The sequence below is a fragment of the Glandiceps talaboti genome, chromosome 20 (assembly GCF_964340395.1).
Source record: "Glandiceps talaboti chromosome 20, keGlaTala1.1, whole genome shotgun sequence".
NCBI classification, from domain to species: domain Eukaryota; kingdom Metazoa; phylum Hemichordata; class Enteropneusta; family Spengelidae; genus Glandiceps; species Glandiceps talaboti.
In genome coordinates, this window is record NC_135568.1 from 5,512,749 (window position 1) to 5,584,837 (window position 72,089).

General features: G+C 34.9%; 2 protein-coding genes across 2 annotated transcripts; one reads left to right on the forward strand and one right to left on the reverse strand.

The window, feature by feature from the left end:
• Window positions 1-4,036: 4,036 nt before the first annotated feature.
• On the forward strand, window positions 4,037-11,089 carry LOC144451009 (junction-mediating and -regulatory protein-like). Its single transcript, XM_078141767.1, has 8 exons — window positions 4,037-5,022; window positions 5,861-6,033; window positions 6,602-6,767; window positions 7,378-7,547; window positions 8,087-8,173; window positions 8,747-8,842; window positions 9,617-10,046; window positions 10,738-11,089. The coding sequence occupies exons 1-8, from the start codon at window positions 4,176-4,178 to the stop codon at window positions 10,935-10,937; spliced, it is 2,169 nt and encodes a 722-aa protein (XP_077997893.1). The 5' UTR covers window positions 4,037-4,175; the 3' UTR covers window positions 10,938-11,089.
• Window positions 11,090-15,384: 4,295 nt separating this feature from the next.
• Window positions 15,385-47,787, reverse strand: LOC144450888 (CD63 antigen-like). Its single transcript, XM_078141636.1, has 6 exons — window positions 47,612-47,787; window positions 25,105-25,293; window positions 24,338-24,511; window positions 22,902-23,027; window positions 20,281-20,364; window positions 15,385-19,381 (listed from the first exon to the last, which is right to left on the reverse strand). Exons 1-6 carry the CDS (start codon window positions 47,672-47,674, stop codon window positions 19,316-19,318), a joined length of 702 nt encoding a protein of 233 aa, XP_077997762.1. The 5' UTR covers window positions 47,675-47,787; the 3' UTR covers window positions 15,385-19,315.
• Between the last annotated feature and the right edge of the window lie 24,302 nt (window positions 47,788-72,089).

Consider the following 72,089-nt stretch of genomic DNA (forward strand, 5'->3'; position numbering starts at 1 on the left):
AGTGGCTTTTGCGTCCGGTTTGGAGGCAGCTGACACAAATCTGTGTAACCTTAACCTCGGACCACTATAAAGAACTCTATAGTGGTGCGAGGTGTAACTGTGTAAGCTGTAGACGCGTTGGCGAATCTTGCTTTTCCTGGTCGGATATCGGTTTGAAATGGCCTACAGCAACGAATTTTCTTTAAAAATGTTTCATAGAAGTGTAATATTATCCCGTGGAAACGTTTATACCAGATACCTTCGATACATTATTACATGATTGTCTATTCTACTTGTTATTTTAGATACTGTATCAGACAAAATGCAGAGACCTCTCAACCCTTCAGTTCGCGTGATGTTATGGGCTCAGCCTCGTTCAAGATCAACTGTGTTCGAGCTTTCTATAGCTTCAGTGCCTACTTTCAAAGTGTACCATGAGCCTTATTTGGTCGCACACCTATATGGATCAGATCGAGCAGATCGGTTACGTTATTCTGAATTACCGGGTCACAGCTATGCAGAAGTAGTTAGTCGACTGGAAGCTGATTATCCAGGCAAAACGGCAGTGTTCGCCAAAGATTTCGCATGTTACCTGCGTGACCACAATGACCTCCCAGAAGGATATATTCATACTTTCTTCATCCAGAATCCTAAAAAGTCATTTGTCTCATTGTACCGACTCACAGTGAAGCTTTTTCAAGGACAAGTTACTCATGGTGAGGTCGCAAAAAACCTTCCAAAAGTCCTTGATCTGAAGCCAACATGGGATCTGTATAAATATCTCACTCAAGAAATGAATCAAAAAGTTGTCATTATATCGTCTGATGACTTGGCGAAGTCACCACGTGAAGTTGTTCAGAAATATTGCAGTGAGACAGGCCTAACTTTTCATGAATCTATGCTAAACTGGAAACCAGGAAATACATCTGGTTGGGCTCAACCTCTACGAGAACCTCCAATCGTCAACTACTACTCAACTGCGCTTTCAAGCTCGTGTTTCTTACCCCCTAGCGAGAGCTCAACTGTGACACCCGATGAAGAAGACATCCCAACTGAGTTGTTGGACAGGATCGAGGCTAATCAACCCATATACGATGAACTGTACAAAAAGAGACTCACTGTCTGAAGTTGTGCATTGAACAACTATTATGTATTGCACACACTATCACCATATCATTAGCCTATCTGTAAACACTTAAAGGTCTATCCCTACTACACTTTCCGCTATCCTAACTGACATTTTGATTTTTCTAATTTTCGCTCGTCCTTGCGATTTTTGCTAATTTACCGTTCCAAAGTAACGATATTTTATGACTGGAACTAGGAACAATAGCTGGAAATCAGATGGAAAAAAATCCTGTATGTTTACAGATTAATCTGTGGTTTAATACACGCAAAATGTGGCACTGTATTTAATTTACTTAATGAGGCATAACATTATTTAGTGCTTATCACAATTTTTTTTCATAACATCTGAAGTTCGATGTTCTTAACCCTCTAAATGCCACGAAAATGGTGCAATAGCCAGAAAAAATAAAATAAAATAAACATTAAAGTGGCCATATGGATGAGAATTTGGTATTTATTTTGGATTTTTATTTGATAAAACAGCTTCACTATGTTTTTCTACTTGAAAAAATAATGTGAAATAACATATACCAAATCCATGTTCACATCTCAATAAACGGCAAAACATTAAACAATGTGTAAAATGTTTGTTATTGTACGTACAATAACAAACTTTTTACACTTTTTGCATCTTTTTGCAATGTATTGAGTTATGAACATGGGCTTGGTATATGTTATTTCACATTATTTTTTCAAGTAGAAAAACATAGTGAAGCTGTTTTATCAAATAAAAATCCAAAATAAATACCAAATTCTCATCCATATGGCCACTTTAATATACATACCCAGCATCCATCTACTTTTCATGAATGGGCAACTTCATTCCGATATCTGCAGACGGTATATATATGATGCACTCATTGTCAGCAATGTATCCGTCGCACCACCATTTGTGTTTTTTCTGTAAGGGCAGATGGAAAATGATGATGATGATGATGATGATGATGATGATGATGATGATGCCTAATGAATTCACATTATTTAATAAATCGTACTTTTAGCACTGGTAGGGTTTTGAATTCCCAATTCCATTGCTTCCAATATCAATTATTGTTTGTAGAAGAAGATAGAACTTTTGTAATTTTTTCAACAGACATTCTTGAAAGGCGTGCATATATCCAATGGATCTCAATAGTACTTTTGGTACCTATTATTCAAATGTAATATGTTTTAAATGTTAAGAAATTTTGCTTATCCCTGAAGTTATAAAATTAGGAACATCAAAGCACAGAATTCGAAATCAGAGAGAATTGGGGGTAAATGTTGTACAGCGCTCCCGCTTATAGCCTATATATAGACTACAAAATTGTTTGGTTCCGGCTACCCGACCCCGCCCTGCCTAGTTTTTTACCTGTTCTTCTAATCTGTAGAAAGTAACATTGATTTCGTGGGATTATATATAAGTACAATTTCGTGCGATTATATGTTTATCACAGAATTAAGTTTTTTTTCACATATTTTTTCTACAATTCTGACCCGAATTTTACGAATACTGCATCCTTTCACCACATGTACTTTTTATTCTTCATCGAGTATATATCAAAACGTAACATGACGTCCGACGACTATGCAAATTTCGTCATCGCGTGACCTGTTGCGAGGTCAAGCTGACGAACAGATCATACTGTGTTGTGGTTTCTCAACCAAAACAGTCTCGTTTACCCAGATTTTCTATAAAATCACTCGTAATCAAAGAGGTTAACGTGTCTTTCCATCATTCCTGATGACAATGTTATTTCAAACGTAATAAAGACAAAACAAAACTAAATGTAACAACATAAGCGATGTCGTCTCGCGCAATGCATCTTGGAACCAGAAAATCGACTATTGAGTGCTGAGCGCAATATAGGTCACACCCCTAAGAAGAGTGGGTTATAGTGGCTCCACTGGTATAACCAACCGAAATCAAGGCCTCTGATTGGCCAAGTCGGTTGAGCTGTAGTATAATTCACGTTATTTAATAAAATTATTAAATATTTAGCATCCAGGTTTATATCAAACAATGCGAATTCACAAGGTATTCTTCCCCATCACAGATGGAGATTAAATTGACTGGTTGAGACATGCCATGACTACTTATGTGATCCTTAATTTTACATATTGACATTCTAGTTGGCATAAGGGGAATCCATGCGTTTGAATAAACTACTGTAGGTTCCTGAATCTAGCTTATAATGCATATCTTATTTTAGTGTTGCACCACATGACTGACTTACTGTACATTTTCCATTTCATCAAATGGCGATCTGGATAGGACAGATTTTCGCTCCACGTGCGCGCCATCTTCTTCCTTAGCCACACCAGGTTCAATCACTGTGAATCTGTCGGATATGAAGTCGGGATTATTAAAGGCTCAACATCGTAGTAGAATACACGTATTTTGACAATGAATCCATCACATTATTATTACTTCATCATCAAAACTAAATTAACTATTGTTCAAAGCATCATCATATGATTATCTCAACTTTGACAACAGCGGCTGACCAACCAGTTCGAAATTAGAGGGCGCCCTTGTGCCATGTCTGTATTTTCTAAATTTGCCCGTCTCATCATGTCTCTTTCACTCACGCTGTCTGTTGCACTAAGACTTTCTCCTCTCTCTCTCTCTTCCCTCTGCCTACCTTCTATCTATGTATGTTTGTTTGTCTGTCTCTCGCACTCTCTACCTCTGGTTTTTGCCCCATTTTTTGTCTATACTGCAGTAATGTTAGTGCCTCCACTCGTTTTTTTTTTGGCGAATACCATCAACATCATAATTGACGCCCTAAGTTTAGATATATTACAAACTTACGAAAACCTCCTTGCATCAAATCCAATCATTTCACTATTCACAAATAAGTGGCACTGGTATTCATTTGCATAAGAAATATTTATATACACATTAGAATCTAAAATTTGACCGGAAACGAGCTAATTAATTGTTTTCAATATGAAATCTTTGAATACTTAGTAACCTACGTAGTTCACTTTGGGTCAAAGGTTAGAACACTCAATAGCACCTGACCTCAGAAGATAAACATGATGAAAAATTTTGTTTGATTATTTCGGGGACAATTTCTGCGAAAATGGAACGGGTGGACAGCTGTGAAGACTGGATAGCGATCAAGCACTCTGCTTTTGAGATAGAAAAACCTTCCGCAAACGTAAGGTTAAGGTTTTCGGCAGAATGGAAAGAAAAGGAACACCGTGTCGCGCTCACAGTTCACGAAGTTACCCGGAAAAAACGAACGGCGAAGTTCGGCGTACCAGAAAATACATGGACGGCAATGTTCAGATTATGTGATTTACAATATGCGCACCTACAGATGTGTTTACTACAGCCCCAATTGGCAGATTACGCCCCAGAGTTGCCATACGAACCACGGGGCCTTTGGAGTTTGATCCAAAAAATGCGAATACCCGAGAGTTTCCCCCAAAGCCTCGAGAGGTACCTCGACATTGCCTTGGACCTGTGCGGTAAGAACAACATAATTGACACCCTCTTTAACACCGAGACTTCAATCGAACAGTATCTTGAAAATATGAGCGAATTGAAGCGACGAAGTTATGAAGACAGACTGAAGGAAGCGAGAGAAGGTTTAGAAGAAACCATACGATTGAGAGACGGGTCCGTGAATATGTTAACCATGATATCTGTGTACGAGAAAGAAGACTGTGCTGTTGATGAAGTGCGATTAGCCAGAGCAGAATTGTACGATTATCAACTCCAACCTTTTCTGGATGAAAGAGAAATGACTCTCCAAAGAGTACAAGAGTTGAAGGATGTTCTTCAAGATGAAGATCTGACAGACAGTGAGAAAGAGAAGTATGCTGACGAATACAACGAATCTCATAATTCATACTTGACTGCATTGGAGACGATATATGACTTACAAATTAATTACTACAAAGAGTGTGCTGATTTGAGTAAAGGTATGTTTATGCTTGGAGTAATTATATTGTCAGTATAATTACTCCAAGTTTATGTTAATAACTTTGAACTGCTTGTGAGTTGTAACCTATGTAAATCATTTGATCTTCATGATCCAAGGAGATGAATAGTTTTGGTATACATATGCCTAGCTCTGGAAATATGTGCTTGGAGAACTCATCACAGACACACCTCTGTTAAACTCATTTGCTAGAGTTCTCAGAGCATATATTTTCAGAGCTGGGTTATGCCTAAATCTAAATGTTCATCACTTGTCAATTTGAGTCTTGAATCTTTGTTCAGCAGAGGCAAATATGATTGATATACTTGGTCATTACAAGTTGAAGCCAACACTCAGAACAGTGACAATGGCCCTATGTCATGAATATTTTCTGGCTGAATGAAGAACCATTTAGAGAATGATATGAAACCTGTGCAAGCTAAATATAGAGGAAAATGGGAAAATAAAAACAGTTCAGAACATTCTGACTCGTATTTCAAGCACCACAGAACTAATAACATTGATATGCATTGTTGTGACATAAAACGACCAGGGTATAAATTCTATATATTTTGTTTGAACGTATAAAACTTGGCTTACACATGCATGGTATTATAAAACTGGTCATTGTGATCTAACTGACTCCTTCCAAGATATTTGACATACTCATTCATATTTTGTCATTTTGTTCCGGCAAATAATTTGACTGGAAAACAATGTTGTGCCAAGTCACTCAGTAAGTATGACACCCAGAAACAGGCTACTGCATTAGGAATGTAGTGAGTGTGTTTAATTTCACCTCTTGAAAAAGTGTTTATTTTTCTTATATTTTAATCTAGGTATGTTAGAGAGGATGAGGATTGATGAAGGGAGATTTGGAAAAGCAGCATGGGAATACAAGGCAGCAGGTAGATTGACACAGGTTGAAGACAATCTTCTAAATGAACAGATCCAAATCCTTAACATCAAAAAACAGAAATTAGAACATGAACAGGAAAAGGTTAAACAGGAGGTGAGGCTGAAGTACAACTGTTGACAAAGTGAATTGGGATTAACACTTGGCTCAGGATGTTGGAACAGTAGAGATTTGTATTACATACCATGGTTTGATAAGAACAGTTTTATGGCCTCTTTATGTGTACAAGAAATGCCAGGGGAACTAGAAATTTGTTTGTGAATGTGAACTATTGAGCAAAGTGGCCATAAAACTGTTCTTATCAAATGATGGAATGTAATATAAGTCTCTGTACTTCCAACATGCTGTGTTAAGTGTTACTAATCTAATTCAGTTGTTTACTTCCTGTTTGTAACAAATTCCGTTTGTCCACAGTTTGATGTTAGCAGTTGTATTTACTTTGAAGTAATGGTAGCCATTTAGAAAATTAAATTACAAAGACAACCACACTAGGTAAAGAACCAATATGATTTCATTCTGGTTGGGGTCAATGATCCTTATCAGAAGGACAAAATCCGTAGAATAACATAACATCGTCTTTCTGTGTAAGTTTTGTCTTGAATCAATTTATCACATGACGATAAAATTTGGCAGGTAACTTGTATCCTTGTGGTTTGTCTCATAGCTGGCACTACTGGAAGAAGGGAAAGGACTGAAGCAGGAAGTTCAAAGACTGGAAGAGCTTTTCCAGGATAATCAAATGAAATTATATGACATCACGCTCAAGATTTCTGAGAAACAGGAACAAAGACTGAAAAATAGACTTCAGACGATTCAAAAGGAATTACAAAGTAAGATTATTGTTAAGATTTTATGATAGTTAACAGTGTTCTCCCCCAAGTAAGATAACAAAGATATTCAGTGTCTAAGCACCCTTTTTGTAAAATCAAACTCAGTCTCCAAACCGTGCCATTTTATATCGAAATGATATCAAAACAATCACTAGAGTGCAGGGCCATGGTGTACTTTTTCCAGGTTTCCAATCAGCAACTGCATGCAATGTTAAGTTTGGTCTCTGTGCCCTTGTTCTGTAAACAATTCTTTAGAGAATGATGAAACTCAGGATGTGTCTCATAAAGATCATTATCAATAGGAGTTCCTCTTCAATGAATTGACAACAATAAACCTGAAACTCAACATAAATGTTGCTAACATTGCTACCTGCCATCATTTGGCTCAATGAAAGTTTTACAAGCATTTAACATAGCTTTATTTCACTGGCTACCAGCTAAGATATGGTATCTCTAATAAAGAAAATGGAGTAATGTTGGTTAGATTTCTGTCTGGCTAGGCAATGAAACGAAGATATTTGTCGAGTCAGGCATCCTGTTTCAGCTTCAAGTATATAAATTGACCATAGTGGGGTGCTAAATTTGTTAATCCGAATTTATTAAAACACAGAAGCAAATGAAGAAGTTGTATTTTATGATGCCTATGAAGATCTTGATGAAGTGGATGACGATTCTGATGAGGAAGATAATAAGAAAAACAACCAAGATCCACGTATAGCTTCCTTAAAAGCTAAAATGAATAAGATTTACAGAAGGAGAGCTATTGTTAGGAACAAGAAAGTAAGTATTCAGTGGTTATCCCTTTCACCACCGATTCCTGCTATTGCATGAATGCGCAAGTGTTAAAGGAAAAGGCTTGAAATTTAAACAAATGATCAAAAATGTTCATCAGCTTGGAAGAGCAAGAGACTATAGGTAGGTTATAACACGCCAATCAGATTAAAATCTGATGTGGTGAATATGGCTCGATTTCTTTATTTACCTCTGTTTCACACATTTATTGTAATTTGTTTTCGATTTTTGTTGTCCTGGGTGTGATCGCTCCCGGAAAACTATGTACGTTTACACCTGATACGAATACTGAAAACTGTTGTGAAAGAAAGTGGAATCATTTCACATTGGTGTTATGGGTTGTAATGTCTTCTCATAGCTTGCTTCATTCATGTAAAGTTACCGGTATTGATTTGAGGGTTGTAATTAATGCAAATGAAACTGTTTGGTGTAATGGATTATAATGTTATTTTAGTTATGGTATCCTGTACTGTAAAACTGAGAAGCAGGAAAATTCTCATTTCTGTGTTGTTATTTTGTCTTCATAGAAAGCATACATTCAGCAGAATGAAGACAAGAAAGAAGAGGAGATTGGTAAAGAAATAAAATACCAAACTCATCATGCGATAAAACTTGTGAGTATGAAGGTTTCCTATGTCGATAAAGTCTTATGTCATGGTGGCTATTTTGACTAAAAAAAAATTTGTAGTCTTTTTCAAATAGTAAAAGAAATTTGGGAGTTCACCATCTTGTTGATAAGAAAATTTATAATCTCTAATTTTCCCAAAGAGTTCATGCAGTGTTTGGTCACCATGTTGGATTCTAAGATGAGTTTATTTTAACATTTTTTGCAAAAACTTGCGTATTGACATTTTTCCTTGATTTCAATTGAGTTATTTCCTAAGAACTTAAACCCAATATGCTGTCAATAGCTGAAATAGTTTACTTGAAAACACTACAAAAATGTTATGTTATCAGTGTTTTTAGTTTCATCAGAGGGTCAGGGTAACTTAAAGTCAGTAAAATGAACCTGAGATTGCAAGTTTCCATACTAAAATTGTGCTGAGTTCCGAAAATCTGAAAAAAAATTATATGTGATATACGTCTTTTGCTAGAAGTAAACAGTGATTTTCAATGTGTACGTTTAAGATCATTTTTTACTGTTTTGTTCCAATGTTAAATTCTGATTTTTTTTCTGGTGACTGCAGAAAATAGAGAAGAAGAAAGAAGAAGATGCACAGAAAAAAGACACAATTCAACAGGAAAGACAGAAAACATTGGAAAGATTACGTAACTATAAAATGGTAAGTTTAATTCCTTTGTACTTTTGGTGCTTACTTTGTGAGGCTACAATTCTATTGTGATAAGAAAAAAACACTTGTGGCATCAAATGTGTTATCATAGATGTATGCCTATCAAAAGGGTTTTACTTATGAAAATATTATTCTATAATATATTGGTATGAAAAGTATAAAAAAATAAATATAATATAAATCAAATAATGACAAAATAAAATAATCATATAATAATAATTTATAACAGAATAGAATAGAATAGAATAGAATCAAATGGTGACAGAATCCCACGATGCATAAATGTAAATGTGGTGTACATTGGGTATTTGTATGAGAGCTTGGGATGTTCACTACCATTGCACTGTCATGAGTATAGTGAGTGAACGTGTAGCAGAAAACAGGAGTACAAATACCCTAAGTATTCACAGCACTCATGTCACGGGGTTGTTATTTGGGATGTTTAACCAAAACAGCAAATTTCAAAAGAGAATAGTACCATGTGTTTGCATGATTCTATGTACTTGAACCAAACACACACTCATTTGCATACAGGTACGCAGTAATGGTTTTGGTATTACACTACTGTGCAAATACTTTATGTGAGCACCAATGCAAGTAATCACTGACGCATGTTAATACAAATATATTCTTTGACTATACAATTCTTGGTATCAGTAATAGCATTTTACCTCATTACCCAAGTTGTGTAATGAAATCCTTGAGGTAGTAGGATATAAATTAGTAATCATATAGGGTCTAATGAAGGTTTTCTTTTTTCCCCAGAAATATCACAGTCCATCCATACTAATGGCAAGACAAGTAAAGAAAACAAAGAAACCAGTGAGGAAAAATAGTGATGGAAAACTGAACCCTGATACAAGGAAGAAAGATTGTCCTCCTAAAACAAGTAACCTCACAACTGAAACAAAACCTGGGGCATTATTTATCCCATTAGATAACCCATCGACTCCACCTACATATGCACCACCGCCACCACCTCCCCCACCACCACCACCGCCACCTCCTCCTCCTCCTCCCCCAGCCCTTCCTTCACATGGAGCCACATCAACAGAGAACGACAACAAAGTTAAAAGGGTGAAGATCACAGCAACTAGTAGTTTGAAAGAGAAAACTATGGGAGTGGATCTAAGCAGTATTGTTGAAGCCAGAAAGAAATTGAAACCTGCAGCAGTTGATGAATCGCAAGCCAAAGGTAGGAATAACCTTCTTGTTAATTCCTTACTTATGATGACAATGCAGGGTTTCCTGTACTGTACCATCTCAAGAATTCCTTTCAGATTGACTGGCCTGATGTCAGCCTGATGTTAAAGGCTTGTGATTCAATCCCAGATTCTTGTATTAATGTTATCTTATCACTAATATCAGTGGAACTGTAAGGATTAAGAAGGATGATTGTTTTTGTCTGGACAAGAGACAAGTAACATGAGAATCAATCGATCAATCAATCAATCAATCAATCAGGAAATTTATAGAGCGCCTGTATCCAATATGACTTAGAGTTCAGAGGTGCTGTACAGTTAAATATTGAAAACTTTTGCGAACAAGTATGTTTTAAGGTTCTTCCTGAAGGCATTGACTGTGGATGTCTGTCAAAGCTCCAGTGGCATTTTGTTTCAAAGACACGGTGAATATGGCCCAGGAGTGTGGTTAGTATGCTGATTGGAGATGTTTGTTAGTTTATTTTGAAACAACTTTAGCTGTTAATGTTGCAGATTTTGATTGGCGCCTGCATACTTGACAGTGACCAAACCAGCTGTGAAGTGTATAATAAATTCACTTCATTTCAGAGATTACGAAGAAGAAGTTCCTTAATGAAATTGTGATTATCAAATTTTAAATCATATGATTTTATTAATAATTATATTTTATTTGTTCATGTGTAGATGATCCGATGAATTCAATGCTGACCATGATCAAAAATGGTGTTAAGCTAAGGAAAACAACAACTCGTGACAATATGCGAGGATCTACAGGTATAACAGATGATACCGCTACGATTCTTCAGAACGCCTTGGAAAAGATGAACCTTCAAACTAACATAAGTTCGGATGAAGAGTCTGATGAAGATTCAGATTTTGATTAACTTTCAAATGAACATGAATTCAGATGAAGAATCATATTAAGATTACTGTGTTGAAGGAAAGAATGAACTTTCACATGAACATGAATTCAGATGAAGAATCAGATTAAGATTCAAATTCAGAATAGGTACTGTGTTGAAGGAAAGAATTAACTTTCAAATGAACATGAATTCAGATGAAGAATCAGATTAAGATTCAAATTCAGAATAGGTACTGTGTTGAAGGAAAGAATTAACTTTCAAATGAACATGAATTCAGATGAAGAATCAGATTAAGATTCAAATTCAGAATAGGTACTGTGTTGAAGGAAAGAATTAACTTTCAAATGAACATGAATTCAGATGAAGAATCAGATTAAGATTCAAATTCAGAATAGGTACTGTGTTGAAGGAAAGAATTAACTTTCAAATGAACATGAATTCAGATGAAGAATCAGATTAAGATTCAAATTCAGAATAGGTACTGTGTTGAAGGAAAGAATTAACTTTCAAATGAACATGAATTCAGATGAAGAATCATATTAAGATCCAACAATTCTACCAATTTGATAAGTTTATGTCAATCAACAGTTTTGCCATGTTGATTTAAAGCACTGAAGTAAATTTTCAAACAGGAATTTTAGAACAGAATCATTACGTTATTTACTTTGAAAAGTATCTTTTTTTTACCAGCATTTAATATTAAAAGTCTGGTATTCAGTTTGAGTAGTTCTGCATTTTTGACATCAATAATATATATAATTCTTAGGAACTTCTAAAGTTATTTTACAGGTATTTTGATACCAGCTTCATTTACTGCAAGGTGTTTGGTGTTCATGACTTGAAAAGGTAGTACTCATTTTTCCTAATCTTGGTTGTCCTTGCAAGACAATTCTTTCAAAAATGGCACCAAAGTGTGTAACTAGAATATGAGTTATTAAGATAACATTTACTGCAATCAGTTTAGAGAAGTGGTTAAAGAATTCTAGTACTCATTGCTCTATATAAAATATTCTATAAATCCCTCAGAGAGGTTTCCATTTACAATACAAGAGGAATAGCAAGATCTTTTGTTTGGTCTTTCGTTAAGTGATTTTGGTAGGTTTGGAAATCATAGCCAATGAGATCTTCTTGCAATCTATCTATAGACAGGTTTATTGAATGTATTAATCAGTTTTGGAGATGATAGTAGTGACAATACTTGGGAACTCAGGCAGCATTTACTACTGCACTATATTATTATTGTATTATTATTATTATTATTATTTGACTTTATTTAATCTCGATAGACTGTTGAGCTAGTAGCTCTTCTCACAGAGTGTCGTGAAAAATATTAAAATATGTACAATATATACATTAAATACTGCACATACTATATTTAAGAAAAGAACTCTTCCACCATGTTTGACAAAAATCATTCAATCTTTCATGAATCTTAATCATTTAGAATCATTTCAGAATTCAGTATTCAGATAAAATCATATTACCTTGCGAGTGTTAACATTGGTATATTTACATAGTTATCTTATTTAAAGGGGCACAAGCTGAGTTTATAAGTTATTTTGCTTTACTGAAAATACTTCCGTAAAACATTGATTAAACTATGCTAGTATAATGTTAATGTCAATGCATACTTTCTATAACGTTACAATTTGTCTTCTGGCATTCTTAGAACCGTTGATTGCATAGTAGGGATGTCATGTACATTTTTATATGTATAATAAATTATGTCTTCAGATCATTATAAGTTATATCCTAGTACCAGGTTTTAGTTCAGTCAGTTACAAGTGATGGTTAAGTACACGTCAGTAAGTAGAATATTGTGAGTACCTTTTAAATATGCAAAAAAAACTTACATCACAAAATTTATAAACTCAGCTTGTGCCCTTTAAAGTCAGTATGTTAATGTTATAGTGTACATATATATTAGGAGAAGTACCATAATATAAAGAGTATTACACCAACAACAAGTCCAGTTGGATAGATTGTATTTACACCATTTTAAACAAACTTCATACCTCGACGACTAAGTACTTTGATAAATATAGTGTACTAACCTGTTATTACATGTACCAGTGATTACTTACATTGGTGCATGCACATACTAGTGGAATTTTCACTGCAGTTCAATACCAAAAACGTTATTGCATACATGCATGCAAATGAAGATGCGATTGTTCACTACACATGAATTGTGTGATCGCGCTGTATGATTTTTATGGAAATATGCCGTTTTAGATAAACATATGTAATATCACAGACCCCATGCCATGTGAGTGCCAGTGTGGGTACTTGGGTATTTGCAGTCATGCATTTTCACGAGCATGCGGGCGCAGAGAACTCTGTAAGCACAAATACCCTAAATATGCCACACTTGCACATATGTGTCATGGGGTTTTGCCATGGTAGTCACTTCAGAAATACAAATCTTTTGCTGTTACTTTTCTCAAGAGCATGCCACCCCTTTCTCAGTTGCAATCTCACTTCCATTCAAAATCAAGAAGAAAAGTGAGAAGTCAACAAGCAATATTTTTGAAAAGAGAACAGAATGTTGTACTTCAAAATGGTTACTGAAAACCTGTTCACTTCATGGGTGAAATGATAGATTGACAGTTTCCTTGACAACAAGATATGAACACCCAAAATGTTTTCTTTATTTCAAGAGGACTAGGGAAACTCTTCCCATGCCAAAGTCTTGGATGATTGAAGCTACTTTGAATTTCAAACAAACCCTGGTGCATTTTTCCCCTTTTGACTACTCGTATGATACTATAAAAAGTTCACAACATCTTTCTCTCTGTCACTTTAAGGTAGAATGCACCCTTGGGACATTGAAATTTTACTGAAAGTAAAAATTCTTCAAATCTCCCAAAACTTTGCCATATGGAAGTTTACTTCTGGTTCTTTCGAAATAAAAAAAATTGGGATCCACTGTCTTCTTTTCAAGGAAACTGACAATCTTTTATTTTCCTAAAGAGCTAACACAGTATTTGGATTCCATATTGGATTCTAAAATGACTAAATTTTGATATCATTTTCACCTCTATTTCAAGAATATCTATGGTAACCCCTTATTTTTTTCCTTGATTTTAACTGAGAATGGGTGGGAGTTTTCTGTAATAAAGTATCTGCAAGAGTTGAAACAGTTTATTTCCATCCACTTTAAAGCTTAGTATATGGTATTTATCAGGAATGTTTACACATGAATTTCCATCCAGATAAAGGTGAGGGCAGTGTTTCTTCATTTACCTTCGTTTCTCTAGTTTTGCTGCCTTGACATGTTAAGTGAATTTGTGAGATATTATTTTAAAGGTGTTTGAAATATGTGTTATTCAATATTTATTAATGCAATTATGTCAATTATTACATGAATTTTCCATTGAGATTTTCTTATATTATACTTATAAATGTATCTATAACATTATTTATTCTAGAATGGTAGTCCTCTCAACAAGTATCCCAGCTGTTCCTACCTTACATAGTTGTAACATTGTAAATGTATAATAATCCTTTGATAATTATTACAAAAACCCGCTGTGCCTCAAGTTCCCTTTAACTTACACATTTAAACAGAAAGTACTACAAATCTATGTATGTTTAGAGTGATGTTATTCTCTAGTGTTTTACTCTTTCACAATTCAAATTGTATGATAATTGTACATAATTTAGAGTGTTTTGGGAGATTTAAAAAAAATAATATTTTAAATATTTTGTAAGATATTCATAGCCTAGGAATAATTAAAACATTGAAGGTTTGTTGTATTTATGTGTATTAGTGGCATGTGTTGTAATTTTTGTCACCCAAATTTCAATTTTGATTAATATATCTCTATTTAACATTTCTTAGCATGGGCCTATCTTTGTCACATTTATGGAATCTTTCTGTAAAAAGTTTTAAATGGCATCCTCTATGGCCAGATAAAGAAATCACATCACTGATGGTAAGATGTTGACATCACTAGCATATCCAGATGAAACATTATTATCACTAAAAATTGGGAACTTTAGTAAATCAAGTATTTCATGGTTTCTCTCTGAAATTCTTGCTAGAAGGTCAAATAGAACAAGGACAACATATTCACATGTCTGCCTATAGTAATGCATGTGTCATAGTGCATGGAACAAGAAGTTATGTGTCGACAAAGAAATAAAATGGTCCATGAAACCAAATGGTGGATTTGACTTTGCATCAACCTGATGGAAACCAACAGTTTTTGTAAATATTTACATGTTACCCATATTGAAGCGACCATATGGATGGGGATTGGGTATATATTCACAATTTTATCATGATTTCCTACTTGAAAAATCAACATGAAACAACATATGCCAAGTCCTTGTTTGTAACTCAATAAATTGCAAAACATTAAGAAATGTGTAAAGAAATCCAAAATAAATACCCAATCCTCATCCATATGGTCACTTTAACACACAGCTACCTAAGTATACAACTGACTCTGAAAAATGCAACTGATTTTTCAAGATAGATTTTATTTCAAAAGAAGAGATGTACAGATTCCTAGAATCTTAAATTAACACTGTGGTTTCAATGGTATAGACAATGCATCACTATGTGTCCACACAACATGTATCTCAAGAAACACATCAGCTGGACAGAACTCAAAAAACAAGCAAAGATCACTAACTATTTAAACTTTCATCTTCTCAGAAACCACAGTGAAATATAAGTTCAAGTGTTTTGTGAATGTAAACTATGATTAGTTAATACAAGTCTGGAAAAGTTGTGAGTTCACTTTTGCCCTTTGACCTTTAACCCCAAATTTTCTGTTCCCACAATGCTTTGCATGATTGTGCCATTTTCAGGTTGTGCTGATGTCATAGCAACCAGATTTACAACACAAACTATATTCTAGCTATTTACTATTTATCAAGTCAAGACAGCAACATCTTAAGTAAAGCATTTCTTTCTGTGAGAAAAATTGGACTAACTCCGACAGGAAACTGGGAAAGTTTTGTATGTGAGAATTTCATATCAATTTATGATACTGGCATATTCTGATATGTGGCTTGCAACTGTGTTTGCCAAAATAAAGATTGTAATTAACAAAAAACACACACACCCTGTGTTTACTGATGTTGTCTTTTTGTGGCAATTATTTTAACAGCCTCCTACTCTAAGCAAGTATTTCAAATTGATAAAAATAAAGCCTCTTGAAGCAGCTGTAGAAATATCAAAAGAATGACTACTGCTTAAGCCTCTTAAAAACAACAGGTGTACAGACTTAATTACAAGCCAATCAGAGTATGCCATTTGTAAGCTAATCTGCATACAGTTCTGATTGGAGGAATGCTGTTAGCTAATCTGCATACAATTATGATTGGAGGAATGCTGTTAGCTACTTTGCATACAATTCTGATTGGAGGAACGCTATCTTTTCTAGTTCTTAACATGAAATTAAAGGAAGTATTTTTTCCTGACAAAAATACAATAATATTAGTACACATATAATCACTACTTCAGACTAAAAGCAACAAAAATGGTATGTGTACTGATGGTGGAAGTACAATATCAGATGTATTTTGACGTATTAATTTTGATTTGATTCCATTTCTTGATCACTATACAGATTGTCTTACACTTGGACAACGTTCCACCACAAACTCTATGTATTAGTCTCGGAAAGAGTTTATTTGAAAGTCATTCATTCAAAACTCACATGTACATATAATATCTCAATCAATTATAACTTTCATATTATCACCAATACATGGAGTTTCCCCTTCCTGTTTACAGATTCACAAGAAAAGTCCAGTCAGAATTAGTTCTGCCTGAGGTAACCATGTATAGATTACTGCTTTCAACTTACGACAACTTACTGTCAAAACAAAGAGATTGTGGTAAACGTGATGTCACTTCCTGTAAGAATTTCCCACAACCCCTTGCAAGAAATATCCAAAATGGCCGAACATATGATCCATATAAAGTGCAGTACGGCTTCATCACAAGATTTCTAACTTGACTAGTTACCAAGGTGATATTTTATCACCCTAAATCATATGTACGTTGATAACAATAACCAATACAGGTGTACTAAAGGTAGAAATAAGTCTGACTGGACTTTTTCTTTTATTATATTTACTTGGAATCAATGAAGTTTTGTACGAAATCTAACAATTATATACTAGAGACCTGTTTACTATCGTTATGACCTACAATGGTTCTGGGAGTAGTTTCAACGTCTCCCAATACACAACGTCATTGAAACTACCAAGTGTACAGCCTAAAATATCGTCTTGGATAAATAGGAAAACTAATTTACAGTCAATTTATTTTTTTTGAAAAATATTATTCCACAAAAATGTGAATATTTTTCTGAACTTAACTTAATTAAAAAGACATAGTTACGTTACAGGATACAGAAGTCAGCCATGAAAACAGACAATGGAAAAACTCTACAGTTAGGTTCTATTTATACTTTTGTTTTTACCATCTAACGTTAAATGTTTGGATTTTCTATGATATGTAAGCTCCAGCCTCAAAAAATAACAGATCATAAAAGTTGAAATTATGAATGTTACCTCATCAATGATTGGTTGAAACTGGAAATTTAGATAACATCAACCAATGAAAGATACTGTCTTTGCCAGTACTGATGAAAAAAAAAACCCACTGACTAGTCCGTGTGTTACAATATGATTGGTTAAGAATTGGAAATTTAGCCATCACTAACCAATCAAAGACACTGACTTTGCCAGCACTGATGAAGAAAAGACACTGATTTGTCAGTGTGTCATAATGTGATTGGTTGAGAACTGGAAATTTTGTCAACACCAATCAATGAAAGGCCGACACGTAAGCTTGACAATGCCTGTTTTTGATTGAAAACCTTCCTTTGGTGACAAACTTGTTAAATTTCCAAATCCTGTATAAATCAACTAAATATCTACCTACTACAGTTTAAGGTTCACTATAACTACTACACATTATCTACATTATACTGCATATAATTCTTATTAATCATGGAAGGTCTAAATAACAGAAAGGACTTTTATTTCAGCATGATCACTTCATTCTTATCATCACTACTAAAGCAGGTTTATATTTTTAAGGTAACCATTCTATTTTCACTTTTGTAGTAAGCATAAATATTTTGACTGATTTTACGTGTATGTTAATTTAGGAAGCCTCAGCAATATTGTAAAAATAACTTCATTCGGTGAAAATATCTACATTTACTTAGCCTTGTTAATAACAAAAGATGGGGTGTACTCTTAGGAATAAATCAAGCTGGGGTTGATGAAAATCCATTTTTTTGGCACATTTTTTGTGAAACTGTTTTACGGCATAAATCAATAAATCACACCCCAAGTTTCAAATGAAGGCCACTATTTTCAAGTATCAACAAAATCTTGAACAGCTGCTGATTGGTTGGTTTTATGATGCTGTCAGCCAATAGAATTCATTCTTATTGACTAGTGCAGGTTGACAAAGCCTTACCTTAGCTATCAGAATTTTGATTGGGTATACATTATTTTGTAATTCTTGGTGGTGGGAGGGCGCTAGAGGGGGGTCTGATGATGGCCACTTACTTTTCAATGTAATAATGTTCCCAACACCAATTCATAATTCTAAATAAATAAACCATTATACAAAACTTCCTGTGTTTTCATGAGTTGGCAAAATCTATTCCTAAAACTGAGTTGTATCTAGGCAGTCTACCTAAAGTGAGTTCAGTACAATGTATAAAGAAATTTCAGTTGCTTTAAAACAAACCAATGACATGCCATCATATCCCAAACTTCCTTGCTGTGATCACGAAACTTGCAGTAAGACAAATTACTAAAAGTGTGTACGTATGACCTTTAACCTGATATCACCTAGCAACAGCTGCTTGAGTGACATATGACCTTTAACCCTACATCACCTGGCAGCAGCTGCTTGAGTGACATATGACCTTTAACCTTATATCACCTAGCAACTGCTACTTGAGTGACATTGTTGTATTTGTGCTTAGAAAATGAAAATTCTGTCTTTTCCTGTTTGAAACTCTTTGTTTGCTGCAAAAAGTTTTCATTTCAAAGTTGTAATAATGTTTACAGGTGTGCCAAGAAAATTATCGGGTGTCACAAAAAGTTAAAACCTACAAACTTACTAAGAGAGTTTCCACATAAATCTTAAAAATTAGAGCCTACCATCTGAAAAGATGGAGTCGCCGAGTTCTTAAAACATTACATGTACAATATAACCTTGTTCTAAACAAATCATTTGTCTTACTGCTAATTTCAATATTTCCATTCTTCAAAAAAATATGGAAAAATAATTTAAGAAATTAGCACAATGTGTGGCAGCATTCTGATAATTTCATAAATCATTATATGGAAGTCACTTTGTTGTTGCCATGGAGATGACCTTTCATGACCTTTGAGTTGGTTGCGATATGTTAAACGACTTCATATTCACTCTTGATAGCCCTCATCAAGCAGCAGGCACAGATGATGCCAAGTAACTGAAATGACAAAAAAAATATATTTAGGTAATATATTATTATAAATTTCGAATAATTTACTGTATCGTATGGGTTACAAGTATTCATGGACTCTGAGTTCGTAATTGTGAGAGTTATTATAATTCGTAGCAAAGAAGTGTTGAGAAAAATTCAAATTTTCACCATCTTGTCAACATAGTCAGGAATGTACTATAACGTGCACTCTAAGCCAACTGGACACACTATGAACAGACAGCAATTTCTCCCCAAGCGCCAAAATTTGGTATCCCCTATAACTTACTATATGGCAACTCACAAGAAAACCAGTGATTGTCATTTTAACTGGCAAAAAAATGTTGTCTTTCATTAAAGGGTATGCCGGTGTATTTATAATACTAGACAGGATCCAATGTCCATCGCGACGCTGGCATCAAAATCCCAGATGTATCTCTCCAGCTGGTTTCTTGTGTCTATTTCTATCATGTCCATTTCTAGTGTCAGAAATGTGACACAGACAAGTCGTAGTACCAGGACAACACATAGGGATTAGTCTTAACTACTCTTGACCATGAGTTACAAAATTATGTCATGGCTTGAAAGTAACTTTAGTCTTAGTGGGCTACCATTTTCAGAAATTGGTAGCCCAAGGTTGGTAACCAATAGTCCCATATTCATGAACTGAAAACAGAGTTCCTCTATTGCAAATATGTGTGTTTTTAAAATACTTTCATGTCCATAAATCTTCCATCCTTTAAATCATCACATAATCAGTGATAGTCTGAGTGGGCTACCAGCTTCAAATTATGGCAACCCCCCATGACAAGAATCGGGAGTCTTTGGACATGGGACTACTGCTAATTTCAAGCCCTGTATGTGTGTTGTATGAGAGACCAGATATTTTACTTAATGTTTTATCTTACCTCTACGACAGCAATACCAATAGCAACACCAGCAATGATTTCAAAGTTGTCAATCAGTGTTGATTCCAATTTTTTGGTACAACCCTGTCAAGAGATGAAATCATAAACCATAGTTATCACAAATGAAGTACTTTGAAATCCTTCTACTCATCAGCTTTGTCCTGGAAATTACTACACTGGCCACAATAAAACAAGTTTGTATTAGGCCTAATATAAAAAAAATTGTGAGGTTCCCATGACTCTCAATTTTAGAATAGGTGGGGTCGATAATTTTTTTTTTTTTTTCATTTGTGAATGTCCAGTTCAGGTAGCCATGTTCATATGGTCTCTGTGTTATTGGTTTCTTCTAATCAGATATACCGCCACTACAGATTGGTAGAACAGTTTTTAAGTACATTTCTGGTGAGACTTCACAATTTTTGCAATTTTATTATTTTTTTCTCAAATGCATAAAAAAAATTTAGGGTAAGCAGTGAAAAACTTGGTGGGGGTCGGGTAACCAAAACCAAACAATTTTTTATGGCCTTATGACAGTTCAAACTTTTTGCTTTTTCTAGAATGCTGCCCCCAATGTTAAGATTTCTCTTGATTACTTATTTGTATTTACCACCATTGACTGCCCACTGAAAAGACAAAGATGGAACTTTTAGAACTGAACCTTTATGGTACAACACGCATTACAGACTGTAAAAACAAATACATGGGTAACACAATTAAAACCACTGAGGGCAGCATTCCATATACACTTCATCACTTTTGCATTAGGTGCCTATGTCATCACTTCTGTTGTTCTACTTCATGACAAAATGTGTCTATGTCATCACTTCTGTTGTTGTACATGACAATCTGTGCCTATGTCATCACTTCTGTTGATCTACATGTACATGACAAAATGTGTCTATGTCATCACTTCTGTTGTTGTACATGACAATCTGTGCCTATGTCATCACTTCTGTTGATCTACATGTACATGACAAAATGTGTCTATGTCATCACTTCTGTTGTTCTACTTCACGACAAAATTTGTACGTGTTGCTCCACAAATTCACTGTTTTGACAGAAGGCAAAAATACAATGAGTAACACTGAAGTAAATCACTTCCTCTATGTGCTACATGCATTTATAGCATTCCTATCAAGTGTAAAAGTATACTGTTTCAATTGGTTTATTTACAAACCTTGCATGTGGCCTTTCTAATGTGGTCAATTAGCAAATGAAACAGTATACTTTTACACTTGATTGGATGCTATATGTGGCCATGTCATTTTTAAAACTAATGCACAAGAAACGTAATTCCTTCGTTTTAGCTCCCCTCCAAAAAAATAAAAAAACAAAAAATGTTTTTAAAAAAACAACCCCCCCCCCCCCCAAAAAAAAATGTTTAAATGCGAAATGGGAAAATGAATGACCTGTCCAATGTAGCTTCATGTACCATGACATCAATAAACACAACAAACTCAAATTGCAATTCAAATTGTAAAATATTTTACTGTCTCTGCAAAACATAGTTTCAACAGGAAATTGTATTTACCAGTTCTCATGCTTTTTAGTCTTCATCGTGTTGTTTCTGTCGAGTCGATTTTATTTGCACATCTCTGTAATTTATACATGTTGTTTTTGACGGCCACGAGCACCATGACAGTGATGAACACATTGACGATAGCTTTCACATATTTCAACTATCATGTGAAAACAGTTACAAATCTGTTTGGAATTACTAATCTATTGCTGAATAAATACATAGTCTATTCAAATCAATTATCATGAATGTCCTGTAACAGTTGCCACCATGACTGAACGATCGGCTCACCACGTACGCACTTCATTAACTTTCCGTTGACAAAATCACATGCTGCATGCCGTACTAGTACAGTGTTGTTTATATTTGTGTACAATGAATCTCATCGTGTCTACCCAGCGAACTCGTCTAGAATTTGGCATCAGGTCATCCTCAAACCTATGTTGGATGTTGCAAAACCGAGAATTGCAAGTCCAATCATGAAGTAATGTCTACAATAAGTGTAACACCTTGCTTGGGCTGTGGGCTTATCACTCACGTTGCAAGAAATTGGTTGACATCTGGGTTCTTCAAAGTACCATCATTTATAGTTGTGACCACCCAAAAAATGGAAAAAAAGTCTCACGATTTCAGAAACTTCTCTTTAGGTGTTGGTGAATAATAAAACCATGTTTTCAAAACATTCAAGTGGTTGTTTTTGGCATTCATTTATTACACATCACTCCCTGGCCAGGGGTTACTTGGCCATACAGTTATTTTAGAACTAACACGCGTCTCTCTCCTTCTATGTTGGTAAAGTTTCTGACTGTCATTTCAAGACAAGAAAAATAGCATTGTTTCTTTTGATTCTGTTTCGGTAAGAATTAAATCCTTATTGTGATTTTGATGCACACCAAACAAAATGAACTCTTACCCACCAAAAGGAAGAAATTACATTTGTCGTGCATCAGTTTAAAATGACATACCCTGTAAACGAGTGTGGTACATACAGAAAATGTTTTACTTTGGTGTTATGGGTTTGTAAGTAGTTATATATGAATATCAAAGCACATAAATGTAAACTTTTGTAATCCTTAGTGACTGAGTGAAGCAATAAACTTACATCAGTGAAGATTTCAGGATTTGTTCCTGCAGCACATCCGGCAGTCTCGTTAACACAGCATGAATCAGGAATACTATTATTGAGTAAAGCCCAGTCTGCAGAACTGTTGGCACCACAACATTTAAACTGAAATAGGACAGTATAATAAAGAGTTACGCGTTTTCTTTGAAGTATATCTTTTAAATTTTTCTTTTAAATATGCCACCGTACCACCCCTTTACCAGATTTAATACCACAGGAGCTGTGGTTGGCTATATGTAACTTTTTATTTCTCGTCATATTTTTGAGGTTTTTTCACATGGTTAAAACATTCGCAAGTTGAATTCGTCAGTGCCAAAGAGCCACCAATAAGGAACTTGCAATCCACTCTGAGCATGCTCAGATGCAAAGGACTATGGGATTACCTGTGTTTATCGTAATACCTAATCTGGAGCTACCGATAAAATAAACCTCTCAAAATGTTCAGGGTGACTATGAATTGATTATTTGCGGTTAAAAACAATGTAACATTATTGTTTAAAATACTATTTGATTAGTATTTATTATCACACCTCCCATGATGCAACATTCAACATGGCGGGTTTGCAAGTTCCCTATTCTTGGTATCTGTTACAGCACTTGACCTTGAGCTAGAGAGTCATGGTTGGCTTGTGTAACACATGGAGCAAATTACGTCATAGTGTAGACCAAGAAATCTTAGATTGTTATTTGAAGATTGTCGACCATTACAATAAAGCAAACGACTTGAATGGTCCCTTACCATGTTGGACTGTTTATAGGTTATTAAAGAGGAATATTACCTTGGATGAGATAAAATGCATCGATTTCAGTCACTGTTACTTATCAGCATGGAGCGAGCATTGATCCGGAGACTTTCGTTTACAGCATTGTTGACGTTTTATATTGTTATTGTAAAACAAAACAAGTAGTCAACAACTTTAACAGAAGTTTCCTACCAAGACCTGCACTTCACTTCCATTTTAGTTCTGATTTATGCCCAGTTTCATACTGATAGGTGAATGTGAATGAAATCAACTCATTTTATCTTGTTTCAAATTTAACAAATTTTAAGCAAATTAATTCACAAGGTATAGTTCTCCTCTTAAGTTTACTTTTACACACTTTCATTACCATGCAGATGAATCTTATTTCCAAAATAGAAAAGTTCACACATGTGTCTTTTTTTGCAATATTGTAGTCTGCTTATTCTCTGGAAGATAGTTTGTTTGTTTGTTTGTTTGTTTACTCATTGTCTTTCTAAATGCTTTCGTTGCTTGGTGACAAAGGCAAATTTCCATGTTTAGTGGACAACAAAAGTATATATCATCATATTTAATCTTAAAATAACGATCTAATCTGGAAATAAATAAATAACTGCTAATGATTATTTCATGATTTCCTGGAAACTGAAATGTTGAAAGGTATAGATAAGCTACCTCTTGTTGCAAAGCATCGTATGTTTCTTGGACGACTTCGTTACCATCAATGTAATCCTGCTGAGCTTTCAATAAACTCTCATTGACGGCATCATAGATGTCATCCTGAAGAACATATCCAGCAATGACGGCAGCAATTTCCAATAGTAGAATAAGGATCAGAAGAACAGCAAACTGAAAAAGGAAATTTATACAGTGATGGGGACAGATCATTTTTGAAATAGAACAGTTGATTGCAGGGATTTCCTGAACATTCTTGATACCTATCATAAATTATATCATCACTTAGTTTATGGATGATATTCTTAATACCAGGGTTGAGTTCAGTCAATTGCGAGTGGTGGTTAAGTGTGTCTCAGTAAGTAACAATACTACGAGGACCTTTTTAAACATGTAGCAATGCCTACGCTTCGAATTTTCCGACATGTCTTCAACCCACGCCGGAGAGAAAAGATGAAGTGTCATAGTTATCGAAGGTGAGTATGTAGAAGTAGTAGATGGGTGCCTTCTTTAGATGTTGAGCTAGTGAGGTGCACATGTTAGTGCCAACCCAGTGTTAGAACTGAGCTAGCCTGATGTACATGTACAAAATGTACATGCAGGCCCATTCAGAAAGCAATTGTTGAGCTGTGCTGTGTAGCATGGTTCTTCTCAGAAAATAATGTTTGAATTATGGAATTCAAAATAGTTATAGAAATCAAAGTTTAATAGTTTTCTGGAATTATAGGGCAGTCCATCAGCGATAAACATTGACAAGAAATACTCACGGTTGTGATCATGCAGTAATTTTCCTTGGCAGCTCCGCAGCATCCCAAAAATGCTACGACAAAGATAACACAGCCAACAATAATGATGTAGATAGGTAGTCCTGTAAAAATTCCACCTGCTATGTCGGTGTATTCAGAGTATTTGGACTGTGCGAGGCCTCCAACAATGATCAGCAAACCACCACATAACTGAAAACAAAACAGAAACATCCATTAGCAATGATTGTCTCTTTCTCATCCCCGTTCTTTGTCGGTGTGCTGGCACTGGTTTAGACTTGGTCTAGTTTTCAAATTATGCAGTCTTGTCGCTTTTAGTGCAAGAAGGTGAAAAAGGTGAAAACAAATCCGAGTCAATTAATGTTCTGAAGCTGACCCATAAATATGCTGGGTCATGTTGAATAGTCGGTTCACATGTCGGACAACTTTTGCCCAAGATAACAAGGCAGTCAAACTTGTAGTAGTAGAATTACCTTATTGGAATCTAGTTTTAGAAGCAACTACTATGCTGCTAAGGAATAAGAGTTGTACATACAATGTATGATTAACTTTCTAACATTAATAATATCAGCACTAAACATAGTGGTCATGGCATTATTCAATTTTTACATGGGCACAGACCCATAATGGTACAATGGTCCTACATACATTTTGTACATGTAACTTCCTCAACTCCCTGAGGAGCACAACCTATCGCAGTCTCTGTAAGCACAAAGGATTAAATCCTTCTGATAACAATCGCTATCCTAAAAGTTCCCCATCTGGTTGACTGCGCCATACTGGTGGTTCAAATCTTGCCCACAACTTCAAACACAATGGTGGCCAATGAGGTCTGATCGAGCTAGCACTTGGAGGTTTCAAGCTGGGCCATTTGAATTGTTTGACCCCATTCATTTGATTTCAATGCAGGTGACAGACAGTCCTTCATAACAAGGAATGTTAACCTAATAACCCAAATCCATATCACTCCATAATTTGCTGTAAACTTCTTTCTGTTACACATGTACATCACAACAGCTATGGGTATGGTTTCTAGGGCTGCCATTCCATTCTCTTACAAGTAGTTACATGCATATATATGCCATACAAAGTGGCAGTGTGGATTAGAGGCTACATTGTACCATAGATCCTACACGTGTAGGGTATATGATTGTACAGCACCTTTTATTAAATTTTCACAATCAGTATTTTCTTACACTATAACAATGTTTTGGCTACATCAGTTTCCAGCAGACTCAAATCTCTTACGTCTTCACTTTCATTTTGTCTTATCATTGAAACTGGTGAAGTAGAACCCTTCCATAGAAATATAACACAATGATTGACTGTATGCCTTCAAAGAATCTCAAGATCTCTTTCCATGTACAATGTACATGTACGTGATGATTTGATATCACATTGGCATTTACTAGTCGACAACATATACCTTCTTGTGCTATCATTCTTGCAAACCAGAGCTGTTATTTCTTCCGCGAACTTTGAAATAATAGAGCGTTTTGGACGGTGCCGTAAAAGAGGCCGTGGTTTGCGATGATGTGTGCTATGTTATGTAACATTGTTTCAGCATACACTACAGGTCCAAAGTAGGTTCAAGACAGATTCAACGTTTTATTCATTCTGATTTTTCAATTGTGCTTTTATCACTGAAACTACTGAAATCGAACACCATAGAAATAATAATGATGATTCTTGTCTGTACCAACTTTCGCTTACAACATTGTTTCAACCAGCAACCACACTTAGTTTCCAGGCAGGTTCAAATCTTTATTCATTTTTGTTTCCATTTTGCCCTCAATGAAGTAGAACATACACTGCCATAAATAATGTAGATTGTCTGTTTAACATATACTTTCTTGTGCTATCATGTAGTGTGTACATGTATGTGTTTCAGCATACACTACATGTACATGTAGTTCCCAGACAGGTTCAATTTCAAAGCTTTGTTCATTTTTCCCTTATTATTGGAACAGGTAAAGTATACTCTTGTCTGTATACTTTCTTGTGCAATGTAGGTAACATAGTTTCAGCGTACACTACAAGTACATATAGGTTCCCAGACTGATTTAAATCACTATTCTTTTTTCCCCCATTTTGCTCTTATCACTGGATCCAGTGAAGTAGAACACAGTCCATAAATAATAGAGTGTGTATAATACTCCTCGTCTAGGTATAATATGTAGGTGGTTTAACACCCACGCTACTTTGCATCTACAGTGAACAATGCCATCATTGTAGACCAAGGACACCGAGGTTGATAGGCTTGGCTGCAAAGTAAACCTAGTCAGGCTTACCTGTGGAAGACACAAGTGTTCTATTCATGACTATCCTACAATGATGTATTGTCCCAGACAGAGACTAAAGTTTCCTGACAGGTCACATATCAAGAAGATCCATCAGACAAACACACAGGCTGCACTCATAAACAGTTTTTATGGCTATCGTTGTTAGGGCCTAGCCTCAAAACTTGGCTATCTGGCTTGACAATGTCATTAGCCAGTACATACATGTCAAGGTATACAATACATAAAAGTCTCTGCATCATTGCAAACAACCGGCCTCTTTATGTCCAAGACAGTAGAGGTACAATTTTCATTATTCACAGTTTCAGAAGAAAAAGGTGCTCTAGCTTGCCCCTTGCGAGAGTGATTGAGTCTCTGGGCCAGATACAGTCTAGAGTCAGTTGTAACTTGTATGGGGATAATACGCCATCTCCCCATGATAGTTGAAATCCCAACAAAGTTTGACTCTAAGCTTGGAAAGGTAATGAGCATTTTTTGAAACAGTAGAACCTCCATACAGGATAGTTTTGTGCATTACAACTATATATCTACCCGTATGCCATAAATCTATATCTTACATGTATCTTTTTCATCATTCTTGTTTTAAATGGCATAAAATTCAAAACTCTATTATAACAGTTCCACTTCAGTGACTACATGCACTTTACTACTTGGAATCTGCATCTCAAATTTTATGACACAAGGAAGAATTTTGCACACAATAAAAACTGACCTAAATAAATGTTCCTTCTTTTTTCCATTGTAATTTTGAACAATTCTATTCTTAATCTACTTCAGTTCTTTTGACATCCAGATTTGACCAGTTTGACCATTTGCTTATTAACTTTTCACATATAATTCCATTTTTTTTCAAAACCAGTATAAAGTAATATAGAGAAGAATTTGAGGTCTTGTCCATATTCACAAAGTTAGCAGGTCTCACTCTGCCCCTATTCTAATCTGAACTCCTTAGCTTGGTTAAAATTACTGGGAGAGGTACAATTACAAATACAAAGGCACCAGGAAAGTTCATGAGAACACATTTGTCAAATGTAAATATGTAATGTCTTATATGTAGTATATGTTGGTATACAATACAGTGGCAATTTTTGCTATAATCAAAATGAGTTTTGAGGGAATATGTCAACAAAGTTGGATATCTACAGGCGTGGTGGTGGTGGTGGTGGTGGTTGGGGGTGACCCTATAGAACAATTCTATATCAATCATGTACATGTAGGAAAGATGATGACTGGTCATGCCATCAGATGGAACAACCCAGGGTTGTTTGTTATGTAACAGAGATAAGGTAACCAATATTTAGTGTGACATTTAAGGAATCTAGCATTCCAGGTAGTTCACATTGTATCCAGGTATATTTGTATTCGTACTCTGACAGTAAATATAGATGCCGAGCAATAGTGTTGCCAATGTAGACAGATACATGTTAAGAATCACCTACACAATTGTCACTACCAATAAAATTTGGACTTTTCGAAATACACCCACCCAACAATATTATTTCATGTTGGCATGGCTCAAATACCTTTAGCATGATCATACATGTATTGCTACCTAGTGCAATACCAGAAACATAACTGAATGCAAATGATATACAAATGAATGCAAGATTATTCTATACACAAAATCACAGGAGCAAACAGTACAATTTTTATAAAAATTTGCTATTTTTCGTAACATTAATAACAGAACCGGTACGCAAGAGTACCAGAACATGTAAGTACTCAGGGGTATTCGCACTACAGTGTACAAGCAGTGTTTTCTGCTACGTACACTCAAGTACAGCTGCAGTGAACACTGCAAGCACTCTTCAAATACCCCTGAGCATGCCACACCTACACTCACTCCTCATGGGACTTTGTCAAACATATAAGTATATTGGAAACACTTCAAAAATCAGTGGAATGTCATATCTAATCCTTCCTAACAAAATGTAGCCCTCGCAGTTGGTCAATAACTCTTTTTTCTGACCCTACAAGTCATAAAATGCAAAGTACATGTACATTATATAGACAATGAAATACTGGCATTCTATGAAGTAGGGTGGAATACCTAATGAGGGGAGTACAACTATGACTGCCCTAGCTTGGAGTTCATTGAGGTCAAAAGACATGAACTGCTTTGATACAGGTGTGCCATATTTATTAGACCGTAATTTTTGTCACTCCAAATCTAGAATGCTGGAGGAAAATGATATCTTTCTTGAATCCTTTTTTTTTTACATATAATATTGTGGTTTATTCGTACATATATGCATGTATGATTTGACCAGAAACACATTACTGTTTAGTGTGTGTGTGTGTGTGTGTGTGTGTGTGTGTGTGTGTGTGTGTGTGTGTGTGTGTCTGTCTGTCTGTCTGTCTGTGTCTGTCTGTCTGTGTGTGTGTGTGCGTGTGTGTGTGTGTGCGTGCGTGCGTGTGTGTGTGTGTGTTTACACAATAAACAGTAAAGTGTTTCTGGCCAAATCATCTACATATATACATATATTTACAAATAACAAAATATACATTTGCAATATAAGAAAATTTTATTATTGACTATCATATTATGGCAGTCAATAATATTGATTTAAAACACTGAGTCAATATCATTTTTATTCTGACTTTGTAAAATGAAAGACTATACTAAGCCAGCCATTGGGTAAATAACGATTTTACAATTCAATACACTTACTTTGTTAAATTTACCACAAAGCAGTTGACAGTGAAGTCAATATACACCTATCCTTACACCACAACTCACCAATACCAGCAATAGTATATGCAAATATCTATGTGTATGTGTTGGTCTAAGAATAGCTGAACCCAGGAACATACACTTATGTATTATATGTGAAACGGGGTATTGACACTATCAGTACACTGTACCTCTACTGTACTGGACTAAATCTAACTCAGGGCAATCCTGAGTATCTGCATAATCTAGGATCGATCATAGGGTTGTACTCTAGATATACACAATTATCAGATTATGATAAGGGAAGCTACTGACAACAAATTGTACCCTTTAGCTAGCTGTCAAACTGTTGACACACTGTGTTTGACATGATACTACATGATTGAATCTACTGGTGTTGATTTTGAAAACTTGTAAAATTTTGTGTAGCAGGTGACCTAGTCTATCTGCTAGACCTCGGATGTTCTTTCGATACAATACGACACACGACCGAACATCGAGCAAGCCGTCACTCCGAACTTTGTTCGCTTATAGTATCAAAAGAAAGCCCGAACGTCTAGCAGCAAGACTACAGGTGACCTAGTCTGGATGCCAACATGGTCTCTAAAATGTAGCTATAAACCACAAAGTGGAGGTGTAACGTAAGGATGGGTATAGGAACTGACTACAGGTGACTCCTTGCTGTTATGATCACACCCAGTAACATATAAAGTCTGCCTCATTGTTTATGTTTCCAGTAAAACCTGCATATATACAAACAAAATGTAATGTCATGACATTGATGGATGCCATGACTTTCCAAAACTACAGTGTTGTATCACGATTTTATATCTTATTCCATGAGAATCTGAATAATAAATGGACACATCACATATTGATTTATTCCTACATGTACTTTCTCTTTTGCTGTTAGAATACATATTTCCAGTCATAAATCTCTGTGAAGGCCTAGTCACATTATCAAATATTGATAACATATAAAACCATAAATCTTCCAAAAAATTACAAATGCTTACAGAAGCCAAGGTGTGGTTTACACAGTCATGTACCTCTATACATGATATCAATGATATAAATTTACAAATTGGCCTATAAACATATATTGTATCATACTTTTACCACCACTTTTTCCTTCAAGCTACAATCCCACTTCTCATAACGGAAACACTAATCGTGGAAAAGTAATAAATTTACTTTCTATCCAGTATTCGTGATCTCGTTATGAATTTGAAGAGACATATCCACCAACAAATGCAATACACACGTACATGTATATAAGTTTATTAGGATTCATGTCAGCATTTGAGAATTTCATATCACTTTATGTATACTGTACTAGCCTGGAACCACATCTACAAGTATTTCATTAGTTATATATGTAGTTTTCCACCTCATTTTCAGGAACAGTTGGCCACAGTGTTTAATAATATACATGTACATGTATTGTACAATAAACAAGATAGCCTGGAATCCATGAAACTGAGAATTTGTTTTCCAATGATGTACATGTATATTGTGGCTAGGCACATTCAAAGGGCAGGTGGTTGTGAGGCAGAGTGTGGGGAACGGTGGATAGAGATAGAGATAGACGAGTCACTCCAGTTGTGGCTAAAATCAGAATACTTTATTTCACAGGATAAGTAATGTTAAAAGCTCAGAGTATAGGAAGTGACTTGTACCTAATATTGGTACAACGGATGTATGATCGTGTTGATAGATATATACATATGTGTTTATGTAAGCGATGATATTACTGACATTTATGAGATTTCTGAGAATATTCTTGAAGTTGAAATGACCTCTGATCTCTGACATATATATTACTTACTGAACATTACATACTGTACTAGCCTCAGCCTGGAACCATACACCCATTTCATGTCATGTAGTTTTCTCCATTATTTTCAGGAGAGGTTGGCCACAGTGTCAAATAAACTGTATGGTATCGATATGATATGGTATGGTAACATACTACAACAAACAAGACTGCCTGGAATCCAAGAGACTGAGAATTTTTCCTATATAAAAATGTATGTGTATGCATATTATACTAGCCTGGAACCATGCATACATCCATTTGATGTCATGTGGTTTTCCCACTCATTTTCAGGAATGGTTAGCCACAATACTAATTACATTTGTACATGTAAACTGTATAGTGTGGTATTGGTAACAACAAATAAGACCGCCTGAAAACCAACACACTGTCAGAGAATTTTATTTCCTATATAAAAATGTATATGTATACATACATGTATTGTACTAGCCTGGAGCCATGTACATGTACACCCATTTCATATGTCATGCAGTTTTCCATTTCATTTTCAGGAGTGGATGGCCACTAAAGCGTCGCATTAATAGTGTATGGTACATCAAACATGACAGCCAGGAATCCATGAAACTGAGAATTCCATTGCATATATAAATGTGCATGTACAAATGTATACATATACTGAACTACAAATGTAGCCTGGAGCAATTCATTTCACAAAGTTGACTACGTTGCAGTTTCCCTCTCACAGGTTGCATGGCCACCAACACTATGTAAATGTATAGTACAACAAACATGACAGCCTGGAAACCATGCGAATTACAGTACATGCAATTTCATATATCTATTTTGTATTTTCATTAAGACAGGACATGGCTACCCACGCAGTCAATTTCATGACAAGAAATACATCTAAATAGCTCCATTACATGTACATGTATAATGCATATAAAGAATATACTCTACAAGAATCACGCACTGTACAAAATAAAATTATTAACACTTGATTTTCTCAAGGAGCTAAGAAGCAAAATAGTCAACAATTGAAAAATAGGTATTACAAAATGTACATGCATGCTTGTCTTGATGTTAATAGCCATTTCAATAAATACAAATTTCAAATTTTGTATATTAAATCTAAAGGTTTACAATTTAGAGTGCCCATGATACATGTATTTATATTTTCAAATTTTGTATTTTAAATTTGGTTTTACAAATTATTGAGAATTATACAATATTTAGATTTTCAAATTTTGTATTTTAAATCTAAAGGTTTACAATTTAGAGTGCCCATGATACAATCCATGTATTTACATTTTCAAATTTTGTATTTTAAATTTGGTTTTACAAATTGAGAATGCCCATAATATTTAGATTTTCAAATTTTGGATTTTAAATTCGGTTTTACAAATATGAGAATGCCCATAATGTTTAGATTTGGGTTTTTTTAATCCTACGATAAATTACAACATCATTAAATTATTAGTTGTATCTTTAGACACAAAATGGAGTATTTTATGAGAGAATATAATAATATTGTATAAAATAAACATTAGTTACATCTTTAGACACAAAAACAGGGTCATTTTTAATATGAGGAAGTTCAATTCAATATAACTTTATTGTCCTCATCACAATGTCTCTTTAGCTTCACCGGAAAGAGACAAAAATACAATTTACATGCAAAACGTAGACAACTGAAGACTAAAACACTATTATACATGTGCATACAAAAGAGACATTGCAACTAAGTTATAGCTTGAACTGTAATGGAAGCATCTTATCTAGTAATAATTATACATGTAATTATTGCATGTGTATAAAGTCTGACACATTTCTATTAGTTCGGTACCGATAAAAATTATGATAAAACATAACCCGATTTAACTGAATTACTACACAATAAAAACTACATGGAATTTGTTGGCTGTTGCATGACAAGTGCGTACAGGTTTTGGTAAGTGTCAAACCTATTAGATATGCCTTTCTGACTCTAAGCTATAAACATATTTTATATCAGCTTCACATAACAATGGGTTGAATTGGTAAACATTACTACCCACACACTGTATAGTTCTTTAATAGCCATTCATTGTGTACAAACTCTACAGTTTTATTGCAATAATGCCAACTATAGAGTTTGTAGTTAACCTAAATCAACATACATGAACAATCACATAAGCAACATTTAACTATATACAAACATGTACTTGCACAATCGGCAATTAGTTTTTAAAATCAAATGTTGAAGGCCTTTGTTAGATCAATATTAAAATTTGGATGTGAAAAAACAGTTGTCTGGCAGAGCTCTGAAGAAGTAGCTTCCTGAATAAAAGAATGGTCCTATGCAATCCTTATGGTTCCATTGATAAGATAACATGAATACGAAAACCTGGCACTGAATAATGGGCCTTTAAGTATGTTAATGAGTATTCTCATTGCATGTAAATTAATGAAACTGATTCATTTATATGGATAGACAATATTCAAATAATGTCAGATCATACACTTTATAATAATTTTATATTTCAGAAAAATCTTTATGATTTTAATAAATCTATACAATTCCATTTTACAAAAATTCAAATCAAACTTTTTTGAAAAAGCTCGCAAATATTCAAAACTAGTCAAAAATTCAAATCAAATTGAATTATTAATTCATTTACTGTTGATACTAATTTCACCTGGCATCCAGGTTTTACCGGAGGACATTTCATAGCCGTTATTTCATTGAAAGCAGGAGAGCATGAACAAAGGCTAAGGTTATTTATAATTAGAATCTTAGCATTTCTGTGTATATAATATACTCGTACGTATTCCTGTACATTTAATGCCTGGTTCAATGACAATGAAGTCTCATTAAAATGAATACCATAATTTAAAGTGGTCATATGGATGTGGATTTGGTATTTATTTTGGATTTTAAATTTATAAAATAATTTTTTCTCGGCTTCCTACTTGAAAAATTAATGTGAAACAACATATGTCAAGTCCTTATTTGTAACTCTATAAATTGTAAAAGACTAATAAATGTGTAAAATATTTGTTATTGTACGTACATTAACAAACATTTTATACATATTTTAGCTTTTTGCAATGTATTCAGTTACATAGACAGAGTTGGTCAATGTTGTTTCACATTAATTTTTCAATTAGGAAGACACGTGATGAAATTTTTTTATCAATTTAACATCCAAAATATATATGTATTCATCTTTTACAATTATATACGCATCAAAAATCTGCTTGATATGATAAACAGTGGATTGATAGAAAATTCACTTAGGGTCGTATTTTTAGATTTAATGATATACTTGAGATGTCTTAGGTTGACAAGTCAGTCCATAAGTACAGGTAAATTATAACAAGTACATCTCAGATAAAAGTAAGGTATCCATTATTTTGACGTTCAGGTTACAAGGTTAGAAGTAGTCATTCTTGCTACGGTGTGACCTTTGACATACTACATTGTAAGTAGGAGAAATAACAAATGTTATAAAATTTCATGTCAGAGAGTCTCAATCATTTTATTAAAGTGCTTTCCCAAAAGTGAGTCTATTAAACGATCGAACTATCAAGATCAGTGAGCCTGATCACAAGGTTTCATGTTGAAAATAGCACACACACATCACTTACACTGTGTGGGCTCTGTCTTTAGTTAATGATATAAACACTAACACTGACAGAATGCATACTACTACACAAGGCATAATCTGTTGAAGTTCAAACAAATGCCATGGTCAGCAACTAGTGAAAGTTGGTAGAATCTTAAAGTTTAACATATACTCTATTCCCATATTACATGTGTACCTAAAAATACAGTTAATATACTGAAAACAGTTATCTTGTCTATTTCTTTCATTTAAACTTTAACTCCTATTCACTTACATACATGTACATACAGTTAGAATCTCTGATATTGATTATCTTAATCAAAAGTATTATTTCTTCATTCTGTCAGGGAAATTATTTGTACAGCTGAGGACAAATGACGACAACTAAATGATGAGTAGTGACAAATCCCTCGTGTTTTCTGACTTAATTATTTTCTCACTATTAATAAAAATGTTGGCAAATAATATAATTTTTACCTACATGTACACTCATTTTATGTAAAATGAGGAAAATTGATCATTTTGAACACTATGGAATCAATGACATGAACACATTAAACTGCTGAACAACTGCACTTGGAATGAAAAATAAATCCTGTATTTTGAGTTTAAATGTATTTGCCTTGCGCATGATTTATAAAATGTTCACATAATGTATGTGGCAACTCTGTATTTGATTTATGAGTATGGGACCCTGCTTCTACATGTATGTTAACCCAAAGGATTATGCAACCAAAGCTAATATTTTACATTTGGTTATATCATACAGGTCTGAATACACAGCATATTAAAATGTCCATAAAATTAATACTGTACAATAAATAATCTAAAAAGTAAAGAATTTATGCATCTGAGCAACCTAATCCCTATAGCATGATTCCAGTTGAATACAGATCACATGATGCATAATTCTATACATTTATACTCTCTGTAACGACGGAAAGAGTGATGACACCGTGTTAATACCCAACATCATTATTATCCCAGCTTTCATGCTATAAAGAACAGAAATATCAAATATCACATACATGTATATTATAATCCTGGCTAGTAAGTCCAGGATTTTACTCAGCCTTTTTTTTTTTTTTTTTTTTTTTGATAAGCTTAAAAAATCAATCTTTTGAGAGAGAAGTCATATCACGAATCATTTCAATCGCAGTTTTGAATCCACACTGTTCTCACCAAAATCACTGATATTTACAATTTTTTATTAGGTTTAGTTTAAAAAATAAATCTTTTTATTATTATTATTACAGAGAGACAAAGTACTTGTATGAGCCATTTCAATTTCAGAATCCATTGATTTCATATTATTGACTATTTTTGTTTGGCTTAAAAGCTAAATCAGTTGAGAGAGAGAGCGAATTCACTTCAAACCATTTCATTAGCAGCTTTGAATCCCACGCTGTTGTCCCATTCTACACATGGAATATCTAACAATGAATATTATATAAGGTTCTACTGTACACTGTACTATAAATATTTCAAATTCAATTGATACAAGATTGACAATGCAACATAAGAATGCCTGCTATTTGAATAGATATTTATATATGTAAAAGGTATCTGTCGTGTCTCAAATAGGAATCTGGATGCCAACGGGTCTCATAGTGGATGTGTAAATCGTAACAATACTGTACAGAGACTAGACTACTCCAGTAGGCATCTGGGGAAACAAGACTTCATCATCATGGAATCCTCACCACATGGAGAGAATTGACTTTTACAACCTTCTGATAAACCACAAGCTTCATTTTATGTTTACACTAAAAAATACCTTAAATTTTGCACCAGCTTAGCAGGCAAATACCAACTCACAATAAGTGTCACACCTAGTTACTTGCATGCCTCTTCTGTCAACATCCCTCTGTCCCCAAACCTCCCCCAGGCAAACTTTTTCAAATTGTAAAGCTTCTCCAAATATTTCAATCAAGTAGTTGTATTAATTCAATACAAGTGCTATATATATACACACAAACATTTTATTAGATTTATCCACGATTGATATCGTGCATGTTAAAAAAATGATGAATAAAATTGTCTATACATGTACCTACACACCAGTACATGACTAGTACTAATGCTCAATTTTGTATATAAATGATAACATGGAGTCATGTTGTATCTCTGTAGTTATATTATGACTAAATGCCTTTTTTCAGCAGAATTTTAAAAATTTTGAATTTTAATCATGTTAAGTTATTCAACGCTGCTGTAAAAATTTAAACCATTTCAAAGTTGAAACCCAGCACCTACATTGTATATTTATGGAATGATATTAAAAGAACTAAACAATTTAGTATGAAAGTCGTGAAAATCCTACTAAAATTATAATTACTAAAATATCCTGCGAGATAACCAAAATCATAGATTTCAAAAAATAATCACAATTTCAAGAACCAAACTTACAGATTTCACAATAAACTCAAAATTTTATGATTCATTTTTCCGCTATTTCTATTGTATGGTTATGCACCATTATATTTGAATTATAACACACACATATTGTTTTTATCTATAAATACTTTCCCACCATTTTTGTCGTTAGCAGTTACACAAAGCTTAACGAAATGTGTGTCACACATTGTACATAGTATTGTTTGACCACAATATGTTCATACTCAGAAAAGACTAAATGCTGAAGACTAACGACCTGGATTGATTTTTATCGAAAAACACTTCAAATATTAACACATAATTTCCTAAAGTATATTCTCAGCATTTTCAATAATACTCAACAAAATTACTAGTAAATAAATTGAATAATTTATGCATTAAAAACTCACATAATGGCATCTAATAATCATAAATTAAAATTGTTTTGATACCATGCTTTTTAAACAGATCATTCACAAAACATCAGTAATACTGAAATACATTTGACAAATATATACATGTACTAATTAATAACTATGCAGATATTTTTGTTTGTTTCTTATAAATAAATTATGAATATATTTTATATAGTTCTATATTAACAAACCTGTGTTTTTTTTTAGAAATATTTTTAATAAAGTCTAAATAAATAAATTTCTTTTAACACACGCTGAGTATATTATAATATTATTAAGGTTACTGTTACAATATTTTCAATATTATACAGCCTAGCTTGTTGGTTTATTTCGTCATGTTGGATATTAACTGCAGTCACACAATATTTTCATTATGTTATTAGTATTGTAAAATTTGAGTGGCTGAATGGATTAGTTAATTTGGAAGTATTTACTAGCCTCAAACCCTTCAGAAATTTTCGATATGGATGAATAAAGATTTCATTAAGTTAAATTCAATAATGATCCCATTAGTAGTCTCCTGTTTGTATGATACAATATGGCAATTAACCTAATTATGATACTAAATCAACAATATTTCCAACCCATGTCAGAATTTCATTATCAATTTATCAATCTTATTATACAGGCATTAAACTTGTAAATTGATAACGAAAAAAAATAAATATTTTTCTCGAATACGTAAAAATAACACTGTGGTTCCGATTACACTCAATTTTAGAATAGGTGGGGTAGGTAGATTTTTTGTTTTAATTTTTTTTAAATATTTTTTTTTCCATATGTGAGTGTTTACTTACTAGTTCAGGTAGTTATGTTTTCCGTTGTTTTCCCATATGGTCTCTGTGTTATTGGTTTCTTCCCATCAGACGTTTAGATATTACAGATTGGAAGAACAGTTTTGTATCAATTGTCTTTTTAAGTTGATATCAATTTTAGCATCCACTATTTGTTGTGAGACGTCACAATTTTCATGATTTTATTATATTTTTCTCTCAATACATAAAAAAAGTTAAGGGTCAGTGTGAAAAACTAGGCAGGGTTCGGGTAACCGGAACCAAACAATTTCTTTTATTAGGCCTAATAGTAATATGATAGTCATCAGGAAGATAATAAAATTAATATTACTTGATTGGCAAAGAGACTTTCTGACTACAATACAGTTACAGGTATTGATATTTGAAGGAAAGATATTTTAGTGGATAGTCTATGAACAATATTTCATAGATTTTCAAATCACTGAATAATGGAAAGAATGAACCCTGGTATATTTTGCATGTATCATAGTTTTAATCAGTACCCAACCATCCCTGAAAATGAGACCTTGAAATAGATATGGTCAACAGGTTGTAAAATGGGAATGAAATCAATTAGCCTGGAAAACATTCCAAGATTCCAAGAACAGGACTGATTCCCTCATGGAAGCAGAAAGGCCTGTAGAGTTTAGATGACTTAGTTCTCCTTGGCTATAAGGAAGTTCAGGCTTGGTTTACAATGCTAGCCTAATTGTATGGGCACTATTTTAGTATATCAACACAGTGAAGGTGGAAACTGACACACAATATGTATGAGCTGTATAGAACCTGTCTTTGGTATTGACACAGTGAAATATACGACATGCAAACTGCCTGTTACAAAATAGCCTAGAGTCAAGTCAGGTGGGCTGGCTCCTCCCCACTATAGCAAAAAGCTGACTTGACTCAGGTTCGAGGGGAGGGACAATCAGCCGAAATCCTCATGACTTGACGCTACATGTAGACTAGTGGGGAGGGGCCAATTTTTCCAAAATCCCCACATGACTTGACTCAGGCTCGAGGGGAGGGGAGGGGCAAATCAGCCAAAATCCCCATGATTTGACTCTACATGTAGGCTAGCTAGTGGGGATCAAGGGGCAAATTTACCTACACATTGACTCCAGGCTAGTTACAAAATGTACTCAGTCCATTATTTCTGTCTCAATGTTTATATTCTTATATCTTTCACTTTGTAACCTTTAGTAATTACTCTGGGAATTATTATGTCTTTGAAGCAAAATATTATGATAACTTGCCACTCAACTGTCACCATGTCATTTTAGGGGTCAGCAAATAACTTCCCTAGATGCAAAAATATTTCAATCAATTCAGTGTGCAGTGCAAAGGTGGAGGTAGTAATTTGAGACCATGGTGGTTAAAATGACAGTTTTACAAATTACATTAATGAACTGTTATCTCCTAGAATGACTGACAGATATCTCTCACGTAATATACCAATGATTCAGATCTGCATGTTCCACTGTGTTATATTTTTTAGGACACCCGCCATTATCATTCTTCCCTACTGGTTCTTAGAAGCATGATTAAGACTAGAAGACAGGTACATGTACATGTACATGATCAAAAATAGTCATCAGCTTAATTATAGAATCAAATGACTAAGTTATAATGCACAAGCAGCTACAACAAAATGTAAGTGTTTGTTAGCATTGGGCTTTTGATTGGTCTTGGTTTACAATCCTCATCAGAATGACAAATTCCATAGTTTAATACAACTGCAGACCAGTACATGTATGTACCACACCCTGGCAAGAATGGCGAACATGTCCCAGGAAAGACTGTACAACAATACATGTAAATATAACTGTGTATTCAGATTAGGGATATGAATACTAGTATATGCAGGCTAGCAAAACCTCGAGACGTGTATCGCTTTCAAAGTACATTGTAGTTGGGTTTTGGAATTGATTACATGGTATGTGTTAAACTGATGTGTTACTCCAACAGCTCTCCTGTTCCTCAGAAATACACCCCAGGGAATTATACATAGACCCAAAAACAGACTACTTTCAATGGTATAGACACTTTCATTTGTAATTCTGCATCTACATGTGTTCCCCACATGCCTGTTAGATTATGTGTCCTTTAGAGGCTCATAACTATTACTACAGGAGATAATGTCATGTTATGGTGCTTACATGTACCATCTAGCTAATTACATCTTTGTGAGTCCTACCATGTTGTGAAAACAATAAATCTGTTTTGTAACATGTACAGTATACATTTCAAACTTTGTATGAACCAAATAGTCCAGATCATATCGGTTTTTTGTTCATCACTGCAGTGTTTGGCCTTCAGCTCTTTTAAATCCATGTTTTATACTTTTTAGTACACATGTACCCAGTGAGTGGTTCTCAATTCATAATTTTGTACATGATCACACCCTAATTGTTATTCATTCATAAACTTAAATGGTAATGATTCAGGGTCAAAGGTCATACAAGAAATCTGAAACATGTACCTACAAACATGATGGTTGTCAATAAGTCAATTGGAAAAATGTGTTTATTTTTCTATGTGCAGTACTAATAATGGAACACAAAAGGGTTCCAATTTCACATCCTTTCATTTAGTTTGAACTCACTGGGAAAAGATCTACACTAACAATAGCCCTAATTTAACAGTAACATGAATATATAACCTAATTTTATCAATAATTCTAGGAGCCAGCATATCAGGAACACTTTATATGAATGTCAAAGTGATAAATTATAAATCTCTGACTCATGTATGTAACATGCGGTGCTATATCTGTAATTATGTAAATCACATTGCAGTGTATATTTTGAACTTTTTTATTGACATTTTTTTATTAAGTAGTAAGCTTATAAAACAACTCATCAAACATGTAAATCCCGATGTCCTTTATGTAAGTTATGCAAATTACATTGTTGAGTTTTTAACTTTCCCATTATTATTTCAGGTATTAGAAAACACTTGTTACATCTCATCAAATATGTAAATCCTGCTGTCCTTTCTGTAATTTATGCAAATGACATTTTTGTATAATTAACTTTTAATTTTCCATTATAATTTCAGATATGACAAAACACTTGTTACAGATAATACCTCATCAAATATGCAAATCTCCCAATGCCCTTATTTCAGGCATGAGAAAACACACTTGCTAAGATATAACTAACTAATCAAATATGTAAATCCAAATGTTATTCCTGTAATCTAGGCAAATTACACATTTTCAATTTTGCCATTGGCATTTCTAGTATTTTGAAAACATATGTTAGATATTATAGTATACCTCATTATACATGTAAAGTCGACGACCAAATCAAGATTTTTTTTTATATTTGGACTAATATATAAAGTACTTGTTACATTTGTATAACAACTAACAAATATGTAAATCCAAAAGCCATGCTGTAATCTATGCAAATCACATTTGACATTTTAAATTTATTTTCCCGCAGATTTTTCTAATATACGTACACATTCATTAGATATTATGATTCGTAAAACACTGCTCCATTTCTATACTTTGTATGCAAATTATAATGTATTTTTAACTCTTTTCAATGACACCTCAGTGTAAACACTTGTTAGCTATTTCAACTCATCAAACATATAAAACCTGATGCTGTTTTTACATTATATTTTTATCTTTTTTACATTGATATATATTTCCTAACACTTGTTAGGTATCCAAAAGTATGTTATTCAGGTGATTTCCTTTGAACAGATGCTGCAACAGAGAACTCTTTATATTGAAAGCGGAGCAGGTGTTTGTAGAGTAGAATATGATGATATCCTTTCCCATTTACTGAATATTCTAACTTTATGGTACATTGACAGCTGTTATTACATATTGATGCAATTATAATGTGGTCACTGGTGGTTGTATGGATAATCTTGCTCCAATACAAATATTTTTTCTCTATTTACATTTATACATACTCGTAGAGCAGTTCAGTAGATAGGAATTGTATGAATGTAACTTGTAAGCGAAACAATAGCTTAGTAGCCTTGAAAAAATAGATCCATAGAGTCCTATACGAAATTATGTTTACTGGTGGTATTGTGACAGACTGCATTGACTAGGGTTTCTAAAATGTAGACACTACGTGTCCTCTTCCAAAACTGAAAGCCCTATACAACCTGACAAAATGTTCTTTCCTTGCACAGTCGTTTGCGAGCTAATATTCTATTCAGGAATGGCCATAATACAAAATAATGGTGTATTAGTTATTTACAAATAAAAAAAAAAAGTCACCAGCGTATGCACATTGCTAGTAAAACTTTGTTTGTATGTGCACATACCAGTGACAGTAATTTTTGAATATTCATAAGTATCTAATAATATCATTATTTTGTATTAATATGACCACCACTGCAGAATAGAATATTAGCTCACAAGCAAATGTGTTCAAGCCTTGCTCTGAAAACATCATGTATTATTTTTTAAATTGGTAAATTATTAACCCTGACTTCATACATGTAAGTACTATAAAGCCCCTATACCTGGCAGAATGTCAAACAAGCCATTTATTGGGTAGCCTAGAGACCTGGCTATCTGACACAGTGCTGATCATCTTCTGAATGCCATCATCAAGTGAGATGATAGACAAATCTCTGGGCTATTTATTGGCCAACAATATTATCATTATATCATATCATTAATTAAATATTATGTTTGTAATGAAAATAAGGCAAATTAGTGATCAACATCAAACCACTTGATATCTCAATTTTGTTTTATGTATGTATGTATGTATGTATGTATGTATGTATGTATGTATGTATGTATGTATGTATGTATGTATGTATGTATGTATGTATATGGATGGCTGGCTGGATGGATGGATGTAATTCTTTATATATTAATAAACTGGAGAGTATACAGTTAGTTTTTGATAGGGTTAGACACGTCCGCAGACCATAAAATCAATGGCGCAACTATATTCGCAGACATCTATAGTTATCAAATTGAATGGAGCAAATTCTAAACTCTGGCTTACATTGTTGACAGCAAACACGTCTGACTTATTTAACCAAGTTATCACACACTGGTATGTCCTGTACAATGACCTGCTGACCCATCTTTCAACTCCTACACTGTATACATGATGACATGCATGTACTGATGTAGACTACTTTGCATACTTGCTTGGCTGCATTTTAATGATCTAGAAACACCTATATATATCTAATCCCTATCTTGAAATGTGGGCATAATCTATTACACCTTTTTAGTAGAAACTGACATTACTGTGACTATAGGCTGTGATCAGTACAGGAACAGTAGTGTGCAGAATATAACAATATTTATGAGACCAAAAACCATGTACTAGTACAGAAACTATCAAATAGCAGTACCAGTAGCCCAATAACATAAGTATGGAAAATTAGAAGACTTCAGATATCACTAACAGTGAGAAGTGTGAAAGCCAAACTTATGCGTATATAATGTCTAAATAATAATAATAATAATAATAATAATAATGTCTTCTACAAAATGAAGTCTACCCCTGAGGTAACATTGAAAAGCTCCTTTATATGGATGTAATATGACATATTAGTAAATGAGTAAAGATCTACCATAATTCCCAAGTGTCATTCCCTATGAAGACTACGGATTAATAAAATGTTTAGAAAATCATGAAATGAAATAATGTCAAAATTACCAGATCCCCAAAGGCGGCCACTGACCTTCCCTAATTAACACTCTTTCTATGACCCGAACAAATATACTCACAAATGTCAACCTCTGATAATATCTTAGAGATATTCACACCCCACCCCGAGATAATTCCTCTAGTGCGAATAGCTAATGTGGTATATAATATGTATTCAAAACATATACAATGCCAGATACAAGTATTTTGTATTCAAAACTGTAACCATGCAATTAGTAAGTGATTTTTATATCAGAAGAATAAAACATTTACAGCTAATTCAAACCTGTCAGTATCAAACATCAACTCAGTTAGAGTCGCTGTACGTAGCTTCAAACTTTTGCTGTTTCGACTCTCAACATCACCCAGTAAAGGTTGTAAGCTGGGATTAGTGTAATTCTTCATTCCAATATCATAAAACAAATCACAATCATCCTAAATACTTGCTTGAAATCTTCTTGATCTCTGTCTGTGGCCAAAATTTTATTTTATTTCAATTAAAATTGATTTCATGTTATGGATGGATAGGTGAATGTATGGATGAATATATGGATGGCTGGATGGATGGATGGATGGATGGATGGATGGATGGATGGACAGATGGATGGATGGATGGATGGATGGATGGATGGATGGATGGATGGATGAATGAATGAATGAATAGAATAATGAATGAATGGTTGACCACTCCTAAAACTTTGGTCGCCCCCTCCCCTTAATTATGAGACAAGCTGCAAATCTGGACATGTTTTCAGGCCAAGCTTGAAGTTGCATGAAAAACAACTATTCATGAAAGCATTCAGAATGTATCTGACCTTTCAGCACCATTGAACAGAACAATGTTTGGACCTATTGTGTAGTCTTCTGATTTATTGATTTGTTGGTTGACTGTACTACACTAGCTAGCTGTACTGTCTAGGCTGGAGGGGGTCAACAAAAATGCTGCAGGGAGGGGTGTCATTAAAAGTGCACTCGAGGACGAGGACAACCAGGTTGGAAAAAAAATACTGAATTCATTTTAGCTCAAACAGAATCTACCCATACAAACTTCCAATTTTATAATTTAAGTAGTGGACTCTGTGACCTGTAAACTACATATCCTATCTTTTCATATTGTTTGAATCGCATCCATTGTTCACATAGCAGTATACCAGCAACACTTCAGTGTGTCCCTTCATTCTAAAATTTGCATGCATAAATTATAAATTTTACAGGTCAAATAATTCCACCTTTATTCTAGGTTGGGCACCTAACTACTGAACATTGGTAAATAAAATTCAAGAAAAAACATATTTTGTTTTTAAATCTAAAATCTTGATATCAAACACTTGGGATTTCGGGACAGAACATCAGGCATACATGTAATTTTTAATTTTAATTATTCAAAAAAAAAAAGGATGACTTCAAAACTGCTACTTGTATATCTCGTTGAAATTTTTCAATGATTTTCAATGACAATTCACTCTAACCTGTAGGACCACTTGAAGTTACTGGGGGCATTTGAACTCCCGAGCTATATCCTATACTTTATATTTAAATTATAAACAAGGTAATGTTTTCTCAACATACTTGCATTTTCATATTTGCATGTTTTTACATGCAAAGACCGATCTATTATTGAAACACTTTCGGACATTTCAGAATTTATCGTTTTCCAAATATGATCAGTTTACTTCCAAAAATTCAATTCATGATGTTTCATATTAAAACAAAAGCAACAAGTTAAAACCTAGTGAAAATACTGAAATGATACACATGCAAATTACTTCATGGAATGTGGAACCAGGGAGGCATACTTATACCTCCATGCCAAGCTAAAGTTCGACATAACAATTGCCATGATTGTCACTTGTTTCTTATTGTTTTCTGATTTTATATGTAAATGGTAAACTTCCTGAATGTATCAATTGACAAAGGTAAAACACATTTACTTCCTTTGTGACAGCAGACTTGGTTACATACAACCTTATCAAGCAACTATATTCATGAGTTGAGCCTACACGCCCAAAAATGATCCTTTGCTTTTTTTAAACTGATCTCTGCTTTTCACATGTCCGCGTCAATATATCCATGACAGGACACTCCTTGAAATAAAGAGACATCAACAAAAGAGACATGTAAATTGCCACGTACGTTGGTTGGTTGGTTGGGGTTCACTGGTCCCGTGATTTAACCAGCCTCTGCCCTGGTCCAGTCAAGTCATTCCCACCACCGTCAATGGCTACAGTCGTATCGTTTCCAACTAGAAATTCGAGATTTCTACGAGTGGCTGTTTTTACTCTAACCTGCCCTCATTACTACTGTCATAAACTTTTATGAATATAAACTTTAAGGGGAATTCCGACCCTGACTTGCAGCAAACATGTTTCAAGACTTTCAATCCAGTAGTGCGCTAGTCAGTATAGACTCTCTATATCGTGTATGTACTAATAATGTAGTGACAAACGGCAAAATAAATATGCAAATAAGTATATTTTTGTTTTAAAATACTTTCTTCATTAAAGCAACATTCCAAAGTCTGGAAAACACTTCAGTGGAAAGGTAGTCCATTAATTTTAGAAGATGGTTTATTCCCCCACGGCCCTGATTTGGTTTGTTACGTCACGAATGAATTTGGGCCGTGAATGGATGTGTGTCGGCCTTGGAAACATACGAGTACATGTACCTGTTTTTAAACTACGTGCTGCCTGCAGTCAAGGGGAATGACTTCTCTTAATAACTGCAAAGGTTGCGTGCGACTTACAGAAAATGAAGAATATCGATCAAAACATACGCAATGTTATGCCCAGTGTTGCAGCTGGACGCGTCGAGATCTGCTTCTGGGGCACTGCTGTCACCGTACGTACGCGTACGTACGTTCATCACTACCATACGCTCCGAATGTGAACAAATCGTGCAAAAATAAACAGATACTCACCCAGAATATAAAGTTGAAAAAGAAGACGAGGTATTTCACTAATTTCATGCCACCTTCAACCATCTTGAATGTTTTCTGTTTTTCTCTAAACCGTGAGGAAACTGGTAATTTTATGGACTGTGTAAGTTATCCTGCGCTAGCTAGGGTTGGGCTGCCTTGCTAAGTTGCTTGTATACTCAACAGCTTACGGTGATCACATGGAAATGATTTGCATGTCACTTGTATCCATCCGCGCAAAGTAATGCAAAAAAAGAGGTGGGGGCGATAGACTATTTTGAATACAACAAGAAATAACATATTTTCTTTAAGTGTACAAATGTACGCCCAAAAAGAAAAAAATATATATGCCCGATATCACTTTACATATTCAAGAGGATGCTGACAATTTTTTTTAAATAGAGAAATATTTTCTGATTGTGGAAGGATACAATATGCAATCAAATATGAACTTTTCTTATGTTTCGTATAAAAATAATAGTGACGAAATCAAACTGAACTATCAGATTTGTGGGGTTTTTTAGTATTCTTCTCTTGATTTTTAAGCAAAAAAAGACAAATAAAATCTTCTGCATTTGCTGTCAATTTCTCTGAAATTTGATATTTGCAGAATGAAAAATAATAGTATCGTGCATATGTTTGAATTATCACGAATTACGTTCATATCATCCACTTAACTTATGATTATTGAGATGATAAAAAGAAAGAAAGAGGAAAATACTAGAGTAGATATTATATAGGAGATTTTTTTAATGGGGGGGGTCACGTTGTTGGAAAAAAAACATATGTAGCTTTGAACGTAACCTTACAGATGGATAAACTGCCAAATATTACTTTAAAAATATACTTTTTCACAACGGAGATTTAAAAACCCGAAAATTTTAAAAACACATACTTTAATTACATGAACTGACGTATTCATTTTCAAACACGAGTCTGTTATTTTATGCTATTTCACAGTGATTACTCAATAATCGACAGGAATTGAGTCAAAATAACGCTGCAATCAACAAAATCGCCCGATACCCAATCTCTTCATTGTCAAAAATATTCAGTCATTCTTTATTTATAACTAATTTATCATGAAAGTTTGTTTAATTTCGGGGACAGGAAGGAACTGGCCATCACGTGAAACTAGTCACGTGTCACGATATCATTTAAGGGGGCACGAAGGTCATGATCAGAAGGTGTTGAATCATCAAAGTGGGTGACTTGAGGGCAGCGGCACCGACTACTTATATTACACAAACTCTGGATTATTACATACAATGTAATTTGACCTACTTGCAATAATTGATACATATACACTTAACTTTTCAAACACTGTAAAGTACTGAAAGTAGCATTCATGGAAGTTGTACATGTCTTGTTATTGCCTATATTTGTTTCTTTGTCCGTCTGTCTGTCTGTCTGTCTGTCTGTCTGTCTGTCTGTCTGACTGACTGACTGACTGATTGACTGACTGACTGACTGACTGAATGTGTTTGTTTGTTTGTTTGTTTGTTTGTTTGTTTGTTTGTTGGTTGTGATTTTCGTAAGTATTCAACCTGGTCCTTGAAACCACCCCCTCCCCACTGTGGTACAATCTGAACTTATATTTACTTAATTTTGATGGGTGAATTTATAATGCCGAGTCTAATTCTACGTGTTTCTGTACTACACACTACTTCCGTTCAAAATTAACGCGTCACTTTAATGTAGACTTTGTATTCACCATTGGCCTAATGCTTTCCAATATTTCATCGTGACTTCTATCTCCATGACTACGCACTAAAGCGTACAACAAAAGGAACTATTAGTTCTGCTTGCAGTCGTGGTCGTTTGGCTTTTGTCAGTCTGGATTCTGAATGTTCGAGTCGACCCTTTTTACATGTGAAGACATAGGTCGGGTTCGGAAAACAATTGCATGGGCGAGCTTTAGAAAAAGTTTGTCCTGAACTCAAAAATAATGGTGTATACTGCATGGCTAAACTGATTTGATAATACTCATACGAGAACTTGTGATTGAATGATGGACCTATGGAAATACCTTCAATACATGAATTTCAATAAATCATGTAACATAAACTTGTCAGGGACAGGCTCAAAGTTTGGATAGAACAGAACAAACAAAAAACACAGGGTTACACTTGTGACAATGAGACCATTAGATCCTGACAGTTGACATGTACAAGTACGACATGACTGTACGTCCACATATTGACATGTTATTTTGTTTAATATTTGATCTGATTCATTTTCAGACTGTTCTGTACGTTACTCCTACTGTTTATAGTTACGCTTTGTTGTATGGGTTCAATCAGAGGTCGGGTTCGCGAATTCGGTAAAAAAACAAAATTAGAAGGGGAAGTGTTGGCCCGGGTACACATTTGTCTAAGAAGATTGCGTCCAGGGGTACCACTCTAGGTTACTAGTGAGCCAAATCAATCCGATAATGAACACGATACTCGAAGAAGTCTGAAAAATTCATGAGTGAAAAACTACATTAATTGATTGCATTTCACCACCACCACCACCACCACCACCACCACCACCACCACCACCACCACCACCACCACCACCACCAATCACATTATTACCATCAGGCTAGGCAGTAATAAAGGGCTGTTGAGATTATGGATAAGGATAGGGGATGCCCCCAACATATATTATAAGAAGTGTCCCTCATTCTGAGTGGGGATGGGGTGAGTAATCAACACCTCTGATAATGGATAGGGCATGACCCCCTGACATATATAATTATACCCCCCATTCTGAGGGGGGATGGGGTGAGTAATTTATACCTCTGATAATGGATATGGTATGACCCCTGTCATACATAATTTATCCCTCACTCTGAGTGAGGATGGGGGTGAATAATCAACACCTCTGATAATGGATAGGGTATGACCCCAGACATATATAATTATATCCCTCACTCTGTTTTGAATGGGGTGAATAATCATACCAACACCTCTGATAATGGATAGGGTATGACCCCCTGGCATATATAAGTATACCCCCACTCTGAGTGGGATGGGGGTGAATAATCAACACCTCCAATAATGGATAGGATATGACCCCAGACATATATATAATTGTATCAATCACTCTGAGTAAAGATAGAGGTGAGCATCAGTAATTTGTGTCTATACTTTTCACACAATTATACGTTACTTGTTTGTTTTTTATCAATATGGAGGATTACATTTGCTGCACATGAAGAACATCCTGCATCTCACATACTGACTTCTACTGCATGCCTTATTCACTCACCAATTCTGATATATAACTTTTTAAAATTGAAATACATACAATAGACCTTTTTCAGATGACAGCGCCCTCTGGTGGCACACCAGCAGTTATGCAAATAATGACCTCCGACCTCCAAACATGATTTGTATATAATTTGTTATAAAAGGATTCTTGTTAAATCATGGGAAATATGAAGAGTTCTACAAAACTGATTCCTTTTCAAGCAGCATATTTCAGTTATCAAATAATTTATTGTACAAATCACAAAAGTTTCATATGAACTTAAACACTAATACTATACTGTATAATATTATAATACAAAATAGTTCAGATTTACATTTAAAAGTTTTGTATTCAAAACATTCACACTATCAAATATAATTCTTCAGAATTACATAGCCTTCAAAAACTCACAGGATATGGATGCAGCAAACTAGTTGAAAGGTTTCTCATTCTTACCAAAACCATTTTTCTGTTGTCATGGTTACAATGCTGACATATTTTAACAATTACAAAATGACAACAGATACCTTGGGTTTTTATGTACACTCATAACGTGAGAAGCCCTTCATATATATGATGAAATTCCACCTCAACAAAACACAATTTGTATGTGTTCAATTGTACATCAATTTACAGATAACATCATGTTTTACACTCTACATGTAACTTCTACATACAGATAGTGCATAGACAACAATTTTGTGGAGAAACTTTTTTTTTCTGTTTTGTCTGACCTGACTGACTATAATTTACTTCGCCAACACTGGGAAAAGGAACTTAAAAGTAAACTATGACATTGTTTGTGATGGTATTGAAAATTTAACAAAAAAAAATACTCGATAGCTGTACAGTAATGTTTCAAACTCTGTATGGTGATGTCCTTACATAGAACATTTCAAAAAAATTGCTTGAACTCTGTACGGTGATGTAACAAGACTCTAAATCAAAAAGATCTCTGAAGTGATCTAACAATGGCAAGTAAGCTATAGGAAAGTGAACAAAGATACACCATGGCAACATGTTGAAATAAGCTAGCAATGGACGTTTGAGTAATTCTCAGTACCTGCAATAGCTTTTTACCTCATGCTAGAGGGTCACAATAGAAGGCTGACTTAACTTGGTACCTACAGTAGCTTTTTACCTCATGCTAGAGGGTCAAAATAGAACAAGGTTGACTTATTCTTTGTACCTGCAACAACTTTTTACATCATGCTAGAGGGTCAAAATAGAACAAGGTTGATTTATTCTCAGTACAACAGCTCTTTACCTCATACTAGAGGACCAAAATAGAACAAGAACGTTGACTTATTCTCGCCATGCCTAGAGTAATACATGTGAAGTGCGTGAATCGGAAGTTATGATGTTGACCAAGAAATTGAATGTTCATTATTTTTATGATGCGCCTAGGTAGTAATATTCTATTGCAGGTACCAAGAACTACACTCACAGTAGGGTGGCATCTATGACACCAAGACTTTCTCAAGAAGACACTGTCACATTCAACCTTTACACTATCTTGATTACGATGTGATTAAATCCACATAACAACAAAGACACTGATATCATGATCCTCTTGTGTAATCTACCTCATTGAACAACAAAAGTAAAGTTTGTGTCCTCCTAGCTCAGACCACTATAGTTGTCTGAGCTCCTAGTCAGCCAATGGCTTGATTTCTGTAGACACAACTATGCATCAGTTTTAGACTGGAGTGATGCCTTTGGAAGGGTTTGGAAGTAAAGTGTGTCAATATATTATAATTAATGCAATAGATGTCAGTTCTTCCATTGTTTTCCATCAATCATAAAGAACCTAATAAAAGGGTTCATATGATTATGTGTTCTCAGAAAAGGCTTAACATCATTCACTATTTCAAAGGCATAGGGGAGTGTAGTATTTCTTAGATTGTTGTTTTCCTTGTCTACAGACTAAAAATAACGTTTTGACTATAATTTCCTATATACTACTTTTGAGGAATAACATATATGTTATATCTACTGCTATAAAGATGGGTACATTTGTAGCAGCAGGATTCGTATGATATTTTCGTTACGAAAACAGCAATATGCAATAATATGTGCCCCTGTGTTCAAAGGTATGATGCTGGTAGAGAGATTAAAAAGATAATTACACCCCCAGACACAGTGCCATGAGTCATGCAATATGTAATAGCACCATTAGTCAGGATGGCTAACCATACAAATTTAACGTACACACCTGTACTGACTGCAAAATAGATCAACCAGCTGTCAATGTTTATATAGCGTGACAATGTAGTTACGAATCATTGATTATCGGCCTATTACGATAGACAAGTCCTCCACCATCTGTTACCATACTGCTGCTGACATTGGCATAATATGTTGTGTTTTTTCATACTTATTTGAGAGATTAGCCACAGTTTGATAAATTCAATAAAAAGAATTGAGATTTTTGACAAATGTGAAAACAAAGATATCAAAATATGAATAATTTTCAACACATATTTTGTTGTTGTAAATGATTGATCATAACTTTTTGTTGAAGAGTCCATAGTGTGAATAGACAATTGAGGTTGTTAAAGCTGCACTACTTGTGGCTGGTATTTTTTTTATCACACAACCAACAATATTGAAAATGGTTAATATACCAAAAATTAGACATTGTACATGCCAATGAGACAATCAATTATCTAAAAATAGTATAGTAATAAGTTTAAATCGTGATTCATTTTTGGGTTCTTATTTTTGGGTACAGACCCCAAAAATAAATTTTGATTGGCTATATTGCCCCATACTATGTATACTGCTATGCCTAATATGTTTAGCAACAGGTGCTTCAATACTGTGTAGGGTGTATGAAATAATGATTAAGTCATTATATCTGACAAAACAGTTGTTTTTTTTTTTAAATTCATGTTGCAGCTAGTGTAGCTTTGGAAGATAGGATAGCAAATAATACAAATATACAAAAGCTGTGAAAAATTCTCCTAGCACTAAAACAACGAATGAAAAACTTCCTAATCAGTTTTGCAAATCAAGGTATGCAATAATTATGACCCGACACTGAAACATACAAGTCTTGTGTAAGGCATCCTTAAAGTAGCCATATGGATGAGAATTTGGTATTTATTTTGGATTTTTATTTGATAAAACAGCTTCACTGTTTTTCTACTTGAAAAAATAATGGGAAATAACACATACCAAGTCCATGTTCACATCTCAATAAATGGCAAAACATTAAACAATGTGTAAAATGTTTGTTATTGTACGTACAATAACAAACTTTTACACTTTTTGCATCTTTTTGCAATGTATTGAGTGATGAACATGGACTTGGTATATGTTATTTCCCATTATTTTTTCAAGTAGAAAAATATAGTGAAGCTGTTTTATTAAATAAAAATCCAAAATAAATACCAAATTCTCATCCATATGGCCACTTTAATAAATTGATGGCAAGAACTACACATGTGGCGTTATATGAGAAATCATATTTCTTATTTTGAATGTTTAAATTGTTTCAGATTACTCTGCAGTCGGGCAATATCAGCGTCTAAGTTTGCCAATCCTTGGCGGAACTGTCTCTCATCTTGTGAGGTTATTGATGACAATGTAGAACCTGATATTACAGATCCTATCTCATCTACAAGACCTCCATTCTTTTCCCAGCTGTTATGTCTACTGCCAAACCGTGGTTTGGGTTCTGGATACATCTCAAATTCATCCTCAAAAAAGTGACTCATAATCTTAGGCCGAGTTATTAAGTCTTGGTCATCGGATGAAATACTTGTATATTGAGCAATATGATGTTTGTCCTTAGCGTCAGGTTCAGGTTCATACTGGTATTCGTCTTGTGTTTGGGGTGACTGATCCAATGATTTATCTGTTAGAGTCGACTTGGAAGTACTATGGATTCTGGACTTAGGGTCATAGTAATATTCCTCATGTGCATGTTTTGCAAAGGTCACAGCTTTCCCTTCTCCTTTCACAGGTGATGGTTCCGCTGAGCGTCCAGGTGTCAAAGTTGTACTACGAGTTGGCGTTAAAGTCCCACTACTCAGCGTACTTGCATACTTGCCGGGGGATGCCGGTGGTATTTTACCCGACAAGTTTGGTTCACTTCTTGTCAACATACTCAGCCTGTAGTCTTCTTTATTTTCAATTGGAAAACTTTTATTGTGTTCCTCTAAATTTTCTTTTGTCAAAGTGCTCTCTGGTGATGGCTTTCGTCTGTCATGGTTGCCATGACCACGGTAACCCCAGTTATCATCAGAACCATTGGTATTGTGTGAATTATTACGTTCTCCGTTTCCATCAGTGAATGTTTCTGCAAGACTATTGTCTTCATTCACATGATGCACACTTTGAAAATTTGTCGTGGGTCTCTTTCTTTCAGGTGAAACACCAAAATTTAGAACTCTTTGGGCAGGACTCTTCTTCGTTTCTGAGAATTCATTTGTTTTCTGAGTTGGTGTATGTGGACTCGTTCTATTTACATCTCTTCTGGCTAAATTTGTTGATGGAACTATGATCTTTGACCTTTCAACTGTTGCTGCATCTGGGTGGCCTTGTGTTCTTCCATTGACCTCTGACCTTTCAACTGTTGCTGCATCTGAGAGGAGACCCCTTAACCTTGTAGTTCCGTTTGTCTCTGCTCTCTCAACTTGCACAGGTCTGGTATGATCCCTATAACAAAAGGAGACATTAAAAGTAGTTGGAAATGACAATATAATAACAGAATCCAATATCTGAGTGCCAGTGTTGTCGGGATAATTGCATGAGTGCCTACCATTGGACAAATAAAGTTTATTATCATGTTCTCTGTGTTTGTACATTCAAGAGTGAAGTGAGTCATACTGCAGCAGAAAATACTGCAAGCACAAGATCAAAATGACAGCGTACTCTTTGGAACACATTATTCAACCAATGTCTATCATATACTGGAGTCAAAACAAGATGTATAAAACAGCACCTCAAACAGACCTAAAATTTTGGTTGCCATGGTGATCATATCTCGACCAAACTTAATTAATTGATCCTTATCTCATAGGCAATCACAAATTTCACCTAAACCCATTCTTAATCTTACAAGATATCATGCTAACAAACAGAAAACTAAGACAGATAAACAGACCAACCAACAGTCAGACAGACAGACAGGCAGACAGACAGACAGACAGACAGACATGAAAACGTAATCTCCATCAAAGTCCTGTTGGCAGAGGTAATCAACATAGGAAAGTATTTTGAAATTGATATGTCATGAATTATTCCACCTGTCCATGTGGACAAGCATTATTGAAAATTTCCTGTCCATCACTAAAAGTGTCTATTCTGGACAGACAGAGAGTTGGGTATTTCAAGCCCTGATGTGAGCACATGATGGCCTAAATTCATTTATAATGAGAATATTAAACAATACTGTTGTAACATAATATTAACAGAGCTGTGCTGGACGTTTACATAACTGCAAAACATCTTTTTATTATTAGCATTAATGTTTCTTATTTATATCCCATATTAGTATCCTTGTATTTTGTGATATGATATGAAATGAAAATAATTACTGATCGTTATTGTAACAGTTCAAAAAATTGTCTATTGTTGTCATTATCTAGAATTTATTTTTTTCATCTTTATAATCTAAAGTGATAAACAACGTCATTTCTGTGTAGTAACAATTATAGTTTTATTACATGTATTCTATAAATACCAGCTAGCTTTTATAAAATATATAAATTATGTACTATGTAATCGCATTAACAGGTGTTCTACGAAAAGGGTTTTCAAAAAATAAAAATTGGACAATTCCAAGAATAAGTAACAGGATTATAATTTTGACAATAATTACTTGTTTACAGCCAAATACCTCTTTGGGTGAAAGAGAATAATAAGGAATATATTCTATTCTATTCTTGCTATTAGCAGAATTTGAACACGTATTGCATGTATATATGATTTGATGAGGTACTATATTGTATACTCTCACAGAAACCCCTTTTATATCAAGAACTGAGATAACTATGCTAGTACTAGTAGACAATCTCTAATGCCTTGGAAGGCATGTACTCACATTTATTAAATTCGTTTAATCAAAATTTTACTTGCACCTGAGTTTCAAGGATTATAAAGTCAGCTAGTGCAATGTCAACTACGGCAAAAATCACAAAATAACTGAATTCAAATGCCAAGTAAATGTTAATGCCAACTATCAAGTTGCTGCGGAACTGTCCAGGCTCCCACCGTCTAACTCAGAGTCATCGAGGCCTGGCTGCACACAGACTATCTGGAACTTTGGTTCTAGTCATCTACAATGATTTGGTTTAAATTACAGTATTTATAACACTAGACAGTACATCGGACACTTTGGTCGATAGATTCTGTACATGTTCTTTCTCCTACCAGCACTTTTTTACAGTATGTCTGGCATTCACTGTATTCACTGACACTCCTATGTTGTACTATGATGCAATAAAAATTACTAAGTTAATAAAGGGTATCCGACATAAATGTGTCTCTTTTCAAAGTAATCATTTTATTTTGTTTGCAAGAATTCCACACGTCAAAGGTTTGTAGCCAGACAGTGGTGTGAAGTAATTCCCTTGAGTATCCAAAGTCAGACAGTGTACAAATTTGAACAGTTTCAATTTTGCATGTTACCCTGGGCAAAATTCTATGAATATTGAAATGTTTGAATATCTATGGGTGTGTATGGAATGTAATTTGTAGATATTTATTAATTATGAATTATTATGACTATTATGTCACCTTTGAAATTTGGCAACTTGAACCCCCACCCCTCATTTATTGCAATAATCTATTAAGATCGTCTGAAACTAAGGCGAAAGTGACATTTTTGAGACTAGTCTAGTCCCTATACGACAGTATCGTTATGATTTACACCTCCACTCATGATTTAGTTAGAGACCACGTTGGCATCCAGATTAACATGAGACAGACGTGCAAGGAAACTTTTGTTAAACTTCTCCTGCCATATTGTCAATTGCCTCTAATGTTATTATAATTGTAAGGTCCATTAACATTGTCAATGCAAGTCTCATACATTATTTCTGCTATGTTCCCATTGGTGATAACTCCGTACTGATACTAAAGTGAAAGTGAAAGAAACCAATGCATTTGATCTGTTTTAACGTCTAAGTTTTTACTAAACAGGGTTATAAATTCACAAGGTACTCGTCCTGACTCCATTTTAACAGAAGATAGTACGTAAATAGTGAACACTATTATGGTAATCTTTGACCCCAATCAGTGTTTTGCTAAGTTTGAGGAACCCTGGTAAAAGAAAGAGAGAAAGGGGTAACAATGGCAGCGTTTCCCCATAGAGTCTATCATAATTTTGTGTGGGAACTCAGGTAAAACGACAAGGGAACCCGGTAGATTTTACCTACTTACTGCCCTTTAATAGCAAAATCAGTCACTGTCACTCAAAATGTAATATGTTAAAACATTTGTAAATTATGAGGCATACTCTGGAGTTAATTAGCATCCCTAGGGAGTCTCAAGGCCTCTAAATTGTTGCCTAACATGCCAGTCAATTGAAATGTGACATAATACACAATGACCCCCTGAGCTTGACTCTTTCAGCAAGGTACAGGAGATTGACCCAACCCAAGATGGTGACTACATATATTTAAATGTTTTGTAATTCATGTATGCATAAAATGGCATGGTTTGAAAATTCATCACACATCTTTTTATTTGGAACCATAAATTTATGATACAAACATTTTATATATGCTGTTCTCCATAGTTGATCAATTGGTAAAAATATCTGTGAAATACATATATGTACACATATATTGGGAAGCAGAACATGATACCTTCACTGGTACAGGACTGCCTTAGAGTAGACAGGGCAAAGTAAATGATACAGATTCTATTGTCAACTCTCATGACCTTCTTGTGACCCTGGAGTGGTCTGCAGTGTGCCCTCTAATAAGCCAATTTGATGCGCCACTGACACACACAATCTCTAGTGACGCACCAAACTTTGGTGTTCTCCTATCTTGTACTATGTGGTGACTCACAAGAAATCCTAGTTTTTCTCATTTTGACTCACAACAACAAAATTTGGTGGTCTGTCAGTTGTCAATTTTGAATACTATTATTATTTTATAATTCTTTATTGTGTCCTTCATCCAAATCTGGATATTAGACCTACTCACAAAACAAGAGAGAAAATCATATGACACTATCAATGATGGAGATAATATCCGGTTTAATACCAGTCACAATGCCTGGCTATAGCAGCTGTGTGACCAGCTATAACATTCGGGGAAAGTAAACTAAAAACTCCATGTACTTATTGATAGAAATAAATAACAAACAAAATGAAGATGAACATAAAAAAGACACCCTAAAATGCCATCAAAAATAGCTTAAGTTTGAAATATTTGTGTATTTGTTTTGTCAAGGCAGATTACAATGTACCAGTTGGTTGAAACATGTGTATGTAATAAATTTCATTGTAAACATTCTGTCCAACGGTTGTTTGTGTTCCTACATGTCATACCGGTACTAGTTAATAATTGCCACAATACATCTTCCAAGCTAGAACAAAGATTTAGCCTTTCATTGGAGATATTGAATACTCTAGACTGTCCTATATGTGTTATGATTATTCCCCCCCCCCCCCCACCCAGCAGGAGATGATAGAATGCCTGGATATATCACACAAAGAGGTCACAAAAGTGGCAAATAAGGAACACGCAAACCTGCCATGTTGAATGTTGCATCATGGGAAATGTGATAATCTATTAGTATTGTAAACAATGTTGATACATTGTTGGTAACCACAAATCATCAATTCATAGTTACCCTGACCATTGTGGGAGGTTAATTTTATCAGTAGCTCCAGATTAGGTATTACAATAACCACAGATAATCCCATAGTCCTTTGCATCTGAGGATACTCAGTCTGGATTGCAAGTTCCCTACTGGATGGACACTACCAATCTCATGACATATAAGTGTTTATTAAAGTGTGGTGTGTAATCAGCTTACGAGTACTTGCATTATTGTCTGCAGTTGTTCGCTGATAAAAGTGAAAGCACTACTATCATGTATGCAAATAGCCCAAGTACCAACCCTGCCACTCACACATCATGGGGTTCTGTTATTATATATGTTTAACAAAAACAGTCAATTTCATACAAAATACAAATATGTGTTTGCTAAAATATGTGATTCCATGGACACGGAATACTCACTCACTCATACAAGTATACAGAATTGATTTGTTGTGCAAATATCAACAATATGCACTCTACTGATCATCAGCATCAGTCTGATGCAAGTACTTTTGGGATACATAATAGATTATGTAATGATGTATGGTACTGACAGGAGAAAGTGGCATTTCAATCAATCATTTCCATGTAGAATGTGCAATGTACAATCCCCTCATGGAACAAATGTGGAATCAATTTCAGTTGATAATTAGCATGTCTATAGTGGGAATGCTAGCATCATAATCTAATTATAACCATATTGATGTAAAACGGGGCATGATATTGTCAACACTGCAAATGATGAGAAATCATGACATGGGAGCTGATGCAGATTGAGTAGGCGAAGCTGGCATGACTAAAAATTTGAGGCAACTTTTATTTTATCTTCATACACAAATGACTACAACGTGGTTGTTTCTTTTTCACTTTAGTAAGTGTGGGATTTGGGTGGGGTAACAGTACTTTCGTCTTTCCGTTTATTTCCATAACATACCTTATAACAGGCATAGACAACACCTGGAGACAATATTTGTTTATATTAAAAGTTGTCAAATGACATGAAGTACTATAATGTTCACTGATATTGGTAAGAAACAATGGGAAGAACATCTGTTGCAGTATGATTATGTTATATAGTAATAAAGTATTACATTAATATGGTTTCTAGTTAGTGAGAACCATGTAATAGCCTCCTTTGCAAATCAAAATGGTGTGTGTGCTGACAAGTTGTGAAGACGAGTACTGTGTCTGTGTTTAGATGGATTCCTGTCAAAGCCAGGGGTCAAAGTTCACGACAGGCATAATTGGTAGGGGCTGGCTGTTTGTATTTTGCACAAGTAATGGAGTGATGAATGATCCAGCAGTAAACAAAAATGATGTGTTTAGCTGTCTGTGAGCAAAGTCATAGGTTAAAGGTCATTCAAAGGTAAAATTGTAGGGGGTTTGCGAATGCAATTAAGTGAAGGTTTACATTTTGGAAAGATACTAGTAATGAGTGACTCCCTGGGAGGATATGTGATGTCTGTGTATATTTATTTGCACGGAAATGGTTGCATCAAATATGCTGGTTGCTCCTGGCATATACAATAGTTAAAATTAGGTATGGCCTTTATTCACAGTGAGACAAGTAACCTTAGGGAGATGTTCATTGTATGTGAGAGGTTATTTGTTGTATGTGACTGGGTTACCATTATGTATATTTATTCACCCATCTGTAGACATTTACTACTGTGTCTCTCTCAGTTTTCCCTGCTGCATTTCTTGAAGTCTCTACTTCTCTACAATATGAAGACACCATTTTGAAGTTATTTATTGACAGATATAGATTGGATTATCCCAGTAACTTGGCCTCTCATGTTATTTGTCAATGACTGAACCATGAAAATATTGAAACCTTTTTCTATCACACTTTCCGAGGCACGAGGTTTCACTGGGAGGGGTATAAATTGGTAATACATGGATTGTCTACTTACTTGGTTGGTTGGTTTGGTCTCAGGAGTCTCTCCAATCTCTGCATAGATACTTGTGGCACACTGTAATATTCACCCCTATTAGATAATGCTGGTTTGTGTGTTTCCAAATCATGTAACAAATTACTGACACTTTGCTGTAAACTCCTGAAAATAAAATTGCGAAATTAAACTTTTTACAGAGTTCATATTCAGTATTAAAGTTGGCCTAGCTGTCACTGGAACATATTTTTAAAACTTATTTGTCAGGTATAATAATGACTTGAAACCTAAACCACATTTAGTAAAGTGTGGATACACATACTTGTGTAGCTGTATATAATATGGTACAATATATCCCAACTGATTGATTTCTGGGTTCGCAGCCAAAAATCACTGTCCCTCCACAACATCACCCCCTTACTGCTCTACTTATAGATAAAACAAACCACTAATTAACATCTACAATGTCTAATTATTGGCATTGACATACTTTTCAGTGAATATATAGGTTGTCTGATTGAAAAAATAATACTACAGTTGCTGCCAGTGCAAATTTTTAGATTACATTTAGAAACTATTTTTGCAATGAGTCTCCAGTTCTTTAATTAGAAAAAAATTTTGAAAAAAAAAACAGGCTATGTTTTTTGAAATTCTATTCTGAAGGAACGCTGTTGTTCTTATATTGTGATTTCAGTCATATGTATCTACAGCTAATTTTGGACTCTGGAATGCCTACAACATAATACCATCATAAATATTTCCTCTTTTATATTATTCATTTCCGGCTAATTCAACTGTTCATTCTTCATTCAAATACAAAAGTAGGTTTATCACAAAGAGTTTATTCAAAGCTGTCAAACAAAGCCTCATTGTTATTGTAAATACAATAACAAATAGTTGGCATAAGATTAAGTGTTGGGTGGGAGGCAAAGTATGCTTTGAAAGTAGTATATTTATTGTTATGTTAATAATTCCTATTCATATGATATTCAGGCTTGCTTATGGTTTATGCATCGACCCTCCACCAACGGTTTATGTAATACTACAGCTGTCCTGACAGTTTCGGTTTCTGTTTCAAATATCACTTTCAGTATGTCGCTGACCTCGGTAACTTTAGCAGATTTAAAAAATCATTGAAAACATTAGCTCTTTCCCTTCTAGGAAAATTCTACAAATTTGTGGTCTCCAATTGATTCCCCAAAACTACACATTGACAAGTGTGCCCAATATTGAGTTTCAAGTGGTGCATTGCATTTACAGTAAATGTAGCACCAACTACACAAAACAAGTCAAATGTCCTCGATGAAAATTTTCAGTTTTTACAGTATTATTTTCACATATTGTACAGAAAGTTTTTGGGTCACTAACTCACCAACCACAGTTTGATTCAACATATGTGTCATGAACGTACACCATTGATATTTCATTTTTGAATTCCGAACATAAAATATCTATATCTGTGAAGTGAACACTTGCCATATCACATTGTCTAAGTTTCTTAATTAACAATGTTCGTATCTTTGACCAAATCTTATCTCTTTAATTAAAATTCTTAAACGTAATCATAATAGACATGGGAACTCAGCACATGTTTATCTTCACTTACTCGTTTAAATCTCTAAGTCGCTCCACTTCAGCGTCTCTCTGTTTTAATGTTAATTTCAGGATGTCATTTTCTTTAAGACTAGCCTCTGTCTTCAGCTGTATAGCTTCGGCTTTACTTAAGGTTTGCTCTAGATTATTTTTCATCATAGCCTTTTCCATAGTCCATTCTTCTCTGCTTTTCAAATTACTGTTATCCTGGAAAAGATGATGAACAACAATTTCCAAAATTACTTGTTTATATAAATAGGAATGATTTATATATCCATAACAGCTTATATTTTCTAACATTTCAGTCTCGTCACGATAAGAATACCGCCCTCTATAGTTTATATTTGAAAATCTTTTGTTTTCCATGTATACTAACAGACAACTGAATAACAGAACCCCCAAGACACGCAAGTGCCAGAGTGGATATAAGGATATTTGCACTCGTTTAAAGTGTTTTCTGCTGCACTTTCACTCATTTTTCTTTTGAAAGTACGATCAGATACAACACTGCAAGCATGCATTCAAATACACCCTAGTATGCCACAATGAAAGTGATATGCAATGGGCTTGTGTTAGAGCATTTTTAAATCAAATACCTTTTCATCCAGCACAATTAACATTGTCTTCCTCTCCTCTTGTAGACTTCGTAATTCCTGTTTTAATTCTTCAAATCTATTCTGTAACTTTTCTCTAAGACGTTTCTCATCATCAAGCTGTTTCTGAAGGGTAACACTTAATGTTTGGGCAGCCAGAACTAGAAATAATTAAAACCATTATTTTGCTTAAAATGCATGACAAGAATATATATTACAATGTTGAGTGTCACATGTGATAAAATATATAGAAATTATATTTAAGGAGCAACTCAGAAACTGTGCCCTCTAATGATAGCCAAATTTTGTTGTGGGTCAAAGTGATAAAAACTGGCATTTCTTATGAGTCACCACATAGGAAGATATAGGGGAACATCAAATTTTGGTGTGTCACTAAAAATTGTGTGTGTCAGTGGCGTGTCAAATTGACTTCGAGGGCACACTGATTGTATTTGAGGTATGGTATTCTATGGTGGTACAGAAAAGCAATTCAATTCACATACATGTACCTAAACCAACACAGCAATCAGATTCATACCACATGCAAGCCAAGTTGAACACATTCAAATAAAAAAATGTGGAATAAATACCATGCTCGTTTATACCATAACAATGGGTGTCTATGTCATTTGCTCTGCTGTGCTTGCAATATATTGCAAATAATACCTAAACAATCCTAAAGTCTCCACAAAATAAAGTTTACCCCAGTTTCTGATTTGACCCCCTATGTTGTTACATATTTATATATCTGCTGTCTTGCTTTTGAATCGAGCCTTCATTTATCTCTGTGCTAATAAACTAGCCATATAACATTTACACTTACATTCAAAGGTAAGTGTCCCTTGTGTATTCCCTTTCTCAGTCCGTTCTCTGTCCCTCAACTGCTGATTGAGAATTCTAAGTCGTCTTCTTAGATGTGAGTTTTCACTCCGTAGAGGTTGCAATGCCAAAGCTATTTCTGTTTCAAGATGGAATGTTTCTCTGACATGTGGCAGTGCATGTACTGTGTGCTCTATTTCATCAAGAAGTCGGTTAACTTCAATGTCACCTGAAATATAATTTTAAAAAAACATCAAAACCAGGCTGGGGATTTATCCTAACAATACTGTGCTTGTCAATGTGATAAAACTTGCTCTACTACATCATAACAGGGCTAGAAATTAACTTGTTTTTTTGGTAGTTGTAGTGGGCTATCAATTTCAGAAAGTGGTAGCCCAAGGATGGTGACTAGTAGTCCCATATTCCTGAACTGAAGAGTTCCTCTATTGGAAATACATGCGTTATCAAAATACTTTTATGTCCACACCTTTAAATCATTGCATAATCAATGGTAGCCTGAGTGGGCTACCAGCTGTAAATTATGGTAGTCCCATGACATGAATTGGTAGTCTGTCACATTACGTCATATTTGTCACATTATCGCAAGCCAGAGTACATATTTCTGCTGAAGCAATGGGCTGGGCTTGGATGGTGCGATAAAAGAGGCTGCGATTTACGACGATGATTTGGCACAACTAACATACTTTCTGTGTGGAACAGATATTCAAGTATAAACCTTCTTCTCACTCTATTTTATATGTTCAAATTCAAAATGATGAAATTTAAATCATTATAAAAAACAACGTCTTATTTTCAGGAAAACAGAATCAAGTAAGCAAACAGCACATTTTTTCAGACATTGTAATAAACCAAAACTAACCATGAATACTGTTGACTGCCCTCAACTCTCCTATCAGATATCTCACAGTATGCATTGGATTTGATTTCCTTCTATGTGATTGGTCCTCATTATGTAGTGGTGGAGTCTTAGCAGGTGTTCTAGTAATTGCAGCACTTTCATTGGCTGGCTTGGAAACATGTGCCTTATTTTCCTGTTCCGACTGGCTACTAAGTACTAATGAGTTACTCCTGCTTCTATCTGAACTTGAACTTGGTCTGAATGGACTGATTGGTTTCGGCATCTCAGTTCTAGGCTGCGTGTCAGTGTTTATCGTAATGTCACTTGTGTCGACGCTATTCTTTCGAGGCAGGTCAGATTCTGGGATAGTGACAACCGTACTTGGTACAGTTGAGGTTGTTGGTGCTGTCACGCTGGAGCTAGTGATTCCATCTGAAACACTAGCAGTACATGTACCACTACAAGTATCCGGCAGACAACCATCAGTTTCTGTACCACTTGTTGTTTTAGATCTAGTTGTCTCTGATCCTGTACTTGGTGTTATCGTCGAAGTCCCACACTGAGCAATATAATTCACATCTGCAGGTCTGTCACTAACCGGAATCGAGTCTAAAAATCTTTTCTCTGGTTGACTATAATTCTGTACATGTAAATCTAACTTGGCTGGCTCACCAACATTATCAGTATGTTCAACAAATTGTTCCCTTCTGGGTGGAAAATACCCATGCACCCATGCATTTTCCGAGTATGGGAAATAGTTACTGAATCTCACTGGGAGTGGATAATGCTGTTCAGGAGAATACTCCACAGCATTTTCTCTCTCTGGATACATGCCTCCATAGTTTGGGTTAGAATGATAATACACCTGATCAAAAGAAGGATTCCTATTGGCTAGTGTATTTGCAGCAATATTTTGATTTGCACCATTTGAGTACGCTAGGGGTTCTGAATGATACCCCCTAGGATCATCCTCAAGCCATTGATTAATCAAATGAGCTCCCCTTAGGAGTGAGTTGTCATCTCTAGATGTAGGCAAGGATGGCCATTGTTGTGTTATTATTTGTTTTTGGTAGTCTTGCAGCAAATGACTTTCAAGTGGTGGGTATTCATTGTTTGTATATCCATGCTCAGGATGTTGAAATGCCTCCGGCCTCTGGCCTACTGGAAAATTACTTTGGTGTAGCTTTTCTCGTAATTGTTGTCTTTCCACTTCAGCTTGTATAAGAGTTGGGGGTGTCGTGATTGGAGTTGAAGAGGGCAGTCGTTCATTGTACGGTGCCTCTTTGGTACTGCTATCATAATCGTGCTCTGGTTTGAAGGGTGACATTGGACGACTTCGAGTTGACAAGTTGATAGATGACTTACTGGACTTAGATGGAGATTCTGACAATGACACTGTTGAAGAAAAGACATACATGTAATATCAAATGAAAATTTCTACTCACAATCAAAAAATTTCTTGGAAGCAAATCCAAAATTTTCGCTGACATCGTATCAGCATCGTCAGGGATATACTGCAATGGTATAAAGGTGACAATGCTGACAAGATGTCAAATTTTCATTTACGTCTTGTCAGTATTATCAGGTGTATACTACAATGGCACAATGGTGATGATGCTGACGAGACATTGTCGAAACTTTTGGATTCACTTCCAAGAAATATTTTGTGCGTAGAAATTTTCATTTGATACTCTGAACCCAGAGTGCATGAACATTACATTCATTTTCATATAAAAGTAATAATGACTATTGCTAATCCAGTAATTATACATCATTCCCCAATATTGTCTATGTTCAGCTGAGGAATCATGAGTGACTTAGAGGGTCTTGTCATGGAGTGGAGTCATGATGGGTGAATGGTTAGCGTGACCGGCTTGGAATCTACAGGTTGTAGGTTCGAGCCCTGTCGCTGCCTGCTGTTTGTTTCTGAGTGGCTAAAGTCCTTGGGCAAGATTTGAACCACGACTGTGCTTCAGTCAACCCAGCTGTATAATTGGGGACCTGGTAGGATGTAGGTTGCAATGTGAAGGCTTTAATCCTATGCGCTTAAATGGCTGCAATGGATTGTATGCTCCCCGGGGAGTTGAGGAAGACTAAAGGGCCGTTGTGCCGTTCTGATCCGAGCCAGGGGTAATAAAATTGTAAAAGCGCTTTGAGCACGGTGTGGGAAAGCGCTATATAAGAACCCAACATTATTGTCATCACAAGACAAGTTGAGTAATGACAAAAACTGTATGTTACAAGTATTTTCCAGTTGGTTGAAGAAACCATAGTTTCTTACTCCCAGAGGTTTTACTGTTAGGTGTATCAGCAAGGAGTAGAAAGAAGAAAATCTGCCTTGCTTCCTCTTGGGTAAAAACCCTGCAATTCTTGGGAACACAGAACCCTTTGTACATCTCCTGGTAGTCAGATTTAGTCCTTAATATTGACTGCAAGTCATAATAACAATTAGCAACTCACCATCTAAATCTTGAGTGGCTGTTGGTACTTTAAAGGTATGCATTTTCAATTTAGGTTTTTCCTTCCTGTCATGGTTCAGTGGTGGTGGTGGCTTCCTCACTGTAGCTTTACTAGTTGTTTTGGTGGTAGGCTTGCCTTTCCTTGGAGGCTTTTTGAAGGTGCTCACCTTCCTCTCTGAGAGTAAAAAGTCAGAGTTACTGTAAATTACACACTATACATACTTTTTATGTATTTGAAAATCTATTTGTTTGTATATTCACTGCAATGACTCATTGTGAAAGGGATTGATTTGAATTATTTATAACCTGCCATTTCAGGTTTCCACATCACTTTATAATAAGTGGTAAAAGCTTTCAGTAAAAATTAGTTGTCCAACTGTAAGTTACTTTAAACCACATGAGTCATCACTCTCTAGTATACATTATATATATAAATCAGTTAGTATTAAAAACTATAATGTCTGCTGTTACAGTAGTGATGGTCACATGATGGTCACATGATGTGTCTAATGACCATGGACTTTAATTGAATATCATCACTTTCTTACATATCCAATAAAGTGTCATTCTACTTCCATATCAGCAAACACCACATGACTGTCACATGTTTTACATATCTTAACCAATGGGCATGGACTTACCACTGTCATCACTTTCTAGTATATTGGCTAGTAAAGCAGCACACCTATCAAGTCCTCTATTTGCATACACCACTGGATCCTCAGAATCAGTAGAATACAGGGAATAGCCAGAGTCTATAGATGGTGGCGAAGTTTTCCTGAAGACAAAGTAAACAAAACTTAGTCATTTAAATTACTTTTCCAATAGGATATAGTGGGTAGCTAAAGCTGGCCAGGTAATAACACAATATACAGTCATCAAGCTCTTTATCTAAATGTTATTGATTTCTAAGCAAAACATGCAAAGTCATCAACAACATTTTGGTAGAGTGCCAACCGAAGGGTAGGCAAAAGAATGCTAGTCCAAGGGTGGGCACAAGAGTGCAAACCAGAGGGTGGATAAAAGAATGCAAGCCTTTAAGGGTTTCATCAATACCTGTCTGTAACTCACAAGTTCTTACATATCACTTATATATAAAATTATTCCAATATCTTGGGTGGAGACAATGTAATACCATACCAGATATATGCCCTGTGTTTGTAAGTCTTCACAAAATTGTTGTAAATTATATGTTAACAAAAAGGTAAGCTTGACATGTATGAGAATACTGAAAGAGATAGAGATGTCTGAATCTTTTGACATTTTACTCACTTTTTAGAAGTCTTTGTTGATTTGTTGACATGCCCTTTTGCTACAAGTAACCCAGCACTCTTACCAGCCTGTAAAAAAGGGAGGAAAAAATATATATAAAAATTGACTATTCCAGTAATTCCCGTGAAATTATTGCTTAACAGTATTTTAAGATTTCTTTTATATGTACATGATAAAGAGTTAGTTTCCTTACTGACAGCTTCAGTGAAAATTGCCACACAATCATTGCAAGATTCTCCACTTATTAAACCTAGTTTTCATTGTCAATTGTAGTTTTTTTTTTCATTTTATGATTTGGGAATCCAGTAATAAGAGGATGTAAATCTGACAAAACTTTCAGATTTATATACCTTGTATTATATCTTCAAAGGGGAAACTTGGTAAGATACTTCACGAACTCTCAAGTAGATTTTTCATGAACTCAAGTAAATGTTACATTTACAAAATATTGAGGATAATCTCTGGGTTGCATGTTACACTTTAGCAGTGTGCCCTCTAATGATAGCCAAATTTTGTTGTTGTGAGTCAAAATGATAAAAACTAACATTTCTTGTGAGTCACCACATAGTAAGAGATAGGGGAACATCAAATTTTTGTGCATCACTAATATTGTGTGCGCCAGTGGCAAGTCAAATTGGCTTAGAGGGCACACTTCACTGTAGTCTGCAGTGTTGAAATGAACTCTACACAGCACCTACAGAATTTGATACTGTATAGCATCTGTACCATGTGAAGTTTAGTGTTACTGATACTGCTTTCTTTGAATCTTTACCATTTTACAAAGGTTCTTCAAAAAGCTCGCTTGGGTGTGAAGGACAAGGTAGGTGAAAATTCTAGTTGCTTAGTAAGTAACTTAGTTACAATGCATGTATAGATATTAGTTTAGTAAGAAATTAAGTTATGATGGTGGTATTGATAGGAAAAGTGAGATTATTGACTTCTACAGTACACCTACTACAATTGACAAGACAGAAGTGTCAAATAAATTGGGTATGTTGACATGTTTATTGTGGGGAATTTAATTAAAGAAAATACATGTAATAAATCAAATGGTATACACAGGGATTCACCTTTTGTACAGAAATTTAGAGAGCCCTATATCAAGTCACTCACACTACTGCTATGTTCCTTCAATATGAATGCAATCATTTCTTTTGTGATTGTACCATAATTGTCATTATAATTGAGATGAGATGTAATAACAATGAAGATACTAGACAGTGTAATAAGTTACTGTATCTAGTTTAGGAGTGAGGTGGGACCTGTATTCAATCATTCAATACCCCATGTAGTGTAGTCAATGGGTAAGACTAAAGATTTGTGGACACAAACTACACATACCTGCCACACAGAACAACCCAGCAACATGAGTTTCTTATGCAATGTTTGCTAACCCATTGCTAAGACCAAGCAGAATTATGATACTAAGCTGCTAATTGCAATAATTGTAGCTTTGTTTTTATTTGCAATACTGTGTTATTCTTTTTTTTATATTTTCTTTTGTGTTACTAAAACATTTTTCATCCTACTTTTTATTTTCTTAAGGGGTTTCAAAAAAACACTGTAGTGTGTGCATAAATGTTAGACTACATTAAAATATATAGAATGATTTGATGCTGGTCTACTAATTTTCAGATGCCTCAGGTCTTGCTTAGAGAAGAGCATGAACTAGTCTCCTATTCACTACCAGTACTTTGGATAGCAACCCTCCATCCCCACCCCCAGCAAACCCAATTTGTACCACTGGCACAGACTCTTGTGTTGTTTGTCCATCTGAAGAACGTACTTTCCGAAATTTTACCTCAAAGATCACAGCACAGTTTCATAAATGGAAACTCCCTGGGAAATGTGGGAGTGGGACTGGGTTTACTGGTGGACCCATCTTCCAGGGTCTATAGTTCAAAACACAGTCCCTAGAGGGTGAGTGGTTCAAGAGCATGTATCTGTTCGACATGTTTGCAATCATTTGCATCACAATAATATGGCAGACGACATATTAAAAACTGGTCGAAATCAAATTCTAATAATTAGATGTTACCTTCTGTCTGGCCTTGGTCTTCGTTTTCACCAACGGCATGTTCCCCTCCTTCGAAATTTTCGTAAAATGTACTTAAAATTATCACTTTGGTTGTTACCGTTACCCAAACACCTGTCCGATCGAAGGCACCACTGACGCACTGTGTACTACAGACGACAGCGATTTGATCGAGTCACGGAAATAATAATTTTGCACTCTCTGGTGCTCCTCTGCTTTTCAACTACTCCTTGTAGTCAAATCGTAGAATCAATAACTGCTGCGAAACGACCAGTACGTATGTGAAAACATTTCAAAGACCAAATCCACGACTGCTTGCTGTGAATTTTTTGCAGAACTTGCAAGCTTCGACATGTTGTGTGATGGTTGTCCGCTGCAGTTTGATGGTGACCTTGCACCAAACTTTTTACAATATGAATTCTTCCACGGGTCAAAATATAGACCCTAGCATAGCTAGAAAAATCCAAATTTCTGAATTCAAACCTCGAAAGCAGCGTGAAAATCGTCAATTTTACAGATAAATAGGGTTATTATCTTACTTTAATCGCAATACGGAATATTTTAACCAAGATATGCCCCTAGTGTATCACTACGCCGTTTGACCATGATTCCGTTTCCAAAATGTCGGACTTTCGCGGGAGAAATAAAAATTCAAAGTCGCTTTGAACCCGTAGGCTTTGACACCTACAAGTGGAAACTTGCATGCCAATCCTCTTCTGCCTATGATCGAACCTGTAAATATTCAAACATTTAGGCATGTTAATGCTATTTAATATATTTTCTCTGTATATATAGACTACACTGATATCGCACAGCACCACCAAAGCCATAAATGGTTACATACTTTTGTTTTTATTAGTTTTAGTGAAATACTCGTGCGACGTCCGTTCCTTTTCGTGTTCGTGTATGTAAGTAGTCAAGTCTTTTTCACGA

Excerpts from the sequence above, each read along its gene's own strand:
- LOC144450888 (XM_078141636.1), bottom strand. The coding sequence starts at position 47,674 with ATGGTTGAAGGTGGCATGAAATTAGTGAAATACCTCGTCTTCTTTTTC. Across the intron at positions 25,294-47,611 it reads TTTTCAACTTTATATTCTGG|TTATGTGGTGGTTTGCTGAT; the intron begins GTGAGTATCTGT and ends TTTTGTTTTCAG. Across the intron at positions 24,512-25,104 it reads ATTACTGCATGATCACAACC|TTTGCTGTTCTTCTGATCCT; the intron begins GTGAGTATTTCT and ends TTCCTTTTTCAG.
- LOC144451009 (XM_078141767.1), top strand. The coding sequence starts at position 4,176 with ATGGAACGGGTGGACAGCTGTGAAGACTGGATAGCGATCAAGCACTCT. Across the intron at positions 8,174-8,746 it reads CTCATCATGCGATAAAACTT|AAAATAGAGAAGAAGAAAGA; the intron begins GTGAGTATGAAG and ends TGGTGACTGCAG. Across the intron at positions 10,047-10,737 it reads TGATGAATCGCAAGCCAAAG|ATGATCCGATGAATTCAATG; the intron begins GTAGGAATAACC and ends GTTCATGTGTAG.